This window comes from Saccostrea cucullata, unplaced genomic scaffold, assembly GCF_032062105.1.
Source record: "Saccostrea cucullata isolate Sc308-1 unplaced genomic scaffold, CSIRO_AGI_Scuc_v1 ctg158, whole genome shotgun sequence".
Classification (NCBI taxonomy): Eukaryota; Metazoa; Mollusca; class Bivalvia; order Ostreida; family Ostreidae; genus Saccostrea; species Saccostrea cuccullata.
Genome location: NW_026926745.1, coordinates 164,219 through 225,166, shown reverse-complemented (window position 1 = coordinate 225,166; position 60,948 = coordinate 164,219). Strand labels below are relative to the sequence as shown.

Below are 60,948 nucleotides of genomic sequence, written 5' to 3'. Positions count from 1 at the left end.
ACGGATCCAAACTTCTTATGAGGGAAAAAAGTCACATATATTACGTATTTAAGTATATAATTGGTAAAACATCCCTTCTGGAAATACTAGTAGATTGTTTTATGCACATTCTGTCATTTATTGTTAAAAGAAAATTGTGTTCTTCCAAATTGCAATACAAACTTTACCGTATTTATCTTCCCGGTTACGATAAAATGCAAAGGTGTGCCTGCTAAATCCTTTGAAAGTTTTATCAGAGTGATTTACCGATAGTTCAATTCAAAGGCAGGAGTCCAAAAATAGTCTTTGGGAATTTAAAATTTACACAAAAGGTCAAAGTTTGTTGGTGAGGAAGATCAAGGGGAATATATTTTTATGGAACACACTGTGAAAACTGGGAAAAAATTTCAGATAGGTATAAAATTATTTCAGTTTACTTCAATTATTTAACTAATCATCAGTTTGATTATACTTTTTTCCATTGTTTATCTTACAAGGTAAAACGCTATCAATTACTCGTCCTCGTAGTTAAATTAAATGAACATTGTTTTAATAATGCTAGTAAATCTTTTATTTCAGGTGCAATTTTGACCGGAATAATTTTCATCCTTCTCTACATTACTGTAAAAATTCCCGACTTCCATCACCAAATATTTAAAGGTAGACAATTACCTCAGCCGTCTCCAAAGTACCAAGCAAGTCTTAACTCTAACAAAAGTGATGTTGCAAGTGGAACCGGAAGTAACAGTAAAATTCTCAGGTCTAACAAGAGCGATGATTTGCGCAGAACCGGAAGTAATGGTGGATTTCTCTGTGGTTCTGTTAAGGGAAATTTAGGAAACCGGCTATTTGTGTTCGCATCAATATATGGCATTGCCAAAATGAAGAACATAACTTATTTCATCCCAAAGCATGACAGCCTGTATAGTGTATTCAACCTGTTCAATGATTCTAGTTTAATCATTTCAAAGGATTCCCGAAAGTGCAAAGGGACATTTTTCCGCAAAGAAAGAATATGCTGTGGTTATGATCCTAAGTTACTAAACTTTGAGGCTAATGCAGGATATACATTAATTACTTATTTACAGTCCTGGAAGTATTTTGAAGGAGCAAAGAAGAACTTGAGGAAGCAATTGATTTTTAAAACAGACATCCAACTCTGGGTAAATCACACATTAGAAAAAATATCCAAAGAGCAGAATTACTCAGAATATGATGACGTCACATTTATCGGTGTTCACGTGAGGCGTGGGGATATGATGACCAGTGTGTCTGCGTATGGCTATCAAGTCGCCACACCGGAATATTTACACAGAGCTATAAACAGATTTATACACTTACCAAATGTAATTTATATCGTTTGCTCACTAGAAATCCAGTGGGTCAAAAAACAATTTCAAAACATCACAAACGTTTATTATAGTGACCCAAGACATGGAGCTCATAAAGACTTGGCGCTATTGGCTGCTTGTGATCACGTGATAACGACTGTGGGGACCTTTGGTTGGTGGGGTGCGTGGCTCTCGGGCGGTAATGTGACCTACTTTAAGTGGCCTGCAAAACCAGGATCTGGCCTAAGAAAACAGTTCAGCAAGGATTACACGGATTTCTTCCCCCCAGAATGGACTGGCATTTGAATGTATATAGAGGCGTGGACTGGCATTTGATTGTTATAGAAGATCCATGACATTTCATTTGAAAATTCTTGTCGTCATTATCCGAATAGATATTATTTTAAAATGAGTGTTGTTTCAAAAATTTGTTTTGAATTAGAATAGAAGGTCTACATGTTTTCATAAATGGACATTTAGAAATGGTATGAAACTATCAAAATAAATTCCATGTCGATGTCCTTTTGGTCGCCCGTGTGGTGCAGTGATTACAGCGTCTGCAATAGAGTCGCAAAGTAAGGAGTTGATCCTTACGTCGCAGGGTCGAATCCCACCGTGGGACGTGGAGACCGGTCCTTCGGATGAGACCGTATAAACCGAGGTCCTGTATCATAGTAGGTGCAGGCACGAAAAAGATCCGTCACTGCTCAATGGCCCTAAGTGCCGAGCATAAAACAAAATGTGCAGCTCTGCACGGCGAGTGATGGCGTCTCCATGAGTGAAAAATACTCGAGAGGTACATACAATCAATCATCGATGTCCTTTTGTATCGGGAACACCACTTACTTAATTCCTTTATTCAAAATTTATACCAAAGGCAAGCTTTTAAGCTTCAAACCGTGTGCCCTTGACCTTGTCCAAATGACTTGATTTAGGACTAGGGCCTGCCTCCTAATAATATCATTTACATATATTTGAATCTAGTATATCATCTTTTGACTCCCCATTACATGTCGAAATGTCCTTGGCCTGTATAAAATTTTAAGGACATACAAATCTTTAGGTTGTATGTCACTTTTGTGTACCAAGTGTATTGTTCAATTAATCAAGTTCAGTGTTTCCGTTAACGCATATTTCTGCGTATTTTACGCATAAAAATTACTTTTTACCCCCAAAAACGTCACCTAGAGGGTCATCATGACGCAGAAAAAAAATATAAAAACAAGTTTTAAAAATCCAGTTCAATATTGATGTTTTCATAGAAAAAGATATTTTATATGTTTAATTTACATTCTGGACAACTTTCTAGGAATTAATCATTCCTTTTAGTTTAATTTCAAAATGGCAGTGATTGAAATCGGCATTTCCACGTCAACAATCTATTAAATGTTCTTTTGTACGACCTATCTAATTCTTAACAAACCCGGAAGTGTAGACAAATATGGCGCTTCAGCATGTTCAGTCTTACATCGGCATATTTATGTCAGCTTGGCTTTGTCAAAAAGACTAATTATGGTAATGAAAAGGTGAGGAAAGTTCCAATCTTTAATAAACAGTCTTGTAAAGCAATCAAACACTTTCAATTGTTATCTTTTGATTGAGGTATTCACGAAACCCTAATGGTGTAATCGGTAAAATGTAACTGTGTACCGGTAAAATAAAAGAAGTATACATGTACCAATTATATTTTACTTTCATTTTTTTGAATTTTTAAACATCAAATATACGATCTTAGAAGGCAGAGCTAATGTTAAAACCGAAAGCAAAACCAGAATATATTTTGACCCTCCAAAAATTATTTTTACCCCCAAAAGTTTATATCAAAGGGTCATAATGACCCTTGATTTTAAAAATTGACAGAAACACTGTAAGTTATATAAAAGAGTAAACTTGCAGACAACTGAATAATTGTCCGATCCTTTGAAATGAGAAGCATGAAACAGTAGCAAAAACATTGTTAATTTCTATTGTTTCTTTTTCTCCATCGAAAATCAATAAAGAATATCACAAATAACAAAGATGTAACAGGAAATATATACAAAATACAAGTATCTCATGGTTATCTCGTTCAACGAGAAGCAAATCTACTGTATATACAGTGAAATGAGAATACATTGCTTTAACTTTAAAGCATAATAAAAGAAAGCATCGATAAAATAAAGATATCGAATCGAGCACCATGCAGAAAATACACCGATATAACACATGCATTGGACACAGATTTTAGGAGCTTGAAGTCCTCTGTGCGTTTGATATGTCCATTTCTGTATATGGTGGAGGCGGTGATAAAATGCGGTCCTCGGAAAGTTCTCGGACGACAGTTATCTGCGGTCGATAACCCGGAAGTGTAGGGGGTGGTTCGTTTAGAGGTCGATGGTGTCTATTAGTCGAAGAATCCAGTGGTGCATTATTTCGGAAGAATTCGGCACTATTGTTTATAACAAGATCCTCCTAGATAAATAAACATTTAACTTTGAAGTACAGTTCAAAATTTTCGCTAATATTATACAATTATTGCTGTTTTTGAGGTCAATACAATGATTTAGCCATCTGAGGAGTATGATATTCACCGAGCCCGAAGGGCGAGGTGAATATTGTACTTCGAAGATGGCTAAATCATTGTATTGACTGAAAAAACAGCAATAATTGTTTTATTTTATGATTCACTGATAAAATGATACAGCTCATTACTTTTTTGCATTTAATTAAGTCCTAGTTAAATACAAGAGAGAAGCAAGCAGAATTAAAATGTGAATAGACCTTACCAGTCCTATCTATTTGAAATGCATGTTTTTTTTTATCAATTTTAGTTGCCATGAAAAAAATATATAATATCAGTCTTTTATATATACGATAGATTTTGAGTATATCTGGGAAAACTGACTGCCAAAAAAATGTTGTTCAGTAAAAGTGTTGGAGAGGGGGGGGGGGCTGCATCCCCTGTTACCACCCTCACCCTAAGATATATATTTGCTTATGTTTTGCTGACATGAAAAAAAAATCATAGTCATATAAATAGCTTTCCAAAACAATTTGTATCAATTTGGAATTTCCCAATCTATTTTTAGATCAATGGGGAGGAAATAAATCCTTGTATTGACCTGGAACGTCACGTTCAGGTCAATACAACGTAGTATTTTTCTAACATAGTTGGATCTCAGCCAATCAGAGAGTTGGAAATTATTCAATCATATAATAAATTAAATTATTGCGATATTTTATCTTTCAAGTATATAAAGTTTCGAAAATGAACACCTTATCAGTGATATCAAAACTTTAAGTTTGTTTGAGTTCGAAGTTTTAAATACAGATAGTTACAATGAATAAATACAGACTCGCAAATAAAAATAGTCCTTATAAAAACAGTGTATAGTGTATGTGTATCTTAAATTATGATATACTTACTGTGTGAAGACGAATCTGATTTCTGGAGATTTCACTTCCGGGTCGAGACTGAACATTAATGGTAGTGGCGTATGCATGAGCTGCAAAATATAAAATCTATAAGTACGACACCTATTTTATCTGCATGTTTGCGGCACTTTCATTCGGGAAGCATGGCATTTTGGCGATGTCACAGTATATGTGTGTACTTGCAGTAATTCCAGCACTTACCGACAAGTACTTTGCCTCTTTGTTGATGTGGCAGTATTTGTAAGTACTTACAGTAATTCGAGTACTTACCGACCGTTTTTATCGAGGCACTTCGGCGATGTAGCAGCATTTGTGTGTTTTTTGGTTATTTATTTGGTACTTACCAATATATATATCACATATACTATAGCTTGTTGATGTGGCTTCAATGTCATTTTGTGTCATTTATTTATTTATGCGGTAGTTTGTACTCATCGACAGGTACTATGGCTTTTTGGCGATGTTGCAATTTGACCTTTTAGCGGTTACTTTGGTACTCTTCTAAGGGTACTATGGCTCATTGGTGATGCTGCGGTTTAACAGGCAACCACTTTTTTTCCCAACATAACTTTTACTATTGAAAATGTTCATTGAAAGACAGGTTAGCCTCCCCCAGTTAATACTACGGTAAAGTAATATAAGGGGAATGCAGTACTGTATACGTATGCCAAAAAATCGGTACTGAAAGAAGTCGGCGTCTAAAAAAGTTGGCCTTTAATTAACCCCCACACGAAATAGGTTTTTCGAGTTTAGGCAATGTTTTTTTTTTTTGCTCGTCAACTTTTCCAGGTAAGTTAAAAATTTTATTTGTCTAGCTGCCACCCCCCCCCCCCCCCACTTCCAAAAACGATGCTACGTGCCTGACAGGTACTACATGTATGACTCTTTGGCGATGTTGCGGTTTGACCGTTTTTGCATTTTTTTTTTTGGTGTTTACCGAAAAGTACCATGGATCTTTGGCGATGTTGCGGTTTGACAGTTATGTTGGTACTTACCGACAGGTACTATGGCTCTTTGGCGGTGTTGCCGTTTGACCGTTTAGCGGCTATTTTGATATACTCACCGACAGGTTCTATGGCTCTGTGGCAATGTTGCGGTTTGACCTTTTTTGCGGTTATTTTGGTACTTACCGACAGGTACTATGGCTCTTTGGCGATGTTGCGGTTTGACCGTTTTGCAGCAACCATTAGCTTGGCAGCATATGTAGGTTATGGTAATTAATACAATGAAGCCAAATATCCCCCCGACTACAGCTCCAGCAATCCAGCTATCAGAACTAAAATAATACAACGGTGGCTATTATTCCTCTGCATTCGAAGATTCAGGGGTACATAGTTTTTACCCCGGTGTATCCTTCCGTCTGTCTGTTTGTCTGCAAAAACTTGCCCATTATTTTTGATTGTTTAGAGCTATGACTTTTACATTTCCTGAATTCCTGTATATTTCCAGTTAAAGGTGCTTAAACACAGATTTAAAGTGAATATTTTCTCAAATTTTCAGTATAGTATCACGACTCTTATATTGCAACAGCATCTCACTCGAAAATATAATAAAAATCTTTTTTCATGTCGAAGTTATTGAAACTTCGAATTTCTGGACGGATTTGATTGACACATCCTTGAATTTTAATGAAAAATATTAAAACTTTAATCCAGAAAAATAATTTTATCTCATACGTGTGGATGATACTACCCGTGAGTTAAACCTAATTCTTTATCCACGGGTAGGTGCTTTATCAATAGCACTTCCGGTTTTGATACGATCCATCCTTGTCGCTTCAAATTTAATATCAATACATTGATATGTAAGAATTCTTGCCTTCTAAAATAAATGATGATGAGCAAGAATTTTGTTACAAGCAGGAAAAGGACTCGTATACTTCAAAGAAGTGTCAAGTTTTAACAAGGTATCTGTATCGGTTACTGCAGACGGATGTTAACCAACCATGGCAACCAACCAACCCAACCCCCGCGAATTTTTTTTTTTTTAGAGAAACGTAGGGCCTAGCAGTTAAGTGTTAGTTCAAAATTCCTTTCACACTTTCAAAAACGCTTTCTTACATATTATACATGTATTATGTATGCCTTATAGTTATGTATGTGTAACTTACCATAGATCGATAATTATAGACACAGAGACTTTAAGGACCGGTTCGTGGCGAGAAATATTCGCGATGACGAGGCTCTCGCAAACCTCGCCAAAGTTTCTGGCACGCGAATAAAAGTTGGTTTACAATATCCTTGGTCCTGTTTTAATTTACTTACTTATTCACTTATTTGTTTTATAATTAATCTACTAACAAGAATTAATAAGTATTTTTGCTTGAAAGGGTGCTCATAAAGGGAAAACAATTTTATTAATTTTGCATAAACTTTAAGTATTGTATTAAATTGCAGTTTTAATAAAGCTCTTTAATTAAAAGAACATAAAATAATAACTTAACGAAGCAGATGAAATCAATATTGAATTCTTTAACTGACAATTCTAATTTCAGCCAAATGATAGATGACTATTAGGTATATAACTCGGTCATAGTATGGAATGAAGATACATTAGATGACATTCAAAAATCGACCCGTTTAATTTTTCATATTTGAAAGACTGAGTAAATAGTTCAAAGAAATGAAGTCACGATTGAAATGTTTAAATTCTGAATAGATCTTTCAAGAATTTATAATGTTGAGGATACTCGAGTACACGTATTGCTCAATCTGACTTTAAATTTGTGTGAACATTCTCGAAAAACTTCAATTTTTCACAAGAGAATGTTTAAAAGGCTATTCCCAAATTGGAATGCTAAATCAAATTCTTAAAGATAAATCAACGAAGACGTGTTAATTATTTGAATATATCATAAATTCTAATTATTTATAATTAGCATGCACTTTAATTAAATTGATGAGAGTCATTATTGTTTTGACTCTGGGATTGATTGAATCATTGAAATGAATAAACGAGAACAGGAATGGATTTGATGCGTGAGAACAGCAATGGATTTGATGCATGCATCAAATTCAATTTTTTAACTCATCAAAGTGGTGGAATTATTGCCCACAAATTAAATTATAGCTCATAATAAAAACATATAATACTTGCTTTCTTCCTTTATATCGATCAGATTAAATATTTGTGAAGAGCAACAATTAAAAAACGTGAACTGTGCCGTAAATTCAGTAAATTAATTATCCAATCAACGCTTGCAATATACATGTATTAACCTATCAATACCTGCACTTTATACTGTAAATGTATTTTTTGGAGTGTACGAGAAATGGCGAAATTTAATTTTTCAACAAGTTAGCGTAGATCTGATTTAGTGCTACTTGAATGTGCTAGATATAAATGTATGATAAAGAAAACATTTAGCGATGTATTTGATTTAGTGGACTCTGCTTTCCGCCAAAATAGCTAAATAGAATACACCGCTAAATATAGTATGTTTACAGTATTTGAAACCTGTCCTAATCCGACATGCTGTGGAAGACTTTTGTGTCGGAAAGCGATAGATAGGGTGTTGGATTACACTGTATCAAAAACTATGACAATAGACTATAAAGGTCGGAATTCACAGTAAAACGGATTCCACGGGTGTTGGATTATACGGGTTTTACTATATGTACATTAAGGCTACCAAAAAAGTCTTGGCCCATCGAAATTCCTCACCTTTCTTCCTTGTAACGATACGCATAGTAAAGTTGATGGTATCTCGAGCTCAGACAATCCTCAACTAGAAAATAAATATGACATATATATCAAAACATGTTAGTACAATATGACAAGTCATACAAATAAGTAAATAGAGTTGTTGAAGTAATGGGCGCTGGAATTAATTGTAATGACCTCCTTTTGACAAATAACTTTAAGAATTCTCTCGTAGGAGGCAATCACAGTTTGGTTGGGATGGGGAGGGGGGGGGGTATATGCACAATCAAACGTATTTAGTTTGGAGGGCACTACCACAATTCTACAATTACATGACAAGCAAAAAATATATAAAATGTCATCAAACACTATTAGGGGGCATAAGCAAATAGTAGATATGATTTTATACTATTCTAGTTAAGTAGATATGATTTTATACTATTCTATATATCAGTCGAAATTACTGAAAGGAGACACGTGCCCCCCCCCCCCCCTTCCCACTCGATCCGTTCCTACACCCATGATCTCCCAAATTTTTATGGAAATCCTAGTTATGTGGGATAATTTTCGCTATATTGATAGCGAGCGTGCTTTTTCAGAAAAAAAAAATCGGTTAAATTTTTACAGTTTTTCTTCCGTTGAGATAAGTTAGGCTGCTTCGAGACATTATAAAAACCTGGGGGGGGGGGGCGTTAAACGGGCAGAACGTTAGGGAACTGCTACTACCCTTGGATTTGAGATCTCTAAATTTTAAAATATCGAAACATTGCATGATTGACAAGAAAATGCCTTTAACGAGATACTGTATAAAGAATATTGACTTTTAATATATAATAATTGAGTGAGATTACCTTTGCGTGTGAATTTCATGTTTGCAATTTTTTTTTTCTGTGCATTTTTGTGTTTTTTTTTTTTGGGGGGGGGGGGGGGGTCATTTCAGTGGTAATTTTGATACCGAGATATTGCAGATGTGTTTATATATGTACCGGTACAACCCCTACTGTTTTTCATGACAATGATTTTGTTGTACATATAGATTTTATAAGATTCCCGACCATATTGAACATTTTAATGGCATTTCATCAATGTAAAATATGAATTAATTAAACTGAAAGTAAAATGCTCAAGTAACAAGTTTACTCTCGCGCCAGTTTTTTTTTTTTTTTTTTGGTTACAAATTATTTCCACCTTGTCATCGTGTGCGATAAATATATAATCAAACTATAGCTATATTCAGTTAATTGCAGCTTAAGATTAACTTACTTAAACACTAAATTTTAAACATTTAATTACTAATCTTAAGTAAGACAGTAGTTTGCCAGTATGCACATGTCATTTATGTACATAGATATAAATAATCCTGTGTTTAAAGTACGGTCTTAACCACAGAAACGTGTAAACGGTGTATGTTTAACATTGATTATTCGAGTTCACTGGCTTAGTAATAAAACACAAGAAGAAATTTCGGTCACAAAGTGGATCGATAGATTTTATTTTTTTTTTTTTAGCTATAACGATTGATAAGTTAGTTTATACATTTCATATGTTTACCCACGTCCCCTGTTAAACTGTGCGTAGAAGATAAGTCAAAATTAATTTTCACCATTTTTTTGGCGGGGGTGGGGAAGGGGTTACCAAATTATTGTTTTAAAAGTATAATTGATATACATTATCTGCCCTAAAAAATTCTATCACAAAAGCTGGCTCATTATATCACAGTGTATAAAAATTTTATTTTATTTTTTTTAAAAAAGACCTAAAGTTCTTACATCTTGTCTTTTTTCTGTTTAATTTCTATTCTGTACATCAATATATGGGTTTTCGTTGATTCATTTTCGTATTAAACCGTAATAATGTACCATTTTCAGATTAATTGTACTGGTAATTAAACAAAACAGGATTTCGACATGATCATTCATCACATTTTATGGTTAAAATCTTATATTTACGTTTACGTTCAACCACTCACCTGAAAAAAGCAGAATTATTCCAAATACTGAAAAACACTCAATCAGTAGGTCCATATTTTAAGAAAAATTTAAATCCGTACACAACACAGTGAAGTCTTTAAGCATGGTCTACCCTTCTGCCTTCGTCACGTTTAAATTTCTCCTATAGATTTAATTTTACGTACTATAGTCTTTAATGATATATCCTATACATATCATTTTCCCAATCAAGGAAAAGGTCTTTAAACGCAATTGGCTTATTATTAGCAATTGAATTATTATTATTAGCACTTTACTTTCAACGAAAATGCATGTTTTTGTGTCTTATAAAAATTGCAGGTATAATCATGTAGATCACTTTAAAAGTACCAAAACACGGTACACTATTTCGGAAAAGGTCTTAAAAAGACACTGGCGGATTTAGAACCCCCGAACCCCCTTTGTGTCAAAAATATACATGAGATTTATTATATCAATTCATTTTGGTGTGGCTGTGGGCATCTAACCCCGACCTCGATCTGATTGAACCCCCCTTTTCAAGATTCCTGGATCCGACACTGTAAGAGGGACACTATAATACACAGGAAGGTATGTTGTATTCGGTGTCTTCTAGCTATTCCCACTTTTTAAATATCTCAATTCCACCTATTCCCACTTGCAAATAACAATAGATGTTTAGATTTACCTGTATTTTGTACATTTAAAGACAGAAAATAATGAATACATCTATGAGAAAATATGATTTATTTTGGATTTTTGAAATAATAAAAAGATCTTACAAGAAATAGCAACTTAATACCTAAATTTAAGAATATAGTTAATTATTTGTTTACACAAAATTCCACCTACTCCCACGTGAAATTTCACCTTTTCCTACCTGATTTTCAGAAAGTGGGAATAGCTTGCATAAACCGTTGTATTCTATTCTCGAGAGTTAGAGACACACCAGAGAGAGAGAGAGAGAGAGAGAGAGAGAGTTAACAACCTATAGCTATGCTAGAATTCGGAAGAAGTTCCCGTGAAGTAACTTATCGCTGGTGTCGCCATTTTCTTATGGATTTTGTCTTTTTACGAATGCATATGGAAATGGTAATTATCACATGGGCATTACAACCTATAAACAGGTCCATGCAATACACTTTCCTTAAACTGTTAATCTTTCAAAACACATTTAAATAAAGGATGAATTTTTTTGAACAATTAAAATTTATCAATTTCACTCAGTCCCTAGTCATAATTTCTGTGTACGTATTATTATATTAATCAGAAACAGGGATCCAATGCCAAGAAAAAGTACATGTAGAACAAGAGGTGTCCATAAGCCACATGGCTCACATGAGTGCACTGGCTGGGAGAAAGCAGTGAAAAGATTACAGGGGCAAACTTGAACCATATTTTCACTATTTTTCTGAATCATCTCCCCTTGAAAGATGGTTTGGCTATTCATTTGAACAAATTTGAATCCTATTCACTCAAGGGTGCTTTTTGGCAGGTTTGGCTGAAATTGCCCCCCTGGTTCAGGAGAAGTTGAAAATGTGAAAAGTTTTAAGACAGACTATAAAGCTCACTTGAGCTTTCAGCCAAGGTGAACTAAAATGGTAAACAACTCACATTTAAAATGAAGTACCTGAAACTACACAGGCTGCAAATTTATCAATTCACTTCTTCGGAACATTTTTTTTGGGGTGGGGGTGGGGGGGTTCTGATAAAATCTGACACTTGAAAAATAGTAGCCAGTATTGAAAGAAGAGACAGTGAAGACTTTAAATAAAATTAATTACATTTATTGACATGCAAATGTACAACTCAATGTCTATCATGATCCTCAATATTTCTTAAATAATAAAAAATAACATTTTGACAAACACCACAACAAAAGTGAAGTTATCTTCACCATTACCTTAAAAAGAACATGTAAAATACCTACATGTACAAACAATTGTAGCACCTGATTATTTTTAACACTGTTCTGCCCTTAACACTGTCATTTATCTAATAGAAATTCTGAAATGTGTCCATGTAACCAAATAAAGAATGCCAATCTCTTACATTTAATATCATTTTGTTTTCATTAGTATAGTAATAATACAGAATTCACCATAAAAAAAAAATGGTACAGCTGTATACATATTAGTCAATATATTTTTACCCATGGTTTTTAATAATAAGTTACCTTCAGAATTTTTAAACCATATACTACAGTATCTTTTTACATATATTTTTTCATGCCTTAAAGTCCAGATATATATAATTCTCAAATACATGTATCTAAGCCAACACTCATCATAAGAGTTCAAACAGAGCATCATCGCTGATATCGTCGTCATCGTCGCTGTATCCCTCACTCTGGGAAAACATGTCATCATTCTCATCTTCATTTCCGTCATTGTCATCGTCGTCATCATCTGTAAAGAAATCTGATGCCACATCAGAGAAAGGTTTCATTCTTAAGTAGTTACAATTTACAAAGCATAAAACAAGAATTTCAAGAGATTTTTTGTGTTGAATGGAGAGTACCCGGTAATTAGAGGTTTTATAAAAAGGGTATTTTCTAGTACTTCTTGAATACTGTTTTGCTTTTGCTCATTTCCATAAAAGGCAAATCATTTTCAACATTTTTAATTTTTCTTTTAGAAAACTTTATCATTTTCTTTTAAAAATTTTTTTTTTTACATATTTTCTTTTCAGTTTTAATGTTCATGTAGCTGCTAGTCAATTTTATCAATGTATCTACACACTCCCAGCTAGCTGCAAATACTGAACTCATTGTTAGAACTTGTGCATCAAAATAATCATTGTTACCTTCATCATTAGAGTCATTGAAATCAATCAAATGAGAATCATCATCATCATCATCGTCTTCGTCTACATCTTCCAGATCCTCCTCTTCATCCTCAGGCTGAAGTTAAAACAAAATAATTTTTTTCAAAACTGAATGCCGACAGTTTATAGTTTATGGAAATTATATTTTTAAAAAAATCAACAGATCTGATTTGATGAGGTATTTTTTTCAGAAAAATAAGTTAAAGACCCCCCCCCCCCCCAAAAAAAACCTGAACATTCACTGATTATTTTCGTCTGTTAGCGAAAGTCACGTGGTTTTCCTGGCTATCATGATTATTACACAACTACAGTTTATTTGCCTTTAATATCTTTAAAACATGATCTGTTCCCAACAGTCCCACAATTTCTCGGGCTATCATGGTTGGTACATGACAACAGTTTATTTGCCTCTAATATCTTTACAATGCAATCTGTTAGCTAGAGTCCTACTGTAATATTTTTATAACGCGATCTGTTTGCGACAGTTCTGCTGTTTTCCCGGCTATTACGTACCTGGTTGTCCTCTTCGTCTCGGAGTTTTCCAACCTCATACAGCTTACATACAAACTCCTCTGTACCCAGATCTGTGTTCAGGTTCTGTCAAATCAAAATGGAGCTTTCTAGATCTACACTCAATTTATAAAATATGATTTTTAATATGATGTTTTTAATATGATGATACTGTGTTTTAGCTATTTTTTAAAATGACGTTAGATATGTGAGAATACCTCTAAATTCTCGGTCTAAAAAAGTCATTTAATCATTGTATATTTATAATGATTTTCCTTTTTCTCACCAAATAAAGGTCCAAGGTTAAAGGTCACTTACCTCTACCACTGCTAGGTAACAATCAGATTTGTCAGTACACAAGTCTAAGATACTTTTTGACTTCACGTCTATTGTAGCTGAAATTATTCAAAATAATTTTCATAAATCACATTACTTTGTTTAATAGAGGAATGACGGTACTAATATTCTATTGACAGCATCATGAGAATGTTTGTACCTATGGAACTATAGTCAGTGGAATCAAATGTTCTGAAGGTTGAGCTGTATGGACTTCTGACTTTAAAATCATCCATTTCTTCATCCATTACATAAATAGCTGAAAAAAATACGATAAAAGTAAACAAATCAAACTTACTTGGAAATTTTGATAGAATGGAATATGGAATAAAGAAAAATTGTGCCATCAAATCATAAATTTTACAGTATGAAGAATAAGGATATATAAATGAATAATATATCATATGGTCCTTTTTTTTAGCATGTATCCTAATGCCCTGTTCACACGACGAGTTTAATTCGCAGTAAATTAATGCGAAGTAAACTAATGCGAATCAATCTAACACGAATTAAATTGCGTTCACACGACAGCTAATGCGAAGTAAACTAATGGGAATTAAAATTATTCTTCTACGGTCAGGCGTAAGTACGGCTATTATGACGTCATTTGCAAATCATGTCACCTTATGCAGAGCAGATGCATTTGACATAATGATACAGTGTCTGTACACACATTTTAGCGATTAACACAATTTTCCTTAGTTTTTCACTCAAAAATAGCACAAATACTTCAATTTGACCACGGACGTGTGGCATTTGACCTAATTTTGCCATTACGCATGCCTCAAAATTTAATTCGAATTAGCTTCGTTTAGCGTTCACACGGAGCTAATGCGAAGTAATGTGTGATGCGCAGTAATCTAATTTCGAATTAAACTAATTCGCATTAAATTCTCCGTGTGAACGCTAAGCGAAGCTAATTTGCAGTAACTTTACGTTTAATTCGAATTAAACTCTCCGTGTGAACAGGGCACAAATTAAAAAAACTTCTCCTTATTTTGAAATGTTATAGAGTCCATTTGTAATCATTCATAATTTTCACTGAGTAAATGTACTTAAATATTTAGGGTATTTTCTCCAATTTTAAAACTTGCTCTAGAAAAATAAAACTCCCTGGCTTAAAATATCAAAACTATTCAAGGAAGATACCCACCATATATGACATCTCCTAGATTGTTGAAGCGAATCTGACATTGGTTCAGGGCGGGGACTGTGTGAAGCAGATGATAATTCCTGATGTCCCACTGTCAGGCAGTTAAAGATAAATATCACATGGTTCTGACTGTATCAAATCTACTTGTTCAAGACAACTGACCAATCATAAATGAATGCATTTTTAACAACAATAAAAAGGTGCATTTTTCTCCATTTCGAGTTTTTCATAATACATGTATGTAGAGGATATTCAATGCTTTGTAGTTGAATATGGAATTTATTTCATGAGTGGGACAGAATTTTTTGATATGCGAAGCACGAGTGAAAATATAAAAAAAATCCTGTCTCACGAGCGAAATAAATTCCATATTTAACTACAAAGCATTGAATTTTCTGTTTATGACATTTTCTTTGATTTTCCCTTTGCCTTTTTGTCTTTCTATATATACAATCATAGGCTATGACGTCATAGTTGAGCGGTTGATACGAGATTGAAAACATTGTAAACATGGACTTTAGCAACATATTTGGGGGAACTTTGGCAGTCTTATTCTCTGTCATTATGGTTTATTTACTCACTCTATATATTGTAACAGTCCAAGGAATATTTTTTCAATGCTCTTTCATATGGAAGGTAAATCGAGTTTTATCGCACTTCTGATATTTGTCACACCGTGACAGGACATCATTTTGATATCCTTTCACACTGTGACAGGATATCACTTTTATTAAATGGATATATCTTGTACAGTATTTCACAGTTGAAAATGTAATATATAATAAATATTTTTATTTTTATAGTGGTAAGAAGTGATGGACCAAGTGGGGGGAGGGGGGCTTCTAGATTTTCATGATAGATGAATACAGACATTATTCCACACATTCAGTTTAATTAAAAAAAGAAAGAGTATATCATGCATCATTTTAAGAGAGAATGTTTAACTCTGATGAAAATGAGCTGTGTTAAGTCAGTCAAAATAATACATGGGGTCAGATTTTATTTTCGTAGATGTGGATTTCAAAATTTATGCCAGTTCTTCGGGGAAAAAAATGCACTGGTTTAATATGTTGTTTAAAATTCTTTCAATCCTTAATTTGAGAGAAAGGATACAACTTCTGAGTTGATAATAATCTCCAACCCCATTGGATGAAACACACCACTGATGTTGGCGTTGAACTTGTCGAACTTATGGATGGATTTTCCGCTGCGCACATCCCACAAAACCCCGTCATTGAGAACCAGTTCATCTGTAGGGTTAAACGTGGCTCGATTCTTAAGGTAGTTATTAGCTTTGTTTGGATCATACAGTTTGAGAATTCTTTGGCCCGTTGAGACATCGTAGATCTATAAAACAATAAATTATTGGTACAAGAACAAGCCTGCAGTGTAATGAATATATACTGTACCATTATCAAAACCCAGGAAGCCAGTAAGTAAAATACATGTCAGCAACTGAATTTATAATTTTCGAATTTTCAGTGTCAATGGACTTACATGTAACCTCTTAGACTCTTCTATAAGAAGATAACTTATAATTGATTTATCACCTTCTTCAAAATTCCCCCCCCCCATTTCATTCATGCAATCTTCATTTTCCATTAATAAACATTTTTTTCATAATTACAGAAAAAATCCCTTTAGAAATGTAAGGATCTTGCTTCTTTGAAATGTTTTGATAGGATCTACATGTACTCACATTTGCTGTTTCATCTTTCGTCCCAATGATTCGGTCTTGGACCTGTTTGCTAAACTCAATATGGCTGTCCTCAAAGCTGTATCTATTGAACAGAAAAAAAATTTTGTCATGACTTAGCTATCATCTACTAGCAGCTTTTGAAGTACTTTTTCATAGACGTTAACGTAGGTATAGTACATACTTGTTATCTACAACATCGCCATACGTCCACACCCCAGATCCGTTGTCCTCGTAACTGATCAGTAGCAAATCTGAGTCCTAATGAAATTGTAAAGACTCTTTTGATTACACTACCAACATGCATCATAGCAGTAAATCAATGTTATGGTTTTTATTCATTATTAAATTTTCAAAACCCCTTACTCTTGCTTGCTGAAAATCCTCTATTGCAACCTGATGGAAATTATAACTGGCTGTTTCCTATATCAAAATATCAAAAATATATATATATGTATATATATATATATATATATATATATATATATATATATATATATATATTATATGTATATAAAACATATAAATCTAAATCAAAAAAAAAATTTTTTTCCCTTTCTTTTTTTTTTTTGGTAAATTTACAAAAAATTCATCTAGAACTCATTTTTTAAAATTAAATAAAATGTTTAATATGGCGACATAAAACATTAAGGAGACAGTTCATACCTCCCCAGACTGTAAACTGACTAGTTTGATGTCTCCCCAAAACGTCCCATACATCAAGTACTGCTCATCTCTCTGCATGTACATAAAATACACATATTATCAGAACTTCGCTTATTTTTACATGTACATTAAAAGAAAATATGAAATGATTTTGGGCAAATTTTTAAAACAAGACTTTGTCATTTGGCTTCCTTACGGTTAAAATTAAACTTTAAATATTTTCTCCTCAGTTTTTCCTAGAAGTAACAATTTTACTTACAGAAAAAGAACAACACAGCATTCCCCCATCATCCACATTTCTATAAGACTGACAGGGCCTGAACCTGGCAATGTAACAAAGTAAAAAAAATTAATGGCTAGCCCTGCTGACAACTATGGTTTAAAAGTTAGTGTCGACCCCTGATTATGGTCCATTTTTGATGTATCACAATCTCAGCCCCCCTCCCGACCCCCCTCCTTACCGACTGTAGATGAACTTTCTATCCACACTGGGTCCTCCTATTCCTCCCACCTTGGGCCCCAACTGCAAGATTGTATTTATTGTATTTATAAAAAGATTGTATTTATTGTATTTATAAAAAGATTGTATTTACTGTATTTATAAACCAATCAAATTCAGATATTTACAATTCCAGCTTGTTTTGCCAAGCATTAGACATCTGTGTAACTTTAGAATATTTGCTTGTTAATGTGATCAGCTGGTTTTATTTATCATATTACATGTATGTGATTTACCATTCTGTTATAAATCCTAGATGTACAATTAATAGGTGCCATTCTTCTACCTCTGGGCTCAGGACATCTGTGAGGTCTGAAAAAAATCAGTAAACTGATAAATATTAAATACTATTGCTGATTCTTACCATAATTACATATCTGAAAAATATTTAAAATAAGAAAGTTCTTAACAAAAAATTTCAATACACTTTTCATTCATTAAGATTTTACCTGTCCTTACCTTTTTTATAAGTCTAATTAGGTACTACTAGTATATTAATAACCAGTTTTATAATCTGTATACAGACTTACTGAAACAGAGACATAGGTGGACAGGTGGTGACAGGGTTTCGACACAGAGCATGTTGTTTACGTAAATACTCTGTCACAATCTTATCCAAGGTCATGTCGTATTCTCCTTGACCTTTCAGATGACCTTTTGTCCTCCAGGCCGGACTAGATAGAATGCAATCTTTCTCTGAACTAAATCTACTCTTGCTATTTGAAGCCTGCAAAAAACAAGTCACATATAGAATAACGACCATTTGACTATCTTAAATACTCATATTGCTCCATTAAATTTTAATAGCATTTACAGTCCTGAAGCATGCATGAAGTTTAAGAAATATACTACTTTATAATCACTCATAATACTTCCTATTCATGTGCCCCTGTGTGATTTTGAGGAAAAATAACTTGCAGCATGCCAACAAAGGATTTGAAGATTTATGATTTCTTCACAACAATCCCCCTTCAAGTCATTTCTGATTTCTTTCTTCTTTCTATATGCACCAAAACATTCTTCTGACAAATTCTCCATTATCTTGAATCATTCAACAGTACATAAACCTCATATCTTTCTTTCTTATGAATGACTAGCATCTAATACCGAGCCTTTTATAGTTTCTATTGCTATAGATCAACACCCACCCTAACTTGTCCCAGGCCTGGTGAGGCCTGCGGGTGTTGTCGACTGAGATGAAATCTGATTGGTCCAGGTGTGCCGGGGGTGGAACCTGAGTTAGTAGGACTGTCCCTCTGACTGCTAGAGTTACTATGGAGACCAGAACTTGTAGAAGGGACATCAGACGTGAGGGTGGCGTGTGAAGCTAACGGGTGACTCATCTGTCTGGACTGTAAAGAAAACTTTGCTTCATTCATGTACTTAGAGCAATTTTTACAGGTGACAAACTTAATAATTAAAGCAAACAATTTTTTGTAGTACAAGAAGAATTTCCATATATCAAAACAAATTTACCACAACAAACCTGCCTTGAAATTTTATTGTAGCAAAAAAAGAATAAAAATGAAAATCAAAAAATAACAAAATTACACATCAACATGTTGAACTTACAATTCTGGGAGATGCAAAATGGGGAGAAGCAAACACACATGGCTGTACTGGGAGGACATTAGGGGGCGTGGCACAGTGAGGTAGATTGGCTTCTTTCTGTAAAGCTGCTGCTGCCTCAGTCAATCCTACAAAATCAGAGGTATCAGGTAACAACAGATAAATCTTCAAAATGAATCTTCTCTTGGATGATGCTTTTAAATGTTTCAAAAACAGGATTGCAATAAACATACATGTACTATACATGGTTATAACAATTTGCAAATGCTTGCTCTGAAAGGTATTCAGGTAAAGTGGCCAAATACACAACAGTCATGGCTAAATGAGCATTAGTTACATGTAATCTGAACATGGTAAAATTTTATTTGTTCTTCGAGATGCTGCCATAGAGACCTTAGGATCTGTGGAACATTTCAACAGAATGCTGGTTACCTTCAGATTGCAGGTGACTGTATATTAATTGAAGCAATTCCTTTTCTTGGAAATTTATTCTTGTTTGAGCAACAATGTCAGCCTGAAATATTACAGTCAAAATTATTAAAAATCAATGTTTTTGTTTGAATGTTGGATTCCACAGACCAAGCAAGACAAACTAAAATGTAATTCTACAACATAATTTGTGAAAAAAGTGTACAATTTCCTTTTCCAAAACATCCAATAACATGGATTTTGAACTCCAAATCCTCAATCTAAAATATCTTAATAATCCAATCATCCTTTCAAATAAGGCACTGTTGTTTATAAAAAATTCAAAAAAAATCTTTGAACAAAAAAATGGAGTTACCCTTCTAATTTCCTCCAGTGAAGCATCCAAATGAGCGCTGGACTTCTTTCCCACCACCCTCTCTAACAACTCATTGGCGTATTTACAGAACTTGATGTGTTCCTGTTGTTTGTCATGCAGAACCGGTTCTTTCATAAGTACTAAAAGACAAATGAGAAACATTAAAATGTCCATATATATGAAGTCTATCTCCACAAACACTGAAGATAAACGTGTTTATGAAGCTTATCTATCACTGCCAAGAGAATACCAATACATGTATATAATATAATATACAGACACCTTAACAGACCAATTTTCTATTTTCATCAAATTTTAAAACATTAGTCTTCAAGATTTTGTCAAAATTAAACTGTTACCATTGTCACACCTTACCCTCAAACACTACAGCTGTTTGACACTATGAACACTGAAAAAACTTGCACTTGCAAAAAATCATTAGAATTTCCAAGTGAATCTGAGTGGTGACTTACACTGTAACTGTCCATTGTTGAAGAGAGGGAGTTTACTGATAATCTGTCTGACAGTCTCTGATCGCGATAAACCAACCAAAGCCTAGAAAGCAGGAAGAATTCTTTAATCGTGCATATTTTTATCTTATAATTGTGTGGTTATTCAACTTCTTAATCATTTTAAGGTTCATTAATCAATCAAAATAAATTGTACAGATAAAAAGAAAATCCAGTATATTGCATTACTGACACATTTAACCTACCTTGCAAGCCAATGCCCTAATGCAGTCAGCATCCGTTATGGGTGTTTTGATGGACAACAGTTTCAGGAGTACCTTTAAAAATTAAACCAGAAGTCTCTGTCGAGACTGAAGCTCTACTGGTTTGTACTCATAGCAAAGGAAGAGAAAAGTACTTCAGCAGTTGGGAATTGAAACTTAACAACAGCAATAAATAGAATAATGATCCTTGATAAAGTCTCTTTATGTTCTTAGTGTAGTCTACAAGTTTGCGAAGTTATATTGAAATCAGACCAAAACTGTAGGAGGAAGCATTTTAAGTTGATCATTTTAAGGAATTTCACAGAAATTTCTATTTTTATTACCACGGCAAAACCGTTTATTTAAATCAAAAGCTGATAAACAGAATTATGTATCTTATATAGTCTACTTGTGTGCCAAGTTATATTGAAATCAGACCAAAACTGTAGGAGGAGTAGCATTTTCAAAGAATTTCACAGAAATGTGTATTTTTAGTAACCACGGCAACAACTTTCATCGAAATCAAAAACCGATACACAGAATTATGTATCTTAGTGTTGTTTACTTGTGTGCAAAGTTAAATTGAAATCAGACCAAAACTGTAGGAGGAGTAGCATTTTAAAGGAATTTCACAGAAATTTCTATTTTTAGTTACCATTGCAACACCATTTATTAAAATCAAAAACCAATACACAGAATTATGTATCTTAGTGTAGTCTACTTGTGTGCCAAGTTATATTGAAATCAGATCAAAACTGTAGGAGGAGTAGCATTTTGAAAGAATTTCACAGAAATTTCTATTTTTATTAACCACGGCAACAACGTTCATCGAAATCAAAAACCGATACACAGAATTATGTATCTTAGTGTAGTCTACTTGTGTGCCAAGTTATATTGAAATCAGACCAAAACTGTAGGAGGAGTAGCATTTTAAAGAAATTTCACAGATATTTCTATTTTTAGTTACCACGGCAACACCGTTTATCAAAATCAAAAACCGATACACAGAATTATGTATCTTAGTGTAGTCTACTTGTGTGCCAAGTTATATTGAAATCAGATCAAAACTGTAAAAGGAGTAGCATTTTGAAAAATTGTTTACAGACTTTCACGGACAGACGGACGGAAAGCTCGGACGCAATTTTCGCATAATGCTTTCTGGTCTCTGACCAGTAGAGCTAAAAAAACATACTTTGCAAAAGAAACCTGCTTTTACTAATCACACCGCTAGAAAAACTACTTCCCGTTTGATTTTTACCAATAGGTGACCTTGTCCTACTTACCATGATACCATTGTTGATCCTGACCCCATTCCACATCTTACTGAGAATGTCTTCTCCTACTTTTAAGTTGATCCTTTTCTTTGACCCAGTCCCTATATACCTCCCTAGACCTCCTCCCAGCTACAATGTCAAGGTCATATTTAGCTATATATACTCACTTCTGTTTCTACATGTTGGAGATAAAAAAAGTCCAGTTATTAATCCTTTATATAATAATAGTCAAGAAGCTGATTTTGAAGAGGGATTCCATCTTCAAAGTTTGCAAACGTTATCACATCACTTGCTGCCATTCAACTAAATCCCCTTCCTCTGTATTTTTTCTCTTTCTTTGGTTCTTATTTTTTTAATTTATCCATCAAATCAATTTTCCCATTATGATACACTTCATCCAGTTTTTCCTCCCATTTCTACCCCCCCCCCCCCCCATTACTTGTTAAACCCAGCTCCAAACAGGTGCATTGAAGGAGAACACCACAACCAAACTCTTTGATACCTTTTCTACTGGGCCACACACACAATTGATGATGACACTCAGGGCTGATTTCTGAACCTCTGGGTCTTGTATAACTTCTCCCTCCGCTAGTCCTATTAGCACACTGTTGTACCACAAAAAAATACAGCAATTATTAATATGCATAACACACAAGTAGCCAAAAAACTTTACAAAATACAGCTTGTAATCATATGTTGTGGACTGTATCAAAATGCTAGATGACAAGAAAACATTGTATGTGTTGGATTTACATACTTATTTTCTACATTTTATAGCACAATTACTTTTCACACTTAAAGTCTAATATCAGGAGCAAGTCATGGAGATACATTACATTCAACATGCATTTAGTAATCAATTCAATATAATTCTTTGAGCAATTAATTTTAAAAGTACATTTCACAGAATCAATGTCTCTTAGCAGAAAGTGTTGCCAAACAAAACCCAAACAATTATCTATCTATGTAGTATAGAAGAATTCCACTGAGTTTGTAATTAACATGTTCCACTTTGTATTATAACAAATATTTTACTGACCTAACAGCTGGTGTAGACAGGTTATCATAGAGTGGTACTGACTCCAGCAGAGCAAGCTGAGATCGGGGGGTGGACACCAATACATTGATCACATCCAGGACGTTCTTTATCATTTCTGATCTGAAATACCAAAAGTGTCAGATTTAGAATCTAGGAAGAAAGATACAGTGACTTAAAAAGGGCATGTGCGTACATCAAAAGGCCCAACTTCTGTAAACATTGAAGATCCTAAGTGTTATTCGTGAAACCATGTGACAGATTTTCCATTTTTTTCCCTCGATTCTTTTTAAACTTTATATTTATGAAATGTTCATGTATCATAAAAATTAACAACCCTAAATGTAAAATTAAGTTTAAAATTATAACACATTTTACTTACAGGTAAACTTCGTTATCTCGACATCGACGGGACGGTCGGAAAATGTCGAGATATCCGAGTTAAGACTCGACGTCCTTAATTTTTTTTGCATAGTAAAACTATAGATCTAAACTGAACAGACGTGTAATTTACAGGTATCTACTTGTCTTCAAATAGACTCTAGCTCGTTTGTTTCAGCTATCCCTCTATATTTATTAGAAAATATAATAAGTTATAAGTTATATATTTCCATCCAGCATTCGATCCGCGTGCCACTAGCTCTGTCAAAACAGGATACGAAATGCGCTCTATAAACTCCAAACCGGAAGGGTATAAAAAGTCGACTTCCGAGATACGGAAAAAAATTAATGCGTATATTTTTAAAATTATTTCATTTCACTTCTTATTTATTTAATAATCATTCATCATTAATTTTCATTTCATTTTCATCCCAAAATTTAATTGGAAATGCGCATTTAACAAACTTCATGATGTTTCATATTGCAATTACGCTGATGCAATAGTCGTGCATGACATTGTTTTGATCGATTCCTGATGAATGCATTTTCAAAATTTTTAAGATAATTGAATTCAATGCGTATATTGTTCATTGTTATTCAGTTACCTTTTTTTTTTAAATGTTTAAGTTTTGTTAAATTTCGACATAAAAAAAGGTACATTTACGCAGAATTGAGACAGATTTATCAACTGAATGATATTACCCAAGCTGAACATTAAACAATTAACGTAAACAGAGCAGTTGTAGTCAAAACATTGTGAAAGGTGTGAAACGACGTCGAGATATACACGGAGTCGTCCGTGCGTGACGAGCGACCAGCTGACAAACAATTAGGTTATAGAAAAAATTAACATATACCAGGTAAATTTTGCTACTGTGAAATACGTCGAGATAAGCGGGGTTCGACATTACCGAGGTCGACATATCAGAGTTTTTGCAAATCATTTATATAGTAAATAATGCCGGGACCGGGCATGGACGTCGACATATCCCAGGTTGTCGACATATCCGATGTCGAGATACCGAAGTTTACCTGTATTTACAAATGTTAATAATCACATTTTTCTATTTTAAATTTGACAGATGTTCTAATACACGGATTAAAAGTTTGAAGTTCAATGGTAAAAGACCCAAAATCAGACAGAAGCCTCTGCGTACTTTCCTGTGAAGCTGTTCCAGTTTGGCGCCAGTGCAATAAGCTGACAGAGCAGTTTGATCCCGCCCAGTTTGTGGCACGTGATTTCCGGGGTCCAATGAATTCGTACTGGCATCAACTCCATCATGATTTCCACATTTTCCTGAACTATTTCTGGTGTTAGTTTCAAAGCCTAATAAATATTCCAAAATCATATCTTTTAAAAACTTAAAGTTAACAGAGAAAATTATTAAAAGAAAGGGAAATTTTTTATGGTTTTTATGCAAAAAATTTTCTATCCTGATGCTAAAAAAAGATTTTTAGAAGCATTAATCAGAGTCTTTTAAATACTCTCTTCTTACAAAATTTATAATTCACAAGCAGAAATACACATGTACAGATGTAAATTCACAATCCGTCAAATGTTTTTACAAATTAATTCAGGAAAATGACCTAAAAACTTCCAAATTTATTTATTCGTAATTTCTTTACACTCTTAACTTCTCGGACCAATCAAATGTCACCTTATACGCAGGCACTTCATGAACCGGCGAGCCGCTGTCATCACTGCGAGCATGAGATCGCTTGATCTCCTCCACTTTGTGAGATAAATGAGCCTCAAAATATTTCTTCAGAGCGAGCGAGGCGTGGCGAGTGAGCTGCCGCATCGTAAACAGCTGATCGTCACTAACGTCCCGTCGTTCATCGACATCCATAATCTGTAGAGTGCTGATCTATTTATAGATAAAGAGTAAAATACATTTCCATCTCAGTGTAAACATTACCCCTCATTTCTTGTCATAATTCTTAAGGAAAGCAAATATCTTATAAATAATTTATTCTAGACCTTAATTACACTTGGTTAAATAAAAGAAAACTGATGTGTATTATTCAAAAAAATTGTCCATTGATGTAAACTAAATAAAATTAGTTTGAAGACTTACCACATTGAATAACCTGCGAAGACCATCCTTTTGATCAAACAAATTTAGGATCACTCTGTAGGGAAAGGCTTGTCCAAAAAACATTGCAGCATGACATCTACTAGAATCATGGGAACACTCCAGTAGCCACAATGTGTAGCTGTAGAAAGATATACATGTAAAGATATTTACTGTGCCAGTCCATTCTTATTTATCCTAACAGAACAGGAATAAGTCTTAATATAGTTTATTCACATATAATCTCCCAGGAATAAACAATATAAAGATTTCAGCTTGACGTCCATACTTAAAATAAATTTGTATTAAATAAAAGTTAAGTTTCATTGAAAAGTGAACCGTTTTTTTCAGAATTTCAAAAATATTTACCTAACTAATTCAGCTAGGGTCTCATCTGGTAACTGACAAACCTAAAATTTAAAAACATAATTAAAATTGTAATTTGTTAAAAATGTTACTTGGAAACACTTTTAATAATCTTATTGGGGATTAATACGCAGCTAGGATAAGGCTGCCCGTAAAATATCAAACTGTTTAAACTGTATAGTTACTTCTCTGAACTACCTAGATATGACGTCATAATAGAATATGACGTCAAGTCACTGCATACTTGAGCTGACATGACGGGGAAAATGTCATAATTATTACACGGCATGTAGATTTATTATGGGGATTTGTGTTTAATTTAAGAGTAAGGGTTGTTTTTTAAGCTTGTGTGTGCTGTTATAATGTTAAACATTTGATATCTAAATGTCTCTATTCCTTTTGCTTGTCCGATATGCATATATTCAAGCAATAGCAAAAGATTATAAAAGATTATGTTTGAAATGCTCCCCTTACACTTCCGTAGACAGAGTTAGAATTTATGAATCGTGTTTATATTGGACTAGCACAAGTGAAAGACAAGGATAAATTGAAGATAATCTGCGTGAATCTAAAAGAGAATTATGTCTTCTAACTGAATTTTGTTGGGGGATCGTATGTAGTTTATCCGTTTTTGTATAAATCGCGATAAAGTGTGGAAAATACCCCTCTTTACGTTGGTAATTTTAATTTATCGTAAAATATTTTCTTACGAAGTAAAAATGGAACCTGCCCCCAGCACTTTTTATGTACCAGGGATGACGATGAATTGATCTATGTAGCAAACTTTGCACAATATTTTCGTTTTGCACTTGTGCCGAAGCGATTTTTGTGCAACATTTAAGAATATCAAAAATGTCCGTCACGTGATCAACACAGTCATCTTACATCACAGAAATGCTTTATTATTATACCTGATTTAACTGTTATCTCAAGTTGACTGCAATTTCAAACAAGGATCACATATTGAAATTAAAATCAAGCTCAAAATAAAATGTATATTTTTAAGACATTTATAGCCTTCGGACAGCCTTATCATAACTGCGTATTCTTTCCTTATTGTAGTATGAAAACCCCCACAAATCTACTTCTTCATTTCATACATATCACAAGGCAACAGTTTTTCAATAACGAAATCAAAACTTAACATTTTTTTCCCTTCAAACCATCAAAAACTGACCCCATGAAAATATGATTTCACAGTATTCAATAATTTAAGAACAGTCCTGCCCTTTTTGAGAAGGCCTGGCTATTTATAACATTTCTTACCCTCTCCATGGCGTCCTCAAAGTAAGAGAGATAGTAGATACAGAGCGACACCCCACAAGCCGCCACTGAGGGGCGGGGCACCTGGAGGGTCCTTTGGACACCCTGCATGGTCAGGAACTCAATGGCAAACTTCTTGTGACACAGCAGGTTTGCAGTGTACTGAAAAAAAATATAGCTTTAATATCAAAACAGGACCATTGTGGGATCTATGAAAAAGATTTTGTCCTAAAACCTTCATCATTTTGCCAAAAAAAATAAAATATAAATCGCTTAAAATTGCATTTACAGCAGTATTAAAATTCCTTACCCTGAGTGCTTCAAATGCCAGTCTGATGTCTGAATTCTTTCTGAGATCCATGTAGAAGAACACCAGATCCATGGCATTATGTTCAAAGGCAGCACCAATTAACTGCAAGTCACAACGATGTTCAATATATGGTACTTAAACAAAACAGGTTTTCTATGATATATTGCATCATTAATTTTTCTAGTTAAGATTTCTAAATACACTGAATATATGAAAAACATGCAAAGAACATGAGTTGGTTGAAAGAGGGGGGGGGGGGTTTCAAATTTTCAGAAAACCAGTTTCTACCTCTAACCCTAACCCTGTAAAATTTCAGAAAACCCCGTTTCTACCTCTTGGTACTCTGCCATTGGTCTGAGATACTGTAGAATGACTCGCTGTTTCATGGCGGTACTGAGGGGCTGCAGGCTGTATGTCCCTATCACGTAACACTTCATCTCCGCCCAGCTACTGTTGCTGTACTCAGCTGGAACAAAACCGGTCAAGTATGAAGCATACATACGTACATACTGAATGAAAGAATGATTCTAATAGGAAAAGCTTCTTGTTTTCTTTTAAATGGTTTGTGTACATCTAGATTTTAGAGTAACTACATGTATGTCTCTTCCTCTTCCATTTACCCATCAACTGTTCAAGAAATATGATCAATGTTTATTACCAAAAAAAAAAAAAAATTTAAGCTTAATATAATCAACACATAGTAATTACTTATTGAATCATCTCTAATGCGGCTTTTCTTTTTAAATCTGTACAGGTCATCGCTATAGTAACTGGGTGAAAGTGCACGCTTCATTGACTCTCGTCTGTCATTTTTTCCTGAGTTGTCCCCCTTTGAGCTGCCTTTTACTGGTGAGCTCGTTTCCTGCGAGTTTTCCGCTCCACTCTCCTGAGAACTTTCTGATGAGATTTTCTTTTCCGGGGACCTTTCAGTCTCCTTGGCAAAAACTCCGAAATGTCTCTGGTTATCGTCCACTGCGGTGTTTTCTTCATTCTCCTTCTCGTAGTCACACTTCAGCTTATGTAAACGTGTCAGCAACATGGGGACCTAAAATATAACATAATTTTTCTATTGATTGATTCCTTTTTTTTCTTTACAGACCAAGTACAAGGTATGAATCATTTTGTCTGACAGATACTGTAAAATATTTTGCTATTATCAGAACAAAGTACATTTAAAAACAACTCTTATTTCTGAGACTTCAATCAGATAATTCTGAGAGGAAATCATTAATTTGTACTCAACTATATATTTCATGATTTTCGATTGGTCTTTAAAAAGTTGCTTCACACTACTTTATTTTCAAACAACAAAGATAATTAACAAACTCCAAGCAACTTTTATAATACATAAAGATACTTAATTCTTTTAAACATACTTTAATTTCCATTCATGCATGTATATACAGAGCATTTTACATGGTAAAATCAACCCATTTCACATGTCTCTAAGCATTAACTTGAAAATTTGAAAATGATGGAAAGAAGACAAAGAATTAAAATCAACTCAAGATACAACAGGCATACAAGTTATATATTTGGTATGACCTACCAGATGGGAATTGGAGTCTTTGAACTTGTCTGCTACATCATTGAGTTCCATGGCCCCTGCCAATAGCCCTGTGGCATAAGACCTCAATGGATCCTCACAGACCTCTGCCCAGTGAAACAATCGTCTAACTAAGCCATCCTAGTCAACAGTAAAAAGTAGGCAATTCAAGATCATAAAAATTAATACTAACTGAAACGATGTTTCCTTCTTATAAGTATTTTAACCAGAAGTCTCTGTCGAGACTGTAGCTCTACAGGTTTGTATTTATAATAACGGAAGAGAAAAGTATCAGTTGGGACTTAAAACTTTACAAAAGCAATAAATAAGACTACAACTGTAGTACTAGCTTTTAATAAATTTTTACAGAATTTTCAATTTAAATTACTATGGCAACATCAATCATCAAAATCAAAAACACAAAACTGCTAATTATGTATCTCAGTGTAGTCTACTTGCATGCAACATTATATTATAATCAGACTCAAAATGTATTTGGAGTAGCATTTTGAATGTTTTTCACAGAAATTTCTATTTTTAGTAACCATGTCAACGTCGTTCATTGAAATCCAAAACAGATATACAGAATTATGTATCTCAGTGTAGTCTACTTGTGTGCCAAGTTATATTGAAATCAGACTTAAACTGTAGGAGGAGTAGCATTTTGAATGTTTTTCACAGAAATTTCAATTTTTAGTAACCACAGCAACAACGTTCATCGAAATCAAAAACCAATGAACAGAATTATGTATCTTAGTGTAGTCTAGTTGTGTGCCCAGTTATACTGAAATCAGACTTAAACTGTAGGAGGAGTAGCATTTTGAATGAATTTTTTTTTAAAAATCTATTTTTAGTAACATGACAACACCGTTCATCGAAATCACAAACCGATAAACAGAATTATGTATCTTAGTGTAGTCTACTTGTGTGCCCAGTTATATTGAAATCGGACCAAAACTGTAGGAGGAGTAGCATTTTGAATGTTTTTCACAGAAATTTCTATTTTTAGTAACCACGGCAACACCGTTCATCGAAATCAAAGTCTGTATTTGTCAGTTTTTTCCCAGGGGAATGTATCCAGCCAGTCAAGCACTCAGCAGGACTCTCACACCACTTTTTGGGACTGGGGCCGGGGCCGTTCAAATTGGGAAAATTGTCGTCATTTTGGGAAAAGTTGGATAACCAAAATTCATTTTTAAAAATCCTCAAATTTTGCTTTTCTAGCATTTTGTCATCAGTTTAACTCATTTTGAATAAACAGTTAAACAGAACAAACATGGGTATGTAGGCTAATATGAAAGTACATTAGCTTTGTCATTACTATCTTTGAGTGTTGATATTGCGGTTATATGTCTTTCTGAGTGACAGTCGCTAGTCACATAATCCCGAAATTCCTTGATCACATGGACAACTTTGCTTACCAATACAGCGCGAGACTGAAGATGCTGAAACATGGGTATGTTTCTAGGTGCAGCTTACTAATGTTTAATTGAAATGTCTATTTTTGAAACCAAATGATGTTTTTTGTCGAAACTACATGACAAGATACTCTGCACTCATAGTTAGTACACATTTTTGTAAAAACAATTACCTGGTTCCCTGAACCAGTTTACAAATGCATTTGGCGCGAACTAATAAAATAGTAGTACAGTTTCACTTTCATTTGCAAGTGTGTTTTGTTCGGGGATTTTTTTGCGATTAAGTTTCATGGACTTTTATTTTTTAATTAATATTTTGCTATGGAAATTGGGAAATTTACACCTTTCTTTTCGGAAAAAAGGTACCTTTTTTGCATTGGGAATGGGGCCGAATATCGGCCCCAGATTTAGAGAATCGAGAGCCCTGAGCTGAGACGTGAAAGGCTTGAAATAGTGCTATAAACAATGCCTACACATATGCTTCATGTGGCTAAGTTTGGTTTGAATGTCATTTGCCATAAACTGTTTTCACTGATCTGACAAACATGACTGCATTCTTGCAATTAAAGTATTCATGAAGACAAGCAGACAGAAAGACAGACAAAGAGACTGATTCCTAAACACCTTAAATCGACAACTTCAGAAGAGGAGCTGTTTATTAAAAACACAGAATGTCCTATAGAGAATCTTACAGTTTCTTGGAATACTGTGGTGGTCTCTAGTCCTGGCATGACATCTAACAACAGACGAGACGCCGCGATGTGTAGATCAGTCTGGTCTCTGTTGCTACTGATCAAGTACGTACTGATCAACTGAAAACATACAGTAAACATTGTCAGAAAAGTATGTCCTGATCAACTGAAAACATAGTTAACATACAGTAAATATTGTCAGACCTGTGAATAATTAACATTAAATTGTGAAAATGCAAAAATTTCAAACAAATTTCAACAAGTATCAGAGTATGAAGTATAAAGATAAATGATCAAAAGGGCGAAAACTCTCATCTCTGAAGGTCGATAAACAACTGTCACTCTACTAGAAAGTTAAACAAGTAGTGTACTAGTGTAGATCACTATATTTTCTCAACACCTTAATTATAATTTCATGAGATATCTATTTGGATTTTATAAACAAAATTTCCATGAGTTATGGTTTTTGTTAAACATAATCCTTACCAATACAAATATACATGAGAATGAAATTTTCATGAAAGACAGACTCACGTAATTACTGTAAATCACTTTTTATCCGCGAGAACTTTATTTCCCCGTAATTATGCGAGACAATGCATTCGCGAAAATTTAATTCTCGTGTATAAAAGTATTCCATAGGATTATATAGAGCAATAACAACTATTCGTGAAAATTATGTCTCGCTTACAAAGAGTCAATAGCAATCTCGCGAAAATAAGGTGTCGCGAAAATTTAGTGATCTACAGTACGCAAAAAAAAGTTCTCATGAATAAAAAGGGATTTACAGAACTCTTAAAGTACCTTGCTCATGAAGTCTTCGTTTTTGAACAGTGTTTTCATGAGATGACCCAGGGCACAGGTCGGGACGGCACGCCCGGGATGTCGGTCATCAAACGGGTCAGGGTCCATCTTATAATATTCCTCCGTTTCCTTCTCCAGGAGCTCGGCCATTCTACAATGTCAGAAATAGCCACTGTATATCTTAGCAATATTTAGTAATACGCACGAAATGAAAAAAGTACATGAAATTACATGAAACATTTCCTTAGAAAGATTAAAATTGAATCCCCACTCAATTTTTTTTCAAAAAATAATTCTTTATCTAAAATCCAAATATTGCACATAAAATTACAGGATCCTTGTTATTTTTTTTTGTACTCAGCTATATATTATTCATTTCTAAGATCAAAGGCATGCTGAAGATATTCTTCTCAGATAAATCAAAAGATTTTAAGGTTAGAGACACCTATCAAAACTGTACAGCTGAAATAAATACAGTCGAACCTCCATATACTGAACACGGATATATCGACTACCATGGATATGTCTAACCACATATTTTTGAAGTACTGTAAACCAGCTTTTATTTGCATGCGAGAAATATTCGCTAGTTTCGCGCCCAACTTAGACACGCAAATATTAATCGCTGCGAACCAATTATTTTGCTTAGTATTTGTGAGGAACGTTTCCTCTGTAGCGAAAATTAATCATCACAGATTGATTTCAAACGGACAAATTGCAAATTAAAGATGACGCGAATAATAGTTGGTTTACAGTAATTTACTTTTGATATCTCAAACACTTGGATATCTCAAATTTTTTACTTGGTCCCATCAAGTTTGAGGTAACAAGGTTTGACTGTATGACTTTAAAATGCAAAACTTTGTAGAATGCTTTAAACAGCTGAAAAATTTATGGGGGTTTTTAGTCTAAATTTATCAATCAGTATGTGGAAAACTTACCAGACATCATAGACCTGACAAAGTGGAATTTTTTTTAAGCATAAAATTACCTGTGCAATGAGTTGGTAACACTGAATGAGCTACTGCTTTGATTCTGAGTCCACTCTTCCAACAAACTGTTTAGTTGTGCAAGCGAGTCCAATGCAGCCATATCTTTAAAATACAAGACAAAAAAACAATCACTTTACACTACCCATAGTTTTTATCTACTGAGTCTTATATACATGTATTGTCTCCTCAACATACTTGCCAACCTCTGACATGTAAAATCTGGTCATGACCAGATTTGGAAATAAAAAATCTGGTCATAACGCGTAACAACATTCACAACATATTTACCAATAATAATAAATATATATAAGTATTTGTGTATTGAGAATTCTTTTTATTTAAAAAGGCTTTAACTTACTAAGACGAAAAATTAATACATGTTCAATTGTTGATTAAATTTAGAAGTTAAAAAGGGCATTGAAGGTTTCATTATATAGTACTGACCGGAATTAAGTGTGCATTTTATCTTAAAAGAAAGCTTTTTCAGTTTAATTTGTGCTAAATTTGGAAGTATTCCAGTTTTGGTTTTGTGGGGATTCTTTCTATCTCTTATTTAATTTAATTAACAAGTGCAATAATATATGTTTAAGATGTACAGGTAGGTATACACTATCTTCGATCACTGTATTTTATAGTATGAAAGTTGTTTTCCAAGATTCCTTAATTGATATCGTACATAAATATCGCTTCTCTTTTTTTGGTTCGATTTGTTCCTGCTGACCCTGATAATGATCTACTTCTGTGGAAGCCATTTTTAATTGACTTCAAACTTTGATTTGTCAAAACAACTCCCAGTTAATTGTTTACACAGGTCTTCACTCATAATTAATTGGTAAACGGCCCACTGAGCATAGCCATCGGCATTGTTCGTTTACCATGTTTACGTAGATCTAAGCTTGGGTTGTAACTGGAAGTTAGAAGTGCAATCTAATTTACAAACTAAATCCGGAAATCGGGAGATTTTTGGCAAAAATTGGGTGAAAAGCATGACCCGCCGGGTCATAAAAAATAATCGGGTTAAGGGTCGAAAAATCGGGTGTAACCCGACGAAATCGGGTGAGTTGGCAACTATGCTCCTCAAGATTTTTTTTGCAATGATTTTCTCTCAATACAGTGAGTCACTATGGCAGTTTTAAACAGGTCCAGTACAATTGCTAGATTAGCTAAGTAGGTAGAATTACCTACATAGCTTTATTTACCTACCTCAGGTAGCTTTATTTAGCTATTTCAATGCAACTTTGAACAATTTTTCTTTTTATTCAAAAAATACAAAAAATTGCAAGTAAATGACTATAAATATTTATACTGGGGAGGTTTTAAAAAAAAATCCAAAGCAGACAGAGTTTATTCATTACTGCGTTTGAACAATTTAGAGCAAAACGTAATTCCATTGTTTGGGTAATTGTACCCTATCTTATGTGCGGTGAGACATGAATGAGTACGATTACTTCAAATTGTGCTGAATAATTACCGATCTATTATCATGTTAACCAGAACTGGACTTCTTTGTTGTTTCATTCAAGAAGTAACTATTTCAACTACCCTATACAGCCCCAAAACTTTCAATACTTTGATTGCAATTGCGCAGAAAAAGACACTTCTTCAAGAGTGATTTTTTCATGAATTGATTTCAGACGAGTTCAAAGTTGAAATCGATCACTGCATCAAAATGAGATTTTCTGCACATCCTAAGAAAAATGCTTTCTTCAGAAATAAGACTGATTTGGGTCAGGTCCAGCACAATACCCTGATAAAGGTATTATAGCTTGCTAAAGCTGAATAACTTGATCAAGGTATTACAAAAGCCTTGATCAAGGTATTTTGTGTAATGAAAATACAAAAAATTATAAAAAAAAAAAAAATAAATAAATAAATACTCAAAGTTGAGTTCTGAGTTGTTGTTAGTACATTCACTCATGCATGTAAAATACTCAGGTATCAAAAAGACAGCATAATCATTTTTTCCATTCGTTAAATTTCAAGTTTAAATAGGTCCGAAAACATCGCAAGCACTGTAATTTTCCTAAAGTTAAAACTCCAATTTATACAAAGCATTGAAAGCACTGTTATTTGAGTACATTATGGTAAAATCAATTTATTCAAAACATAAACTGAAACCAAAACTAACCTGTATCTGTCAATTGCACAATGGACACTCCGAGAGATGCAATGTTTCAAAAAATGTCTTGTAAAAGAGGAACGTTATGATAGAAAGGACTTTAAATATCAAATGGTTTACTCAAGAATCCTACACTTTAAGGTAGAAATCAGCACATATTAAAAAATTTCTCCATTTCCCGCAATCCACCATGCTGTTTTCAAACAAAATATTATGTAAAGCTAGCATACCTAGTATTTTCGTACTTTTTATTTTATCAAATAACTCATACCACTACTTATTCGAGACTCATAGTGTAACAAGATTAGCTACCGATCGTTGTACTTTGTTAACCTTTAAAAAACATCTCTTAAGGTATGTCACTCGTCAGCTTTTTAGAAAAGTTTACACAGCAGCCTTTACTTCAAAACTACTTATTAAAATTCGATTTTTATAACATATTTAAATTCAACAATGTAAATTTTTTAAGGTAAGTCACTCCTCAAATTTCTTATATCAAGGATTTTTTGAGAAGTATATTTTGGATAAGTACTCATAAAGTGTGATTCAAAATCGCAGAGAAAATAGGGGGTCAGTGTGCATCGTACTGATGTATGGTACATTTAAGTTGACCTATTTGCACTTAAATTTTAACCCCTTAGTTTATTACTTTTATACAATTATCTCTTATTATATTTTTTCAGCTGTAACCATGGCAACAAATTTATTCTTACTTTACGTAAAATAGTTTTAATAATATTTATCATTGATCAAATCTTGCAAATTAATGCGCGTAAATAATTATGTGACCTTTTTGCACTAAAATATATATATTTTATTATATAACATATTTTGGGTATTAGAAAAATAAATAAGAAATATAATATTTTCTTATATCAAGCTTTGTATGACTTAAGTGCTGATCAGTCATAAGTATCGAGAAGTTTAAAATAATGAAAGAAAAAGTTGGGGCCAGTGATGTTAATTTTGAAATATTGGACAAAATATGTGATTTTCAGACAAAAAATGGTGTAAAATTTATCTTGACTTCTTTGATATATCTCCAGTTTTTGGCAAAGTTTGTTGAAGGAAGATCTAAAACTTATTCTAAAAATTTAAATTAAGACCTATATCAAATATTCCTATCAATATCATAACCGAAAATATTCTCCGAGTAAAAGTATGTGAGGCTAAAGTTTCAAGACGTTAAATTTAATAAATGTGCAGATTTGCAGAAATTTCTGCTATATATCCTTCCACCACGAAAAATAGTACGTAATAAATCTTGCTTCTTTGAAGATTTTTGAGCAGTTTTTTCTTTGATTGTTAAAAAATATTCGTTTTTGAATATAATTATTTTATAAAAATTGAATTTTAAAAAATATTTTTGAAGTTAGAGGTTCTGCGTGAACTTTTCTAAAAAGCTGACGAGTGACTTACCTTAACATTCAACGAAAAAACTGCTCAAAAATCTACAAAGAAGCAAGATTTATGAGGGACTATTTCTTTTAGTGGAAGGATATTTAGCAGAAAATTCTGCAAATCTGCACATTTATAAAATTTAATGTAATGGAAATTTAGCCTCACATAATTTTACTTGGAGAATATTTTCCGCTTTGATAATGCTAAAAATATTTAATATAGGTCTCAATTTATATTTTTAGAACAAGTTTTACACCTTCTCTCAACAAAGTTTTCCAAAAAATGAAAAAATATTAAAGAAGTCAAGATCAAATTTACACCATGTTTTGCCTGAAAATCACATTTTTTGACAAAAATTTCAAAATTAACATCACTGACCCCACCTTTTTCTTTCATTATTTTAAACTACTCGATACTTGTGACTGATCAGCACTTACGTCGTAAAAAGTTTGATATAAGAAAATTTTTTATTGCCTATTGAGTTTTTTAATACCCCAAATATGTTATTTTTTAGTGCAAAAAGGTCACACAATAATTTACGCGCATTAATTTGCAAGATTTGTTTAATGATATATTATTCAAACTATTTTACGTAAAATAACATTATATTTATTGCCATGCTTACATCTGATAAAATATAATAAGGGATAAAGTAATTAACCAAAGAGATGAAATTTAAGTGCAAAAAGGTCAATTTAAATGTACCGTAGATCAGTAGGATGCACACTGACCCCCTATTTTCTTTGCGATTTTGAGTTACACTTTATGAGTACTTATCTAAAATATACTTCTCAAAAAATCTCAAAAAAATTTTGCCTGTTAATTCCTACCCCCCCCCCCCACTCTGTGAATTTTATAGAAATTACATATTCTTGATATATTTATGCCATTTTCAAATATAAACATGTACATATGAAGTTGTCAGACATGAGGAATGAAAAAAATAATTTAAAAAAAACATTGAAGGAGAGAGGGGGGTGTATAGGAACAATTAATCAACACGATCAAGTCCTCGCGAGTTCCTGCATGACATGTATGTGTACCTATATAGCAGAAACTTAAAATTATTATCTTATCAACTAGAAATTGGGGTATACATATATGCTTTATCTTATTTCAAAAATAGAGGTAAATGCAAATAATTAATCATGTTATACTGAAATCTTGCCACATTTATCTCCATCAAGTAAATAATTTCTCTTTCACACGGAAAAACCCTGAATTTTAAAGGTACTTGGACACAGATTTGAAGTTAATATTTTCTGTATAATATCACGAATTATAAATTTTAATACATTTCACACAAAAATTTATTAAGATATTTTAACCAAACTTCATTTGCTGATACATGTAGTATTGTTTATTTCTATTAAACTGCATGTTCAAAAATATTTTCATCAAACTCCATGCAATTAATGAAAGTGTTATATTCGATTTTCATGTTTCATTAGTTACAAACACTGGACAGTGTATTCATGGATAGCTTTTTAAAGGTATACTTGGACACAGATTTGAAGTTATTTTTTTCTCTATAATATCACGACTTATTTATTTTAAAGGTACTTGGACACAGATATGAAGTCAATATTTTCTCTATAATATTACGACATGTATATTTTAATAGCATTTCACACAAAAATTAATTCAAAATCTTATCTCATTTAAAAGTTATTAAAACTTCAAATTTTTTGGCGGGTTTGATTGACACATCCTTGCACTTTCACAAATTTTAACCTTATTCTTAATCCTTAGGAAAAGTGGCAATTTTGTTGTGTATTAATGAGAAATATTAAACCTTTTATCCAGAAAAATAATTTATTCAGAGTAGAAATGTTAGACAGCAAAACTCCTTCACAAGTATCGTCATTCCGAACTAAGAGTTAGGTACAGAGTTAAGCAAATCGAGCACACTCGTGTTATGTACAGAGTTTTTGTAAACAGGGCACGAGTTCTGTTTTTGTTTACGTTTACAATTCACCGAGTGCGTTCAGTCGTCACAGTCTGCTTACCACAACTGCACGGACTGACAATATATTGTGTGTTTGTTTTGCTTTCAAACATGTCTATTCTTAATTTTCTGGATTATATTATTAATATTTTTCATTATATACAAAACGACATTGCCACTTTTCCTAAGGATTAAGAATAAAATTAATTTGTGAAAGTGCAAGGATGTGTCAATCAAACCCGCCAAAAAATTTGAAATTTTAATATCTTTTATATGAAATAAGATTTTGAATTAATTTTTGTGTAAAATATATAAGTCGTAATATTATAGAGAAAATAATAACTTCAAATCTGACACATCCTTGCACTTTCACAAATTTTAACTTTATTCTTAATCCTTCGGAAAAGTGGCAATCTTGTTGTGTATTAATGAGAAATATTAAAAACTTTAATCCAGAAAAATAATTTTATTCAGAGTATAAATGTTAGAAAGCAAAACTCCTTCACAAGTATCGTCATTCCAAGCTAAGTGTTGTGTGCAAATCGATCACACTCGTGTTATGTAAACAGTTTTTGTAAACAGGGCACAAGCTCAGTTATTCTTGGATTCACCGGGTGCGTTCAATCGTCAAAGTCTGCTCACCACAACTGCACAGACTGAAAATATATTGTGTGTTTGTTTTGGTTTCGAACATGTCTACTCTGAATTTTCTGGATTATAGTATTAATATTTTTCAATTATACACAACAAAATTGCCACTTTTCCTAAGTATTAAGAGTAAAATTAAAATTTGTGAAAGTGCAAGGATGTGTCAATCAAACCCGCCAAAAAATTTGAAATTTTAATAACTTTTAAATGAAATAAGATTTTAAATTAATTTTTGTGTGGATTGCTATTAAAATAAATAATAACAAGTCGTAATATTATAGAGAAAAAATTAACTTCAAATCTGTGTCCAAGTACCTTTAAAAAGCTATCCATGATCGAATACACTGTCCAGTGTTTGTAACTAATGAAACATGAAAATCGAATATTAACACTTTCATTAATTGCATGGAGTTTAATGAAAATATTTTTGAACATGCAGTTTAATAGAAATAAACAATACTACATGTATCAGCAAATGAAGTTTGGTGAAAATATCTTTAATGGTTTCTCTGAAACCGAGCTAAACACTAAATCAAGAAAAGTTAGGCTAATGTCACAGGAAAGGTCAATTAAAGTCATAAAATATTGACACCGTTGAATAGCCCTCACGGATCAAAATGTATGTATCAGCATATGAAGAAGTTTTATAACAATATTTTGAATACCTTCTTTGAAACTGAGCTAAACGCAAAGTGCGATAGGACAGATGGAAGGACGGAAAACATACAAGACAAATACTATGTATAATATACCCCGGTCATATTCAGATCAGGGGATAAAAGTTATTCTGGGACACGGCTTTAAAACTTTAAGGGACTCCGACCCTCAGCCAGGAAGGACAACTCTTTAATTTATGGCTGAGGGTCGGAGTCCCTTAATCTGAAGAATTTATGTTTAGATTATTTTGACAATTTCATGACTATAAGTACTTTTAAAGAGGATTGAGGCACCGTATTTGGGAAAAGCACTTTGAAAATTTTTCAAAGTACGTTAAAATTGGGACAAAACCAACGCACTTTGTGGTGGTCTGCGTTGTTAGTTTGGTGGATTTTGTTGTTTTTATGGTAGTCTGCGTTGTTAGTGTTGTAGATTTTGTTATTTTTGTAGTGGTCTGCATTGTTAGTATAAGGATTTTTTTGCTTGATTTTGTAGTGGTCTGCTTTGTTTTTGTGGTGGTCTGTAAGTGTGGTTGATTTTGTTGTTTTTGTAGTGGTCTGTGCTGTTAGTGTGGTGAAACTTTGTTGTTGTGGTGGTCTGCGTTGCAAGTGTGGTTGACTTGGTTGTTTTTATGGTAGTATGCGTGTTAGTGTTGTAGATTTTGTTGTTTTTGTAGTGGTCTGCGTTGTTAGTATAGGGATTTTTGTTGCATGTTTTTGTAGTGGTCTGCTTTGTTTTTTTTGGTGGTCTGCTCTGTAAGTGTGGTTGATTTTGTTGTTTTTGTAGTGGTATGTGTTGTGTGTGTGGTGGATTTTGATGTTTTCGTGGTGGTATGCGTTGTTATTGTGGTGGATTTTGTTGCTTGTGTGGTGGTCTGTGTTGATGTGGTGGATTTTTGTTGTTCTTACGGTGGTCTAACTGGTCTGTGTTGTTGTTGTGGATTTTTGTTGTTCTTACGGTCGCCATGGTCTAACTGGTTCGTGTGGTGGATTTTTGTTGCATTTATAGTGGTCTGAGTTGTTAGTGTGGTGGATTTTGTTTTTGTGGTGGTATGAGTTGTTAGTGTGGCGGATTTTTGTTATCGGCCGCAGCAGCGGCCGATCTATTTGTGGTTGTGTTAGAAAGTGCACATGGGGAAATGAGATGTTATTATTTTATTAGTTCAGTAAAATAATTTTCAAATGATAACATGTATAAAATCATGAGTAAAATATTTTAAAAACTTGCTTTAAATTAAGTTTTAGCCGTTGTTATTTTGTTTCAATTTTATTATCATTTGGCATCAGATAATTGATAATTTATGGTTAAATATAAAGAGTTTACAATAGATACTCCCCATCCAGGGAGTGTGTAAGATACGAAAGGGAATCCTTATGATTTTCCGGATAATAATGACGTGCACGTGGTAAAAGTGCATGGTAAATGAAAAATTGAAAAGTTGCTCTACTAGTAAAAACTTGTTTGAAAATCCTACAGCTGCGAATGACACAAAGATTATTTTTATACATTTTGCATCTCACCATGCAGCATAGCCTACTCTGCAGAAACCATATAGGCATTATCTGACAAATGGGTTCAGTGTGGGCACACATCTTCCTTTTGGATTTTTGGCATTGAAAATGGGCTTTATCATTTTTTGTTGGTTTACCCCCCTCTCCCTTTCAATTAGCCCCCCCCCCTCCCCATTTTCGATTTGCTTCCAACGCCAATGCATATTCATCATAGACTTTTTTACATCGATATATCCATTGTGAAATATAATTTGGATTGAACAGCAGGCATGATACTAAAATTTCTATCAAATATCTATTTATTTTGCTTTGAAGACGGCCTGAAATAAAAAATGATCATTATTTCAGCTTTGAATATCCTGTTCTTTTCTTGCATGAATACTTTGAATTGTGAAAATACTTTTCCTACATGTTAAATATGTTAGCGGCCGATTTGATGCTTTGCATCAATTAACTTGTTGCATTTGTAGTGGTCTGAGTTGTTAGTGTGGTGGATTTTTGTTTTAATGGTGATCTGAATTGTTAGTGTGGTGGATTTTTTTTCTTTAGTGGTCTGCGTTGTAGTGTGGTGGATTTTGTTGTTTTATATTGGTCTGTGTTGTTATTGTGGTGGATTGTTTTTGTGGTGGTCTGCGTTGTTGGTGTGGTGGATTTTGTTGTTTTTGTAGTGGTCTGCCTTTTTAGTGAGGTGGATTTTGTTGTTTGATGGAGTGCTCTGAATTGTTAGTATGGTGGATTTTTGTTGTTATTTTTAGTGGTCTGCGTTGTTTTTGTGGTGGTCCGTGTTGTTTATGTAATGGATTTTGTTGCTTGAGGGGTGGGTGGTCGACACCATCAAATCGTTGAAAAGGATACCATATAATATATGAAAAAAAATTTTGGTAAAAGCCTATCTGATAAAATTAATTCACAGATAACAAGAGGCCCATGGGACTTAAGGGTCACCTGAGTATCATGTAAAAACTTCGCTATAATTCAAAGGGTTCACATTTTGAAATTTACAATTTCAAAAGAGGCACCCTTGCTCATCAAACTATACATTTAGTTCGTTCACTTACGGATATATAACACAAACAAACTTTTTCAGAAATCAGCAATATTTCTCATAGATTAACATTTAAATTGGTAACCTGAATAATGTTCACCGAGACATGTTGGATAATTTTATAAGATTTTGTCAAAATATAAGAAAATTGAGCAAAATTTTGTATAGAATTACTAGTATATAGAAAGCAAACCAAAGTCTCATATTTAAGCACCAAGGAAATCCTACGACTTCTTTATACTTCACGGAATATAATTATTTATGTCATTTCAAATCAAAATCAGTCAAAAAATATATATCAAGCCATGCATCAAATTTTTGTTTGTGTTAAGTGCCCCTAATACCCAGTATCAGATCAAAGAATACTACCATCTTATCAGAAGAGCCCACCCCAAAGTCTTAAGGAACCCTTGATCCTGGGGCTACATATTTAATTTTTTCTGGAAGAGGCACCCTGCTCATCAAAAACTACACGCTTACTTTGTTTCTTTAATACTATTGAGGAGCAAAGGAGAAGCATTATTGCATTTTTGCTACATAATTAAAGAACCATTGACCCTGGGGCCTTATTCTGGAAGAGGCTGAGTTGCTCATCATAAAATTCACCAATGAATATTGAGAAGCATTTCCAAAGAACTAATGCGTTCTCACTATATAATCAGTAGAGCCCGCCCTAAAACCAGACCCTGAATCGGGCCATAAAATTCACCATTTCAAAAGAGGCACACTTCTTCATCATAACTTTACTCTTAGTTCATTGGCTTTTTACCCAGAAGTAGAGAATTATAGAATTTTACAATTTTATCATTAGAGGCCACCCTAACACCAGAACCCCTGTCCCCGCGGCCTTAAAATTCACAATTTTGGAAAAGACAGCCTTTAACTCATCATAACCTTGCATTCAATTTGTTTGCTAACTCCTAACCCCTGGACCATGATTTTCAAAAAAGGAAAAAGATGTCGTCAATTTGCTGAGACCAATACTTTCTGATAATAAGTATGCTTTTACATTTACCCAAGGATCAGAATTAATTCCCATGACCCAGACCTTAAATTTGATTTTGCATTCTAAACAAAGGAAAGACATTAAATGCATATCCTTTAGGCATTTCATAATCTTGGTTAATATGAAGAAGTACATGACTATTGTTGTTTGTTGAGATTTTATTTATAAAAAAAAAGAAATCTTTATTTACACCAGAACAGTTGTACATTCTAACAAAGCCTCCAGTGAACAAATAATGCAGCAATTTACAATGGAAGATCTAGACACAATATACAGGTTTGTACAAAAAACATCAACAATATGTACAGCTCTGTACAGAATATATCAACAGCACTAAGTATCACAATAACACAATGGGACTACAATTAGTCTTTGGCTTCTTTATGGGACTTAAATTATTACTGAGATTGTATAATTAAGTTGAATCATTGAAGTTCAACATCCAAGGTGATTTATCCATGGGACTTTTAACTGCATATTAACTTAGATTTTATCATCACAATTCATGCAATTGGCAATTCAAAACTTAGGAAATGATGTAGAGGGATTCCACATCAACATTTTCTTTTGAATTACAAATGGAACTTATATTCACCATTTTTAAACTAAATGTAAACAAATACATGCACGATAAATCAAAATACAATGCCATATCACATAAAATAACATGAACATATAAACCATCACAAACTTCATGAGAAAGATTAAGTGGATGCATGTACTGTATAGTTTGGAAAATGATCAAGTTTATTTATGAACCAAAGATTTTACACTAGTCTTACCAACATTTACTATCTTTTTTTCCCCTTAAAAATACAATTTTTATCACTAAAAACAAGTCACAGGGATATAATCATCACTTCTGTTCTTAAGGACCACAAACCATAAACAAAGGGAGGTCAATCACAGCTAGGCAATAATATATAGAATAGTCAAAGCTGACTAAAAATCATAAATGCAATTTATATGGAATGTTGCTCTCATTCTCTAAAAAAAAACCTTTTTATAAGCCCAATAAATCATTACTGTTGTTTCTTTTCTTTTTTTGATTCATGCTGCAGAAAAAAATGCCAAAATTTAAATTGGTTCCTGATGAATTATTACAATATTTAACTTTCAAAGATGTATGTATGTTCTACTGATTTTAATGGTATTTCTGACGATTAATGTTTGTAGCTATTGATACTTTGCTCTATGCCAAACTATTCATATATTGCACACACAAGAATTTAGATGAAATTGGACGGAATTTATAATTTTATTCATGAGTATCCTTCTGCAACAAAACTTACTCTGTAAACTCTCCTTTTATAAGTCATTCAAAAATTAAAATTAAAAAATTGTACATGTTTGTTGAGATTAAACCAAGTAAATAAATTGATATAAATAGTTTATATACAATGCACATGAATACGGTATATATATACAATACATACATATATCATAATTATTATTTAGACAGTTTGGCACTAGCTAACATTTTAGAACATAATATCACCATTTATACAATCATTGTCATGGTTTATCAATAAAAACATCATTTAACATTAACATGATTAAATGTGTTTCATTTAAAACATATATATGATATTAGTCACACAAATTCATGTCTTATTTATAAATCAATTTACTGATTATTGGAAAGTATACCACAGAAAAGAAAAATTATTTACTGAAATTTAAAAGAAAATAAATTTTGGTCTTGAATAAAAATTGGAAACATGGTTATGCAGTGACCACTGATGGTTTAACATTGTCCTTTTATATACAGTAGAATTTCATTATTTCAAACACTGGTATTTCGAATACCATGGATATGTTGTATTGATCAATATGGAAGTCTAAAAACTTTGTTATCTAGAATTTTTGGCTATCTCAAATTTTATCCCAGTCCCATCAAGTTTCATCCTAATAAACATCAGGGTTCTTGAGTCAATATATTGTTGTCAAATGGCAATGTGTTGACTCTGGAATCTGACATTGTCAGGACAATTAAGGTCGATATTACAAGGTTGGACTTCATTTTAAATTGAAAAGAATCTTCAACAGCATTCATCATAGGGTGATTTGTCAGTTTTCGTGATCGCAATTTTATAAACTATCTTGTTTTGAAATTCAGATTTTTTTTTTCAATTTATCTTTCGAAAAAAGAACAAAATAGTGAGTCACTTTGTCAGGTAAATCTTTTGGCTGGGGTCAGTTTGATTTCCTTTACTTCAAAAACAATATGAATTAAAAAAAGAAAATAAAAAAACACAAACTTTTCTATTAAAATTAAATCATAATTCTTAGCTTACCTATGCAGACTTGAAATCACAAAAATTTACTGGTAGGGTGCTTGGTTCGATTGTTATGGTAAAAAAATATATTATTGGTTGTTTGTGAAAAAAATATTCTCCATAGAAAATTTTTACTTTCGCAAAATTATATTCTTAGAGTCAGTGTGCTTTCAAAGATGTATAAAATTTTAAAAATTGATAATTGTTAGAATAGGCTAATTCAGAGAATTTGTGTCCCAAACTTAAGGGAAAAGAAGGGATTAATTACCATTTCTAGGCATGAAAAAATGAGCATTTCAATCAGGCCAAGCCACCTTAATCATAACATTGGTACATAGATGATTTAACTTTTTTTTTTAACATCAGAAATATCAAATAACATTTAAAATGTACCCTTCTTGTAAGTTGTACCCTTTTAGAATTAAATTTCATTACAGAGTCTACTAAAACTCAAAGGTTAAAGATATAAAAACAATAAATTCACAAAAAACATTTAAAAAAATAAAAACAGCATGATTTACTGGAACAATGAGTAAACATACATTAATATCGACACAAACTAAAAACCATTTAAATAATTTGTAATAGACTGCATAGAATATGAAAATACAATCTCTTCTGCAGAAAAATTGATTTATTGATCAGACACACTATTTTCAGCACAAAAAGCACATATAATGGAATATTTATATATATTTACTAGTAAAAATTTTGTTGCACATATTTGACGACATAATCAAAATTTCACAAATAATATAAAAGAATCTTTATATATATGGTCTTTTTCATATCAAAATGTTGTAAATTGGTATTAATTTTGAGTGATTTGACATACCATTAAGTCAAAAAATCTTCGACTTCACAAGCATTTTAAAAAATATGTGATTGAGCTTTCATTTTCTCAACATATATGTATAGTTTGAGGCCTTACAAAAAATCAAAACACCATTTCTTGTAAAGCTTAAAATCTATTAAACAAGTAAAGAATATTCTTTTTTTTTTTGTTTTAAAACCAAAAACTACTTATGAGATATAGTGTGATATTGAAAATCACGTTCTCTACAGCAAAGTTAATTTTTCGTCTAATCTTTTCCCGTCCTCCCGTATAGCCTTTTTACAGAGGTCTAACTGTCTAAAATTTCAATTTGCTATCTGCGGGCGAATGTCACGAGTAGCCTAGTTTACTACATGTTTTATTATGCATATTTTGGATCTTAATGCTGCCGATATCTAGAGCATTACACATATTTTAATAAAAGTGTGGTGCGCCGTCATTTCAGTAGACGTCATTATCACTGTCGTTTTCACGGGAATCGCATCAGAGAAAAATCACTATATTTCTGTTAGTGCTTCAAATATTACTAAATTTTAATAACAGAATTTTATTTGAGAAAATTGTTGAATTAACTTTTAAAAATCAATGTTTAAACTTTTGAATCCACATGCTTTTGCTTAATGTTGCGCCGTACCTCTCCATCAACGATAAAAATACCGATAATTTTAGTAGAAAAATTACAGAAATTTTGCCCAAAATTTATTGATCTTATCATATTTCTGTGAAATTTTATACAAATGGCTTATAAAAATAGCACAGTGTTAAACCTGTTTAAAAAAAAAAAAAAGAAAAAGAAAAAAAAATTAATGGATTTATTTTTTCAGATTTGACTAGTCAAGGAAAAGTGAAACTTGAAAAAAAAAAAAGTAAAATCTGGTTATTAGAAAAAAATATCAATTTTAAAAGAATTCAATCAAAATGGAAAATTGGATCGATAGAACATTAAGCTTAAAAAGATGTCCTTTCTTTTCCCACAATGTTTGATTACAATTAATGAGGAGAAATCAAGTATTATTTAAAAGGTGACATTATAAAGGACATCATGCAGAACCAAAACTATTTATATTTCATTTAGTTTATTGCTTCTTGAGTTATTAATCCTAACAGTATTTAGCTTGTTTTTTTTTTAATGTGGAGATAATGGAATTACCATGACAAAATAAGCAGCTGCAGTCATTGCAAAGCATATCAGAACAGAAAAAAAAATTGTTAAAAAAAATATCTGGAATAAACACATAATTTTACCCCCTTTTAAAATGAAACTAAACTTTATCTACTTCCTTGTCTGCTTTAGTTCACAAAACCCAGACTTTATATTTTGACAGTACCCTGGTACTAAAACTTAATCTTACAATAATCATTAAATATCCTAGTAGCTATCTTCAAACTTGACTTTCACGATCCTCATTTTCTTCTGAAGGCAACAGTGAAGCTTTTGAAGAAGCCCGACTACCGTGTCTACTTTTCTTGCTCTTTTTCCGTTTATGTTTGCTTTTCTTGGTCGACCCTCCCTCCCTCTCGGGACTTTTCGAAGGCTTGGGGGGCTTTGCCAAGGACTCGCTTGTTTCGAGTTCTGTTCCTTTCTGAGAAATACTCTGTGAACTACTGACTTTTGATATCCTCGAGGTGTCCTCTGTTTCGGAGTCCATCTCCTGTAAGGAACAGTCTGCTCCTCCCTTTGAGGATTTTGACACTGTTGACTCCTCCACCGTTGTTGTGGATCTTGAGGAATATTTAGAGGTTTTTGAGGACACAGATTCTGCCCCTCGAGATACCCTAGAAGCCTTTGATGAAGACTCCACACTTCCTTGACTCGTGTAGCCATCTTCTGACTTGGAGTAAAAACTAGGTTTATATTCAGAGTCCGACTTGGACTTAGAACCGTCCGACTTGACACTTCCCGACTTGGTACTGCTTGTTTTAGAACTTGCATAACCTGGCGTATAGGCAACATTTGGCACATTGTCCCAGTGTAGCTTTTTAACTTCTACAGTGGGTTTAGAGTCTTCCAAAAACATTTTATGATGAGTGTTCCTAGAGGAGTCCATTGTTCCATGTACTGAAATATCAGTCACTGACATACCTCTCTTCACACTATCACTGGGTTTCATCCCCTCCAAGTCACTCTCAGAATCATCGGTGGGGGAAGATTTTTTCATCAACACAAGGGGGGAGACCCTGTTATAATTGAATTGTTTGGTGGTAGCCGATTTGGGGCTAGATTTGGGGGTTCCTGCGGGTTTTTTCACAGTCCTCTCCCCCGGTGCCCTATGTTTGACCCCGTTAGGGATCTGATGGTTGGAGGTAGGAGAACCACCACCCATCAAAGCGGGACTTGAATGATTCTGTATCACAGTTTTGCCAGGTTCCTCCTTTCCAATGTAAGGGGATAACTTTTCTATAAGATTTGGATCTGTCACAAAAGTTTTACCCTTGGTAAGGTCGATGTCTCGTTCCCATGCCAACTGCGCTAGTGTCATGGAGAACATTTTGGCCTTTTCGTCTTCGTCGCTGGAATAATCGGACTCATTAAACGACAACTTTCTCTTGCGCTTGATTCTGCCCAACTGGAATGGCTCTTTCTTTCCTTTATTTTTGTGTTTCTTCAACTGTTTGATGACCTCTTTTCCAAATAACTGAAAATTAAAGATTTTTTTCAATAAAAAATATTACACATTTTTCTATTCATTAATAGTTCAGAGAACTACACCGTATAAGCAGAATTTTTAGCAAGGATTTAATTTTGGCATTATTAATGAGGGTGCCAAGATCGCTAAAATTGAATATTGCAAAAAACTTAATAACGCTTTATTTGTGATAGCTTCTTTAGTGAGCTTTTTAAAATCGCTAGAATTACATCTCACTAAAAATAAAATACATGTACCAATTTTTAAGGAAAAATTGCTAAATTTGCATCTCACTAAAATTTCCACTTATATGGTATGTTTCTGACATTTTGATGCAAAATTTATAAAGATTCATTTGAAATTCATAGGCTTAATTTAAATGATGAAAATATAGAGTGCATTATCATACACACAGTAAAGAGTTCACTTTAATACTGGGTCAAAGTAGAAATTTTATTGGCTCTGATCAATGATTATTTATGATCCTTAACTCTTGATTTTTTGGGTTTGTTTTTATTTACACAGTTCAGCAATTTTGAATATCTTATAGACAACCTTGGAATTTTTCATAGCTTTCATTGATTTGAGACAATAAATCAATATAGCATGCTAAAAACAATGAAACATGCAGTTCGATCTAGTTTTCCCTGAAACCATCTATCAATTAAATGAAAAAAAGTTAGTGATCAACATATTCACATGCAGTTATTGCCTTTCAAAAGCCAATTGTTAGGTCATTTTCAGAAAAATTGTTTCAACATGAATTTTCATCAAATGGAAAAATGAATTTTTTTTTTCCTCAAATGATTTCCCCAATCATTATATCCAAAGGTTCTTTAGAATGTGTGGGCATAAATACTCTGTTCATTAAAACATTTCTTAACATAACATAAATTACACTGAGTATAATTCTTTTCATTGGAACTTTTTGTAAATGGTAAAAATGACCATCTTATTGGCCAATGAAATTCTCTGTAACATAATGATAAGTGAATCAACCATGACATCTTCATCTGTACACCAGATTGGTCCATATGTGATCTACAATCAAACAAATCCAACTCGGGTGTAATTGTGTGTACTAAATGGCTGTTTTCAATTTTTTTTTTTGGCTTTATGGGTTTTGCTTCTGAAAAGCTGTCAAAATTAAAACTACATCACTACAATGTAGTGACTTTAGAACGAATGTGAAGACATGATTGATGTGTACTGACTGAATATTACAGAGATGAGTGTGCTTATTGACACAAAATATATAGTACCTAGAAGGTGACTTTGAATCGGGGGTGGGGGTGGGGGGGTGTTTACTGAATGGAAAAAGACTTTTCTTTAGTAAATTATTGAGAGAAAGACTTGCCAAAATGATAATGTAATAAAATCTTATTCCAAATGGGTTTTTTTCCAATAGAAATTCTCAAGTTTCTCTTCATAAAAAAAATATTAATTATGGATACTGTAAACTAACTTTCACAGATTTCCTCTTTTCACAAAAAAGAAAAATTAATTTTGGATATAGTACTAGTAATGCTGTATTAAATTGAACACTACATGTTTCCAGTTCAAATTTCACCTATATCTAGATAAATCTTATGACAAATCTCACAACAGTTATTACTGGAGATTGTAAGCATTAATTAGTTTCTAAAAAAAGTAACAGCACAGCCAGTTAGAAATATGTACACATAAAAATATGAATTATTAGATGAATAAATAATGGTAAAATTAGGAAGAGTAAGGTCTATATATGCATGACAAGAGATAAAAAGAGGTACAGAAACTCTTAGATTATTTAACAAATAAATAAATTAAGGTTTGCTATACAATCACACAGCCAAGAAAATATTATATTATGTTAAATATTCAATGATACATCATAATTAATCAAAATTCAAGTTCTAAATATATATTTGCAGGAACTTGTTGCTTAAAATAAAGCTGACACTTAATGCCTATGCTGCGTACCTTCCAGTTAGCGATGGCGCCCTTGCGCTGCCTGGCCTTGGTCTTGCTGGACGTTTTGATGACCATCAGGCCACGCTGTTCCTCTACCTGTTCTGTGATTTCTGCGAGGTTCTCTTTTGGGGGACCCAACATTTTTATGGCGTACATCTTTTGGAAATTCAGCAGCTGTTTTCTGGAGAAGCCGCGTTCTAAGACTACAACTATTTTAGCCCACTGTCAAAAGAAAATTGTCCAATAAATAGACTCTATCAAAACATTTGTTAAGTCAACCAAATTTTTAAATAATCATCTCCTCTTGCAAAGATGTTTTTCATTTTTTCCTACTGAGTAAATAATGTTCATGTGCATTTTTGAGGTCAGTAGGTCAAAAGTCAAGGTCAGAATACATACATTGCAACAGTTTCAAGATGATAACTTTATTTTTCTTTCAGCTTTTAAATTAAATTAAATAGCCTATCATTACTCTCAATGTCTTTAAAAAAGACCCCTGAATGGAGGCAAGGTCAAAAGAAAAGTCAAGGTTAAAAAAGGGTGCTCTTATCAATATGAATCAGCATATAAGTCTGATAAAAATACATTTTCTTTAAGAATGACATTAATGCAAATTTAAGAGTACGGTCAAGGTCAAAGGAAAGGTCAAGGTAAAACTGTTGCTGCCAGTTGAGAAGCGCTCATCAATATGTATTGGCAACTGAAGTTTGATCGAAGCATTTTAAATCTAAAAGCCAAGTAAACCCACCTGCTTCCTCCATTCTTTTTCTGATTTGGCTATGACCATTGTGTAGGTGTTACCCATCATGGCTATCAACATGTTCAGTAGTAGAATGGGAACCAGCATCATAAAGATGGCAAACACTATCTTCGTCAGCCCGGAATATTTTGTGTAATTAAAATCCTGGTACTGAAAATAGTAATACACTTAGTTTAGCATAAATGACCCTTTTATCACAAATAACATTTACTTCTTGTAATGAACTCCTGCAGTTGTCAATTTTTTTTTGAAATTTACTCAAAAATTTCAAAATATCTTCTCCGAAATCAGCTTCCTCTTTGCAGTCATCTTAATCAATTCCAAATTTATCACTGCCAATTTTATTTGTTTGAGAAGTAAAATTGCAAAAGTTTCAAACTGCAGAAATTATTTGGTATTCCCCTGTATGACTGCACGGAAAAATCCTGTCAAACAATCGGACTGCATAATTTTTTTTTCTCCATAAAATATATAGTTTTTTATAAGTAAATAACAAATTAATATATAGAAAGACCAACCGAAACACTGTATGTAAAATTAGCACAAGCACATCTTGTCCTTGTGTCTTCAATAATGACCCCATGGCTGTGCATCAAAAGGCCAAAGCCTAGCTAGCACAATCCTACAGCCTAGCACATTCAAAGTTATTGTAGGAAATTCAGTGCAAAATGAGTTGCATATGACGATTACAGATTCATATATAGTTAATTGAAAGGTTTTTGCTCTTCTATTCAAAACTGACAAATCCATTAATGACCATGCATTATTCCTGCAGGCTCATTATATATGTCAGATTAAAGAAATATAGTTGCAATTAAAAGATTAATAAAACCACATTGACTACATATTCCATTTATAGAAAAAATACAATGTAAAGTAAAGGGAAAATACAACAATTTTATAAATCTAAATTCAACATCAACATATTTTGTGTGCCATTACCTTGTTTATGATCAACACTGATGTTTTCAAGTTACATAATAAATATTTGAGAAAAAATATTAATTTATAAGTACATTAGTACTTATAATGGACTGGCTTAGAACTAAACTGAAATAATCTAAAATACTGCATTAAAACAAGAATTGAAAGGTTCGAAGGAAAGGGATCATTATTCCTAAACTAATCTGCACCTAAAGAAAACTAGCTTAATGAATCTAGACATTCTATGTATCTATTTTAAAGAATATAACACCCTCATGATTTTTTTTCTACCAGCTAGTCTGAAGGGTAAAACTGGTTGAGTGCAAGGTTGAAAGGTCAAGTACAATAAACAGGTTAAAGGTGAAATGTGCTTACAACAACAAAACATCTATTGTAATGTGAATGCATATTTGTGCAATGAAAAGGTGCAAATTTAGTAAACAAAGAAAAAAATTGCTGTTGAATTTTAAAAAGTACAATATTTATAAATGAATTTTGTTTAAAAATGAATTTCTTGGTGAAATTCTCGTGTACCTGTGAATTGGTTCCTCCGCGGCTAAACTATGATGCATGCATGGAACAAAAACAACTTATATACACCTATACACAGAAAAGTGGTCATGTGATCAGGGTCATGCACTATGGCCAACCAATGATATCGTCTTACATCATGCTTGAAAGGGGCAAGGATTATGGGATATATATATATGTGGGATTAGGAACCATTAGAATATGCTTGGGATAAGGGGTGAATTTAAGTCACAGATGAGTGGGATTTTCATAAAACAAAATGAATTGGGAAATCTTCTGAAACACAATGATTTCTGAGTCTGAAAAATTATGAGATTAATTAATTTTCATGCATCGCATTTACTGAAGGGTTGCATACTGTGAGGTAAATGAAGGTGGAAATATCAAAGATGATCGAGGCATGACAAAATGAACAGTGACTGAAGAGGACTGGAATAAATCTTAGTGTGTATTGATTTAAATATTGACAAAACTTTATTTCCTACTCAATGGCACCCCTAAAAATAATGAATTTAAGCTATCAGAATTACTATAATAATACATAATACGTAAAATTATTTTCTGGCAGTAAACATTGTAAAATCACACTCTGTCAGTATTTCTGAATCAGACAGCCCCAAATTAATGAGAAAAATTATGAATCCAGATACAATAATTAGTACAAAAACTGATTTAATTCAAGTCCTACAATTTTCCATTTCTCCTCATTTCTAGACTAATTTATAAATTATTGATTTAGGCCTTAAAAAATATACTAGAAAAGATGTGGTGCTTGAATACGCAATACAAGCAGACATTTTAACAAGCTGAAAGAGCAGATCTATTTTTTTTTTCAAGACATATAACTATATTTATTGTTTTTATAGAAAAGCTAGCAGCTTTATGGTTAAATAGTGTGTACTGGTAGTTTGGTTAGATACAATTATTTGATGCATTATTATTACAAATCATGAAGAACTTCAGAACTGTTATAGTGCCTTTCTCAAAGCATGAAATTCCCCAAAGCTAGAAGTGGTTCTATTGCTGGAATCTAAAAATACCTTGAATTCCCCCAAGGTCATCTGGAAGAGGGTCAGGACGGTATCTCCGATGTCGTCAAAGCCCTGACTCTGGTTACTGGTGTTCCCGCGGAACAGGAAGTAGAATGCTGTCAACGAAAATCAAGAAATTCACAGCAAGCTGCACACATATTACAAAAGGACAATGAATTGCTGGGAGTTTAATTAACAACCACATGTATTGCATTAAAACTTAATGATTTAATAAAAATTAAATTACATGTATCTATTTCAGTCATTCAAATTACAAAAATATATTATAATACTTAAAGATTTACAGGGAAATACAAATTGTATATCCATACTAGATAACTAGTCTTGTTATTGTGTTTCTTTAAATTATCCCCCCCCCCAAAAAAAAAATATACTGCAGCTTCATCCCATAGATCATTTGATGTCATAAAGTTAGATTGTTATTCAGTGCAGTAAAAGTTTCATCTGAAATTGAGAATAATTTTTTTTTCATATTAAAACACAGCATTACAAACCTTGTGTGAATCCCGTGAGAAAAATAACATAAATAATGCCGAATCGAAGGAGGTCACCTAGCAACATTTTGTAGATCATGGTGACAAAAGGTCCTGTTAGTTTAAAGGTCCTGCAAGAAGAAAGGTCAAAGTGCAAAGGTCACAATGCAAACCAACTGTGCAACAGAGAGTTCACAATCATATTTAGTCTACAAAAACTCAAGAATATCAACTGTTTCATTTTACACACATTGGTATCATATTTCTTTTTATTGGGGGGGGGGGGGGGGGGGGGTTGAAGGAAAATAAAAACATTGGATAAAGGTTCAAACTAGGTGTTCTGTTCACACAATCCTGTATGTAGGTATCACAGCACACTATTTATTTTTGGTGTTGTTCAATGTATACTAAGCTAGTACAAAGAATTTTAAACGCAATCTCTATTTCTAAAAATATTTATGAATGTGTGTACAAATGTCTTTAGGTGGAGAATTGCAGTACAAGAACTCGCCAGGATGGAAACATGTAGTAATTATGTTCCCCAAACGAAGTTGGGGAACATATTGTTTTTACTCTGTTTCTTATTATTATTATTATTTTTCTTCTTCTTCCTGGGTACTTTTTTGTCCTGGAGTGATCTTTTAAACTACACATCCGACTTAGGTAAAACCTTTTTAGGGTCAGTAGGTATGTTATGTAAATTTGCGGAACATTTTGCTACGTGCTTGCAATTGCAACACTGAAATGACCGATCTTTTTATATTTTTGATGAAATGCTTTGAAACTCATTATAAGGATATAATAGTAGCATAGTATGACATGGTCAAAATACAAGATCTCACGCGCATGCACGTGCGCTTCGCTCTGATTGGCTGAAACTAAAGTCTCAATATCTTTCTTGTTTTTTGACGAAATCCTATGAAATTTTGAACATAGCCATGCATTAGGATATCCTAAAACATGATATATAGCAATTATCATGAAAACACGTGCATGCACGTGCGCTTTAATCTGATTGGCTTAAACTTGAAATAGCTATAACTCCCTTGGTTTTTAACCAAACAGGATGGGATTTGGAACATAAGTAGATATAATGAACTTCTACAAGAAAGTGTGGTCACCATGCACATGAATACACGTGCCTGTACGTGCGCTGCATTCTGATTGGCTGAAACTTTAAACAGCAATAACTCCCTTGGTTTTCAACCAAACAGGGTGGGATTTAGAACATAGTTAGATGTAATGGACTTCTACAAGAAGGTATGGTCACCATCCTCATGTTTGCACGTGCGTGCACGTAAAATAAGTAAAATCAAATATACACTTGAATGAGCGTATTTTTTTAATTCTTTTGGATTAAATACTTAAATATTTAGTATATTAAAATATATAAATTGTGTAGACAAGCTGATATGGTCATTACGCAGATGCATTCATATGCGCACGCGTGCAATGCTAAAATTAAAATGAACTTGGTTCACTTTTGGTAAATGTTGTTAAAGTCTCAAATACATAGAGTTTGTCTTATTTAATGAGGCTTACATGGGATATGGCACCAAAAGGAAGTTGGGGAGCGTTTGGGGAACATCTGTAACGGTCCCCGTTACAATTAGCACTAGTTAACTTTCATTTCTATTTCAGTGGTGGGAGATGGTAACAATAAACAAGAGGCCCACGGGCCTTATAGGTCACCTGAGTATCATGCAACAACTTTCAAACAATTAAAATTGGTTCGTGTTTTCAACCAGAGGCCATGAAATTCACAATTCACAATTTTGAAAGAGGCACCATTGCTCCTCATAATTATGAACTTAGCATGCTTAGTCTATTTACCTAATACCGTATAATCCCTATTTACTGCCCCGGGCGCTTAGAAAATTGCAAAAAGGGGGCGGTTATTTTGGTGTTCTTTTTATGATATTTAATTTCATGTTTTTAATCGTTTCAAAATAAAAATGAATACAAAAAACAAATAAGATAAAGTTTAACTTTACTTTAATACTTTAAGTGTAAATAATCCACCAAAATTATGCTAAATTGTTCTTTTTCCACTGAGAAATTGGATGATAAACAAATTTCATTGTCACTTTCTTCATTTTTTTGAAAGGATTCTAGTTTATTTTAATCACATACAGGGGGGCCCTTATTTCCTGACAATTTTGCAAATTTTATCATAAATGTATGATAAAATGCATTCCACTTTATAACCAGTTGTGCACCTCATCCCAAGGAGCAGATTTCAAAATTTTGCATTTTAATTTATTTTCAGATTTCAAAGCATTAATTTATATGAACCCCCCTCCCCCCCCCCCCCCCCCGACCAGGGGCATAAAAAATAATCATTTTGCTAGATGCACCTTTCTTCATCATAAATATATATACTTGGATCATTGGCATAAAACCCAGGAGCAAAGAAAAGATTTTCAAAGATTTAATGTATTTTCACTATGTAATCAATAGAGCCCCGCCCTAACACCAGAACCCCTGACCCTGGGGCCATAAAATTCACAATTTTGGAAGAGGCACTCTTGCTCAACATAACTATGTGTTTAGTTAGTTCATTTAATACCCAGGGGCAGAGAAGAAGATTTTCAAAGAATACATGCATTTTCACTATATGATCAATAGAGCCCCGCCCTAACACCAGAACCCCTGACCCTGGGGCCATAAAATTCAAAATTTTGGTAGAGGCACTCTTGCTCAACATAACTATGTACTTAGTTAGTTTACTTAATACCCAAGAGCAGAGAAGAAGATTTTCAAAGAATAAATGCATTTCACTATATGATCAATAGAGCCCCGCCCTAACACCAGAATCCCTGACCCTGGGGCCATAAAATTCACAATTTTGGAAGAGGCACTCTTGCTCAACATAATTATGTACTTAGTTAGTTTACTTAATACCCAAGAGCAGAAAAGAAGATTTTCAAAGAAATAATGCATTTTCACTATATAATCTATATAGCCCCGCCCTAGCACAAAAACCCCCGACCCTTGGGCCATGAATTTCACAATTTTGGTAGAGGACTCAATGCTCATTACATTCATGTCAACAGTTTGCCTGCTTGATGTCCAGGAGTAAAGAAGAAGATTTTTAAAGATTGCAATAATTTTGGTGGTTTTGGCCCCACCCCTCAGGCCCAAGGGGGGCGGGGACCATGAAATTCACAATTTTTGTTCCCCTTCACCCACAAATGCTGTATACAAAATTTGGTTGAAATTGGTTTAGCAGTTTCAGAGAAGAAGCTGAAAATGTTCAAATGTTAACACACAATGGACGACAAACGACGGACGCCGACGGACAAACACGGATGGCAATAGGTCACCTGAGTGACTCAGGTGACCTAAAAATTGAACATATCAGCTAATTAATTCCTTCTGAACTTTGAACTTTATCAATGTAATCAATATAAACTTTAATACATTCTAAGGGTTAAGAATAATACAGTTACACCTCATTAACTGAATTTTGATAAGACCAAGAATTCAAGGTAAAATACTTAATAAGCACTTAGCCTAGAACTCAATTCTTTTTTGACATATCCAAAGTATCTGAGATAACAGTGTCCAAGATAGCCAGGCTCAACTGTAATTATAATGACAGGCTTCTTCCAGTGGAAAGGATTTGAAGTGATTGATCTTGAAATCAATCGTAGTCTGTTTATATATTTACTGCTGGTGGGCTTGTGTGTACTGTTCAATGGGGGCTCAGAGGTGGAGAACAAATATTGACAAGTCATCAAACAAATACATGTAGCTAGTTTTATTTTGTACTGAAGAAAACATTTTATCTTAAAGGATATTCTGGCTACATATGCTTCATACACATTTTTAACAACAAACTGTAAAGATGGATGATCACTTCTATTGACTATAAATACCATTATGACAGAAAAAAAAAATACTTTATTTATACCCAAATTGAATGGGCATCCATTGTTTGCAGAATTTTCTAAACCAATCCCTAAACTTTTAGCATCTTCTTTTACCGCAATGTACCAATTTAAATCTGTGTAATCAATTATTCTTATTTTCAGTTAATGATGTATCGACTAGTTCTGTATACTTTAACGTATATGTATTAACCTATTCATGTTGGACAACATTTGTCCAGAGTGCTGAAAAAACAGGGGTGTGTCCTAATTAGGAAATCGCCAATTTTATGTTTATGTAATAAACTTTCCTGAATCTGTATACAAACATACTGTACCGGCCTGTACATAATTCGGCGTACCATAAATTTAGCGCAGTCACTGGGTATGGAGTTGTTGGTGTAGTCATGAATTAGGGCTACTTATGTCCGTGCAGTGTTTTGTATTTATAAATGATTTCTTAGCTGTATTCATGAATTAGCGCATCGTTGCCTGCGCCAAAGCCGCTAAAATATGGAGCCCGCATTTTTAAGTACACATACAGTATATCAAGCAAGTTAGTGTGCACAATACAAAAAACATTTGGCACACATTTTGGTGACAGACACACAATATATATATACTTTGTTTATTAGTAGAGAGATTACAAAATAAATAATTGTCACACTTCCAAAACAAATATATACCTAGAGAAAATGTGTTCAAAAATATGAGAAAGATGTATCCGAACTGTACCATGTCATTGAGAATCATGACATACATCATTACTACCATGGGGCCCGTGTCAGGGTGACCTCTGAAAACATGTGACCCAATATTAACCAATCAAATGTTGATGGCAATAACATGCGACCCAAAATTAACCAATCAAATGTTGACGGCAAGAACTTAAAAGGGCCATTTTAATTGGTTTACAGTTCTTCTTCTTTTCATATCCTTTCTCTCTCTTGATGTTGAAATCTGAGCATTTGGTATCAATTTTGTTATTTCTTATTTATTAATACTTCTCCAATTAAATCAAGTCTTAAATATTTTATTTATAAAAATTTTTATAAGATGCCAATGATTAATTAACTGATAAAACCTTCCACAGATATTTAATACTCTCTTATCAAAAATAAAAAAGAAAACTTTAAACAATTTCAAAATGATTTTCTGAGTGAAATTGTTTTCCCCTCATACCTGGCAAAGAATAGAAGGAACAGCCAGGAACAGGGGACTGCTATAATCATCAGGACGTCTTCTACCTGCTTCATCTCCAGGAATCGGAACGGAATACAGGCCAGGAACAGGATACAAGATATCATAAACAGCGTCTGGGCTGGCGCATTTTTCTGTAAAACGAGCGGTCCATTATTCTTTTTGCTTAGTAGTTACTCCTAGTTGTACATGCCCCCCCTCCAGTTTTTTTTTCTATATGAAGACTTTGCCAGTCATAAACATTGCTGAATGCTAGTCACGTCCCCCCCTCCCAATCAGAAGAAATCAGTTTTAGCATATCTGTGTCTGCCTTAACTGTAAAATCATGATTGCAATGTACATGCATGCACATGCAAGTATCTTGCTGACCATGAAAAAAAATTCTTCTTGACTTTGAAAACTGAATATCAAGCCACAATGTCAAAATGTAATGACCATATGCAGGACTATACAGCTGGGAATAGGGGCAGTATTGTCTTAACAAATAAAACATATCCTTTCAAAATCAACGCATTTCTAGAGTTGTATATATAGTCTTAACTCTTTACATTTTTCATTGAAGACAACACATAGAGCACTCTTAGCTGTAGGACATTAACAATTCAATATATGTACACCATAATACTCATGGTCAATAAAAAATGAAATTATAGACTGCATGGATAAGAAAAATCCTTTTCATATAGCATTTGCAAATAACTTGAAACTGACTTTATATATACATATTCTTAATTATAAAATATCAAATCACATTTTTAATTTTATCAAGAAACTATAATGTATACTTACACAATTTTTTAAGAAACTAAATATTCCCTGAGTAATGATTTCAAAGACATCAGCCACTAATGTTATAGAACATCCTATACAAGTAAGAATCTCACACA

General features: G+C 33.2%; 4 protein-coding genes across 5 annotated transcripts in view; 1 reads left to right on the top strand and 3 right to left on the bottom strand.

Annotated features, from left to right (window-relative positions):
- The first annotated feature begins 275 nt into the window (after positions 1 to 275).
- Positions 276 to 1,738, top strand: LOC134272548 (galactoside alpha-(1,2)-fucosyltransferase 2-like). Its single transcript, XM_062754768.1, has 2 exons — positions 276 to 394; positions 559 to 1,738. The coding sequence occupies exons 1-2, from the start codon at positions 355 to 357 to the stop codon at positions 1,614 to 1,616; spliced, it is 1,098 nt and encodes a 365-aa protein (XP_062610752.1). The 5' UTR covers positions 276 to 354; the 3' UTR covers positions 1,617 to 1,738.
- Positions 1,739 to 3,300: 1,562 nt separating this feature from the next.
- LOC134272546 (uncharacterized) lies at positions 3,301 to 10,505 on the bottom strand. Its single transcript, XM_062754767.1, has 5 exons — positions 10,336 to 10,505; positions 8,388 to 8,451; positions 5,855 to 6,000; positions 4,716 to 4,795; positions 3,301 to 3,761 (listed from the first exon to the last, which is right to left on the bottom strand). The coding sequence occupies exons 1-5, from the start codon at positions 10,388 to 10,390 to the stop codon at positions 3,534 to 3,536; spliced, it is 573 nt and encodes a 190-aa protein (XP_062610751.1). The 5' UTR covers positions 10,391 to 10,505; the 3' UTR covers positions 3,301 to 3,533.
- Positions 10,506 to 12,083: 1,578 nt separating this feature from the next.
- On the bottom strand, positions 12,084 to 35,550 carry LOC134272560 (DDB1- and CUL4-associated factor 1-like). Its single transcript, XM_062754784.1, has 37 exons — positions 35,349 to 35,550; positions 33,220 to 33,322; positions 32,229 to 32,379; positions 31,425 to 31,544; positions 29,318 to 29,455; positions 28,477 to 28,813; positions 28,101 to 28,234; positions 27,769 to 27,870; positions 27,462 to 27,620; positions 26,199 to 26,239; positions 25,833 to 25,971; positions 25,413 to 25,622; positions 24,912 to 25,081; positions 23,377 to 23,496; positions 22,840 to 22,942; positions 22,347 to 22,466; positions 21,067 to 21,138; positions 20,825 to 20,906; positions 20,352 to 20,491; positions 20,000 to 20,081; positions 19,571 to 19,695; positions 19,147 to 19,350; positions 18,529 to 18,725; positions 18,235 to 18,310; positions 17,961 to 18,022; positions 17,759 to 17,822; positions 17,500 to 17,571; positions 17,200 to 17,256; positions 17,018 to 17,094; positions 16,837 to 16,918; positions 16,251 to 16,484; positions 15,138 to 15,228; positions 14,145 to 14,243; positions 13,967 to 14,043; positions 13,652 to 13,735; positions 13,118 to 13,214; positions 12,084 to 12,732 (listed from the first exon to the last, which is right to left on the bottom strand). The coding sequence occupies exons 2-37, from the start codon at positions 33,318 to 33,320 to the stop codon at positions 12,599 to 12,601; spliced, it is 4,353 nt and encodes a 1,450-aa protein (XP_062610768.1). The 5' UTR covers positions 33,321 to 33,322; positions 35,349 to 35,550; the 3' UTR covers positions 12,084 to 12,598.
- A 12,378-nt stretch (positions 35,551 to 47,928) lies between these two features.
- LOC134272556 (uncharacterized) overlaps positions 47,929 to 60,948 on the bottom strand; it is a 47,251-nt gene continuing 34,231 nt past the window's right edge. Inside the window, exons 9-16 of one of the 2 annotated variants that reach the window (XM_062754778.1) lie at positions 60,851 to 60,948; positions 60,044 to 60,195; positions 55,011 to 55,120; positions 54,505 to 54,611; positions 51,998 to 52,159; positions 51,259 to 51,471; positions 50,296 to 50,337; positions 47,929 to 49,305 (exon numbers count right to left, since the gene is read on the bottom strand). The exon at positions 60,851 to 60,948 is cut by the window's right edge and continues 10 nt beyond it. In XM_062754778.1, coding sequence (XP_062610762.1) covers positions 48,052 to 49,305; positions 50,296 to 50,337; positions 51,259 to 51,471; positions 51,998 to 52,159; positions 54,505 to 54,611; positions 55,011 to 55,120; positions 60,044 to 60,195; positions 60,851 to 60,948 — 2,138 coding nt within the window. In that variant the 3' untranslated portion in view covers positions 47,929 to 48,051. The remainder of the gene's footprint in view (positions 49,306 to 50,295; positions 50,338 to 51,258; positions 51,472 to 51,997; positions 52,160 to 54,504; positions 54,612 to 55,010; positions 55,121 to 60,043; positions 60,196 to 60,850) is intronic. The other variant, XM_062754779.1, reaches the window with a different exon arrangement.

What these genes read in the sequence shown, in the direction of transcription:
- LOC134272548 (XM_062754768.1), top strand. Translation starts at nt 355, where the DNA reads ATGGAACACACTGTGAAAACTGGGAAAAAATTTCAGATAG. An exon ending in TGGGAAAAAATTTCAGATAG is followed by an intron (nt 395 to 558) that starts GTATAAAATTAT and finishes CTTTTATTTCAG; the next exon opens with GTGCAATTTTGACCGGAATA.
- LOC134272546 (XM_062754767.1), bottom strand. Translation starts at nt 10,390, where the DNA reads ATGGACCTACTGATTGAGTGTTTTTCAGTATTTGGAATAATTCTGCTT. An exon ending in TATCGTTACAAGGAAGAAAG is followed by an intron (nt 6,001 to 8,387) that starts GTGAGGAATTTC and finishes GTATTATTTTAG; the next exon opens with TTCTGATAGCTGGATTGCTG. An exon ending in AAGAGCCATAGTACCTGTCG is followed by an intron (nt 4,796 to 5,854) that starts GTAAGTACCAAA and finishes TATATTTTGCAG; the next exon opens with CTCATGCATACGCCACTACC.
- LOC134272560 (XM_062754784.1), bottom strand. Translation starts at nt 33,320, where the DNA reads ATGGCTGCATTGGACTCGCTTGCACAACTAAACAGTTTGTTGGAAGAG. An exon ending in GTTACCAACTCATTGCACAG is followed by an intron (nt 32,380 to 33,219) that starts GTAATTTTATGC and finishes CTGACATTGTAG; the next exon opens with AATGGCCGAGCTCCTGGAGA. An exon ending in TTATTATCAACTCAGAAGTT is followed by an intron (nt 15,229 to 16,250) that starts GTATCCTTTCTC and finishes ACTGCCTGACAG; the next exon opens with TGGGACATCAGGAATTATCA.